The sequence below is a fragment of the Opisthocomus hoazin genome, chromosome 5, assembly GCF_030867145.1.
Source record: "Opisthocomus hoazin isolate bOpiHoa1 chromosome 5, bOpiHoa1.hap1, whole genome shotgun sequence".
NCBI lineage: Eukaryota > Metazoa > Chordata > Aves > Opisthocomiformes > Opisthocomidae > Opisthocomus > Opisthocomus hoazin.
The window spans coordinates 30,627,760-30,688,923 of NC_134418.1; the positions used below are offsets into that span (position 1 = coordinate 30,627,760).

At 47.3% G+C, this 61,164-nt stretch overlaps 4 protein-coding genes across 6 annotated transcripts; 3 read left to right on the top strand and 1 right to left on the bottom strand.

The window, feature by feature from the left end:
- The first annotated feature begins 15,222 nt into the window (after positions 1-15,222).
- On the top strand, positions 15,223-17,633 carry LOC142361543 (C-X-C motif chemokine 2-like). Its single transcript, XM_075422178.1, has 4 exons — positions 15,223-15,363; positions 15,760-15,889; positions 16,598-16,681; positions 17,220-17,633. The coding sequence occupies exons 1-4, from the start codon at positions 15,273-15,275 to the stop codon at positions 17,230-17,232; spliced, it is 318 nt and encodes a 105-aa protein (XP_075278293.1). The 5' UTR covers positions 15,223-15,272; the 3' UTR covers positions 17,233-17,633.
- A 97-nt stretch (positions 17,634-17,730) lies between these two features.
- Positions 17,731-19,646, top strand: LOC142361544 (alveolar macrophage chemotactic factor-like). The gene is made up of 4 exons (XM_075422179.1): positions 17,731-18,709; positions 18,945-19,074; positions 19,245-19,328; positions 19,432-19,646. Exons 1-4 carry the CDS (start codon positions 18,646-18,648, stop codon positions 19,454-19,456), a joined length of 303 nt encoding a protein of 100 aa, XP_075278294.1. The 5' UTR covers positions 17,731-18,645; the 3' UTR covers positions 19,457-19,646.
- Positions 19,647-20,047: 401 nt separating this feature from the next.
- Positions 20,048-21,489, top strand: LOC142361499 (C-X-C motif chemokine 2-like). The gene is made up of 3 exons (XM_075422089.1): positions 20,048-20,111; positions 20,678-20,813; positions 21,171-21,489. The coding sequence occupies exons 1-3, from the start codon at positions 20,048-20,050 to the stop codon at positions 21,487-21,489; spliced, it is 519 nt and encodes a 172-aa protein (XP_075278204.1).
- A 939-nt stretch (positions 21,490-22,428) lies between these two features.
- Positions 22,429-60,467, bottom strand: CNOT6L (CCR4-NOT transcription complex subunit 6 like). Of its 3 annotated transcripts, none has more exons than XM_075420825.1 (12): positions 60,420-60,467; positions 39,777-39,898; positions 39,121-39,307; positions 38,562-38,647; positions 38,020-38,109; positions 37,121-37,189; positions 34,966-35,123; positions 33,790-33,944; positions 32,223-32,374; positions 30,830-31,054; positions 29,916-30,118; positions 22,429-29,544 (listed from the first exon to the last, which is right to left on the bottom strand). In XM_075420825.1, exons 2-12 carry the CDS (start codon positions 39,886-39,888, stop codon positions 29,332-29,334), a joined length of 1,650 nt encoding a protein of 549 aa, XP_075276940.1. In that variant the 5' UTR covers positions 39,889-39,898; positions 60,420-60,467; the 3' UTR covers positions 22,429-29,331. The 3 variants fall into 3 exon arrangements, with proteins under 3 accessions (XP_075276940.1, XP_075276942.1, XP_075276941.1); XM_075420827.1 differs by lacking the exon at positions 60,420-60,467 and adding an exon at positions 57,575-57,648; XM_075420826.1 differs by lacking the exon at positions 60,420-60,467 and adding an exon at positions 47,733-47,840.
- Between the last annotated feature and the right edge of the window lie 697 nt (positions 60,468-61,164).

Genomic DNA, 61,164 nt, shown 5'->3' on the forward strand with positions numbered 1-61,164 from the left:
AGCTGGGCATGTCTTTCTCCCTTGACCATGTCGCTTCAACAGTACCAGCTCTTTAGCGCAGATCTTGGTGTAGGCAGCTATGCATCGGGTGGACTAGTGCTCCGGTGGCTTCTCTGCATCTCTTCAGAGCAGGACTGTGGCTCACCTCATGGTCCATTCAGCAGGTCACCCTGCCTTGCTGGCTTCCCAATCTCTAGGTGGCTCATCCCAGATTGTGAATGCGCCAGTCTGTGGTCTCTGTGTGCAGTTCTCACTCAGAGAAGTTGGTCCTGTGGGCAACGGGGATTTTCAAGCCCTTCAGCTAGCTTCTGTCACCTTCGGGTTACTTAATCAGACTGGACCTCATCAGACGAGACCCTGCTGTGAGGTGGGGAGCTGGACATCCTGTGTGGTTGGTGAACTTTGCAAGTAGGGTGGATAAACTTACAGTTACGCAGTCAGACGGGAAATGTCAAGCTACTGCAAGCACAAGGTCTGTAAATACCACTTTGAACAGGTTGGCAAACAGCAGAGACAAATGTCATATACGCTATTGCAATCAAACCCAGATAGTCTGGACAGAGATGACATTTGTTGGGAAATGAGTCACTAACACACGTGTGAAGCGGAGATGTGCCACTAGACATCAAGGAGGTTGGTGGTTGTGGTTGAGGAAGCTGGTGTCCAGCTAGAAAGCAAGAGGTGCTACTTTTCTAAAGATGAGCTACTGTTTTCTGACTTAACCAGTAGAAAATGGGTCAAGACCATGTTTAGCTCTACCACAAATAATAGTTATAGGTTATTCTGCCAGGCAAATAATGTGAAGACAGTTTAATTACTGACTCAACTAAAACAGAAACCACTAATATTTGGAAAAATAAAAAATAAAAAAATACCACTTTAACCAAGCCTGCCAGCTTCTAGCTGTGTTTATCAAGATGTCAAACTCTGAGAAGAAGGGGAGGAGACCTTACCATAATGTTCCTTGGGAGGTCAGTGGTAGGACTGTTGCTAAATGTTTGCCTAAAGAAGTTACCCAAATAGGATGCAATTCAGCTCAAGTAATTAAAACGTGCTTTCAGGAGGCTGCTCCCTCAAGTATGGAGGGGAAATGTGCTTGCATACTGTCCTGGGTTTGGCCAGAACAGGGTTAATTTTCACTGGAATCCAGGAAGGGGCACAGCCGGGGGGTGGGGGCTGACCCCACCTGGCCAAACAGAGCCGGGTATTCCATACCATGTGACGTCACGCTGGGTTCCGGTGGGGGGGGGGCGGCGCGGCGGGAACGCACTCGCGGCTTGGGCGGGCGCAGCGCCGGTCCGGTTTCGGGAGAGCGGCTGTTGTACGGTTCGTGGTTGTGTTTTCTCCTTATTTGTATCGTTGTTGTTCCTGTTTTCCCTCTGTTTGCTGTTCTGTTAAACTGCCCTTATCCCGACCCACCAGTTTCTGCCTCTTTCTTTCCATTCTCCTCCGCACGCCGGCGGGGGGAGGGGCGGCCGCGTGGCGCTTTTGTTGCCGGCGGCAGCCCAAACCGAAACATTAAATTGGCGCCCAGACGTGGAGCGGGGATAACGGCAGGGCTGAGCAGCTGGTGTTAAAACTGCTTTCATAGATTTTGTTAAAATTTATCATACGCATTTACTGTGTTAGTTAAAGTCGCCGGTAAAAATGTTTCTGTCTGTGATCAGATGGCTGTGGTTTTTGAATCCGTACTTGCACTATGTTTTCCCTGTGGTGCTGTTCATTACCTCGGGGAAAAGGATCAGGGTGATGATTTTGCTATACTGTATGATGTCGACTTATGACATGATAACGTCAATGTGCATGAAATTAGGCTTGTGTTTGCATGCGGCACTGCGGTCATTTCCGTACCTCGGGTCCTATGTCTTAGATTTTGTTAGTAATCAAACCCAATCTGTGGGGAAAACCGAAGGGGATACCTTCCCCCACTCTTTCGCCCCCACTCTCTCCCTCAGGCTGGTCCTAACGGCTTTTGAGAATTTCGAGTACCCGTGGGATGCTCAGGCCAGCACTCTCCTTTTGTTCTGCCTCCTGAATGGGTTTCAGCTTTTGTTTAGGGTTAAGCAAGTCGTTAAGAACATCGTGCAGAGACCTGCCCCGGGGCCGGATAGCTGTGAGTGGCTGGGTGTGTGGGACAGCATGGGCAAGTACCTAGGGCAGTGGGCACCTCCGGTGTTTTTTAAACTCACCCCTGAGGAAGTACAGGATCCGGACAAACTAGTAAAGTATCTGCAAAAAGTGTGCTGCCACCCTGGGAACTCCAGAGAGACACAGATCACCGCAACGTGCTGGGGTCTGGCCCATGCCTACCGAGCCATGTTCAACTCTGTTCAGTGCCTTAAAGGGGAAAGGGGGGGAAGCGAAGCGGCAGGCGCTGCAACTGGCGCTGCCCCCCCAGCCGGCCCTGCAGCCCCTCCAGCCCAGCAGGCAGTTACAGCCCCCCAGACTGGCACCGCCGCTACCACAGCTGCAGGGTCTGCCTCGGTTTCCTCAGCAGACACAGCAGCTGCTCCAGCCCCAGCTCCAGCCACAGGCACAGTGACTGAGCCCAATGACCAACCTGTGCCCGTAGCAGTCGCCCCCGTAAAACTAAAGAAAGACGCAAAGAGAGCAGATCGCTCCGGGAGGGATGATGATGAGCCAGGGTCATCACAGGAGATAGAGACAGAGATCATCACCCGGTCCCTGTCCCTGGGCGAGCTGTGAGACATGCGGAAAGATTTCAGCCGCCACCCAGGCGAGCACATTGCCACCTGGCTGCTGCAGTGCTGGGATAACGGGGCCAGCAGCTTGGAATTAGAGGGCAAGGAAGCCAAGCAGCTGGGATCCCTGGCCAGGGATGGGGGCATTGACAAGGCCATTGGGAAAAAAGAACAAATCCTCAGCCTCTGGAGGAGACTTCTTTCAGGGGTGAGGGAGAGGTACCCCTTCAGTGACGATTTTGTATGCTATCCTGGCAAGTGGACCAATATGGAAAGGGGTATTCAGTACTTGAGGGAATTAGCTGTGCGGGAGCTGGTTTACTGTGACACAGACGATGAGCAGGTACCCACAGACCCAGATGAACTCCAGTGCTCACAATCCATGTGGAGGAAGTTTGTGCGGAGCGCACCCTCCTCACATGCTAACTCACTGGCAGTTGTAAACTGGAAAGGTAAAGAGGCACCAACAGTGGATGAGGTGGCTGTCAGACTCCGCCAATACGAGGAAAGTCTCTCTTCCTCCCTTGTCTCAGCTGTGAATAAACTGTCCCGACAGTTCCAGCAATTCAAAGAGGATATGTCCTACTCCCCACCTGTGCGGGCCCGCATCTCAGCTATTAGGGGCAAGCGTTTCCCTGCTCAGGAGAGGGAATACAGAGGCTACACACCACGGGGCACCCTGTGGTTTTACCTGCGTGACCACGGAGAGGACATGAGGAAGTGGGATGGAAAACCCACCTCAAGTCTAGAGGCACGAGTCCGTGAGTTGCGAGGTAAAACAATCACAAAAGGGGACTCTGTTAGGAAAAGTGCCGCTCCAGTTTCCAAAAGCCAGCTCTCCAGATCAGGTAGACAGTTTGACCTTGATTCCGATCCTCTGGAGGGGACCTCCAAGTCATTTTTACAGCAGGTGAGCAGCAAATTCTCTGACGAGGATTAGAGGGGCCTTGCCTCCAGCCAGGTGGAGGAAAGGGACAACCGTGTCTATTGGATGGTGTGGATTCGGTGGCCTGGCACGTCAGATCCACAAGAGTATAAAGCTCTAGTGGACACTGGTGCACAGTGTACTTTAATGCCATCAGAGTTCAAAGGGTCAGAGTCCATTTGCATTTCAGGAGTGACAGGGGGGTCCCAAGAGCTGAGTGTACTGGAGGCTGAAGTGAGCCTCACTGGGCAGGACTGGCAGAAGCACCCCATTGTAACTGGCCCTGAGGCTCCGTGCATCCTTGGGATAGACTATCTTAGGAGAGGCTATTTCAAGGACCCAAAGGGGTATCGGTGGGCTTTTGGCATAGCTGCTGTGGAGACGGAAGAAATTAAACAGCTGTCCATTTTGCCTGGTCTCTCGGAGGATCCTTCCGTTGTGGGGTTGCTGAGGGTTGAAGAACAACAGGTACCCATCGCAACCACAACGGTGCACCGGTGACAGTATCGTACCAACCGAGACTCCCTTCTCCCCATTCATCAGCTGATCCGCCAGCTGGAGAGTCAAGGAGTGATCACCAAAACTCGCTCACCCTTTAATAGTCCCATATGGCCAGTAAGAAAATCTACTGGAGAGTGGAGACTGACAATAGACTACCGTGGCCTGAATGAAGTCACACCACCGCTGAGTGCTGCCGTGCCAGACATGCTAGAACTTCAATATCAGCTGGAGTCAAAGGCAGCCAAGTGGTACGCTACAATTGACATCGCTAATGCATTCTTCTCCATCCCTTTGGCAGCAGAGTGCAGGCCACAGTTTGCTTTCACCTGGAGGGGCATCCAGTACACCTGGAATCGACTGCCCCAGGGGTGGAAACACAGTCCCACCATTTGCCATGGACTAATCCAGACTGCACTGGAAAAGGGTGAAGCCCCAGAACATCTGCAGTACATCGACGACATCATTATATGGGGCGACACAGCGGAGGAGGTTTTCGAGAAAGGGGAGAAAATAGTTCAGATCCTTCTGAAAGCCGGTTTCGCCATTAAGCGAAGTAAAGTCAAGGGACCTGTGCAAGAGATCCAGTTTTTGGGAATAAAATGGCAGGATGGGCGCCGTCAAATCCCAATGGATGTCATCAACAAAATAGCAGCTATGTCTCCACCAACCAGCAAAAAGGAAGCACAGGCCTTCCTGGGTGTTGTGGGTTTTTGGAGGATGCACATCCCAAATTACAGCCAGATTGTAAGTCCTCTGTACCACGTGACCCGGAAGAAGAATGATTTTGAATGGGGCTCTGAGCAACGAGAGGCATTTGAACAGATTAAATGGGAGATAGTTCATGCCGTAGCCCTTGGTCCAGTCCGGTCAGGGCAAGATGTTAAAAACGTGCTCTACACCGCAGCCGGGGAGAATGGCCCAACCTGGAGTCTCTGGCAGAAAGCACCAGGGGAGACTCGAGGTCGACCCCTGGGGTTCTGGAGCCGGGGATACAAAGGATCTGAGGCCCGCTATACTCCCACTGAAAAAGAGATTCTGGCAGCATATGAAGGCGTTCGAGCTGCTTCAGAAGTGGTCGGCACTGAAGCACAGCTCCTCCTAGCTCCACGATTGCCGGTCCTGGGCTGGATGTTCAAAGAGAGGGTCCCCTCTACGCATCATGCCACCGATGCTACGTGGAGTAAGTGGGTCGCTCTGATCACCCAGCGCGCCCGAATGGGAAACCCCAGTCGCCCAGGAATTCTGGAGGTCATCATGGACTGGCCAGAAGGCAAAGATTTCGGAGCATCACCAGAGGAGGAGGTGACACGTGCTGAAGAGGCCCCACTGTATAACCAGCTGCCAGAAGATAAGAAACAGTATGCCCTGTTCACGGATGGGTCCTGTCGCATTGTGGGGAAGCAGCGGAGGTGGAAGGCTGCTGTATGGAGCCCTACACGACAAGTCGCAGAAACTGCCGAGGGAGAAGGTGAGTCCAGCCAGTTTGCAGAGGTGAAAGCCATCCAGCTGGCTTTAGACATTGCCAGTCGAGAGAAGTGGCCAGTGCTCTATCTTTACACCGACTCTTGGATGGTGGCCAATGCCTTGTGGGGGTGGCTGCAGCAATGGAAGAAGAACAACTGGCAGCGCAGAGGCAAACCTATCTGGGCTGCCCCATTGTGGCAAGATATTGCTGCCCGGCTGGAGCAGTTGGCTGTAAAAGTCCGTCACGTGGACGCCCACGTCCCTAAGAGTCGGGCCACTGAAGAACATCAAAACAACCACCAGGTAGATCAGGCTGCTAAGACTGAAGTGGCTCAGGTGGATCTGGACTGGCAACATAAGGGTGAACTGTTTATAGCTCGGTGGGCCCATGACACCTCGGGCCACCAAGGAAGAGACGCGACACACCGATGGGCTCGTGACCGAGGGGTGGACTTGACCATGGACACTATTGCACAGGTTATCCATGAATGTGAGACATGCGCTGCAATCAAGCAAGCCAAGCGGGTAAAGCCTCAGTGGTATGGAGGACGATGGCTAAAATATAAATATGGGGAGGCTTGGCAGATTGACTACATCACACTGCCACAAACCCGCCAAGGCAAGCGCTATGTGCTCACAATGGTGGAGGCCACCACCGGATGGCTGGAAACCTACCCTGTGCCCCATGCCACCGCCCGGAATACCATCCTGGGCCTGGAAAAACAAGTCCTGTGGCGACATGGCACTCCCGAAAGAATCGAGTCGGACAACGGGACTCACTTTCGCAACAGCCTCATAGACACCTGGGCCAAAGAACACGGTATTGAGTGGGTGTATCACATCCCCTACCATGCACCAGCCTCTGGAAAGATCGAACGTTACAATGGGCTGCTAAAAAACACTTTGAGGGCAATGGGGGGTGGGACTTTCAAAAATTGGGATACCCATTTAGCAAAGGCCACCTGGTTGGTTAACACCAGAGGGTCCACCAACCGGGCTGGTCCTGCCCAGTCAAAACCTCAGCGCCCCGTAGAAGGGGATAAAGTCCCTGTAGTGCACATGCGGAACATGTTAGGGAAGACAGTCTGGGTTAGTCCTGCCTCGGGCAAAGGCAAGCCCGTCCGCGGGATTGCCTTTGCTCAAGGACCTGGGTGTACCTGGTGGGTAATGCGGAAGGATGGGGAAGTCCGATGTGTACCTCATGGGGATTTAATTTTGGGCGAGAATAGTCCATAAATAAATTGTATAAAGTTAGTTGTTAAATAACCCTGTCACTGTCTGTTATCACTGTTATAATTGTTATATTTTGTACCAGTAGTAGCATAGTAAGAATCGTCCAGATTAGAGAAGGATGGACTTTTTCGATGAAAACCTAGCAGAGCACAGCGATGATGGAACTGGACCTGGTTTTCAACAACTGGCATCCAGCAACCTCATCAAGATCAACATCTCCTGCAGACTGTGGGCACAGGCCGCACCAGATACATCAGCCATGAGCTCCGGATGCAGCAAGTGACCGCCCATCACCACACATCACCTCTCCTGCCATGGAAGACCATAACGACAGATGGAGCCTGAAGTCATGGATTAAATGAACTCAATGGACACTTTAGAGTGATGATCCATAGACTAAAGGAATGATATCTGGAGACAGGAGAAGTGGTGGTGATCAACTGGACAATGGGGGACCTGGGCATGACGTAGATGGTATGGAATAAGGGGTGGATAATGTCCTGGGTTTGGCCAGAACAGGGTTAATTTTCACTGGAATCCAGGAAGGGGCACAGCCGGGGGGTGGGGGCTGACCCCACCTGGCCAAACAGAGCCGGGTATTCCATACCATGTGACGTCACGCTGGGTTCCGGTGGGGGGGGGGGGCGGCGCGGCGGGAACGCACTCGCGGCTTGGGCGGGCGCAGCGCCGGTCCGGTTTCGGGAGAGCGGCTGTTGTACGGTTCGTGGTTGTGTTTTCTCCTTATTTGTATCGTTGTTGTTCCTGTTTTCCCTCTGTTTGCTGTTCTGTTAAACTGCCCTTATCCCGACCCACCAGTTTCTGCCTCTTTCTTTCCATTCTCCTCCACACGCTGGCGGGGGGAGGGGCGGCCGCGTGGCGCTTTTGTTGCCGGCAGCAGCCGAAACCGAAACACATACCAGTATCTTTGTTGTATTTCTGCCCCTTGTGGCATTTTTGGCACCTCTTTCCTCCTTGTCATCTGCAGAAAAGTCCAACTGTGAAAGCTCGTGTAAGTCCTTCCAGATCTTGGCAGTCCCCTGGGTCTAAGTCCTTTTTCCAGTCACCCATCTAGCAGTCCAATTGCTGACACAGATGCAGAAGACAGCTAAAACCTTGAGCTGCTGCAATGGCGTTCTCTATGCCCAGCCTTCCACCAGCACCATGGGCTCGGCTGGATGATTGGCACTGTGGGACAAGCAGGCGATGTAATCCTGCCACTCTGAATTACCTTCTTCTTGTTAGCACCCATTGCGTAAACCTCCTAAAGTGCTGAAGCATCCTCACTGGCGTTGCAGCGTCCTCTTTCTACTCCAGGGAAAGGCGCTGGGGGATGAGGGGGCCGCCTTCGAGTTTCGTGGAAACTTCTCATCTTGTGAAGCGCAGGCGAGATCTAGCTGGGGAGGTTTCCAGGAGCATATTTTGGTCCAGCCATTGTAATTAGACCTAGACCACTTCTTTGCTAGCCCAAGAATGAAGTGCCAAAAACAAGAGACCTTCCTCCCAGCCGGTAGAGATGTGGAGGACATGGGGTTGAAGCTGCACCATGTACGTAACTAGAGCACCAAGGCCATGTCAACAGGGACATCTCGCTTTATAATGCACCGGCTTGCAGTTCATTGGCTCCCTCCCTGTCACAGCTTGACTTCACCTCAGCTCGTCATCGACTTGCTCCCATGCTGGGGGTCGAGCCGGCACAATCGCACTAAGCCCTTATGCAAATCAGTAACGGTGCTCGCTTGGAGGCACCTGCAGCGTCTAGACCGGTTCCTGCGCCCGCATGCAAATGTGTGGAGAGGGAGCTTGGGCCTGCGGCCGAGCCACCGGCACTGCTTTCTGGTGACACCCTTGGGTTTCATTCCCACTTCATGTCTCTTGTGCCAGGCGGCATGGCGCGTTCCACTCTTCCAGCGAGCCTTTGAGGAATGGCGCTGCTTCTCTGCTTCACGTTAAGCTCATTTTGGATTAACTTACATTTGAAGCAAACCATGACCTTCAGGCAAAGAAGTGCGGGGGTGCTGGGGTATTTCTCCAGCGTGCTTTTCTAGCAGCAAGTGCAAATTAGCACAGCATTACGGGGATTTTCTCCTGTGCTTGTTTGGTGCCATTTGCATCTCTGGGGTGGACGGGATGTCCCAGAAACTGTCCCTGCTCTGGGGTCGGATGGCGTGCCCTGACATGCTGCTGAATGAATGCTATTGCTTTCCCTTCAGCAGAAAGCATCCGGTCACTGCTCTGCAGCGGTCCCATGGCTTGCAGTTGACCGGGGAGGCAGGAATATCAAGTTCACATTTCTTAAAAGTTTCCCTTAATTTCTCTCACCCTGACTGAGCTTTTGTTCTTGCTCTGAGCCTTGCTCCTTCCTCCTTATCCATTCTCTTTCAAAACTCCCTCTTGCTGTATTCCCTTTCTTTAGCCCTCAAGCAGAGCAGATACTTGAGCCCTGCTTTTAAAGATGCCCATAGCAGGTTTTTCACCTGCTTGCAGATATGCAGAGCAGGGGTGCTATCACATGCTGTGGTGTCACCAAAAATCAGTCAAAAATGAGAACTTGTCCCCATGCCGCATCACCAGCAAGTCTGTGCACCTTTGCTTGAAGAGAATAAGTGACAATGAGCTCAAAATTAGGTTTGAACAACCTAATTTTGGACTGAATTCGTTAGGCTTTGGCTAATTCCGGTGCTCTCATGTTGAAATTTCACTTCTGTACCTGGTCTCTGCCGCAGTAAGCACTGTCTGTTTTGCATCTGAGTACAAATAAAGTTCTGCCGAGCTGCGCCTGAGCTGGTAGCCACCAGCACAGGGTCATGGAGACCCACGCGTCCTGGTCAGTTGTTCCCTTCCCCTGGACTGTACCCTTGCGTCGGTGTTATTCTTGAGATTTCGGCTAGTAATTTTTTGGAAGAAAGGAAGGCCAGTTGTATAAAGGGAACGGTTCTTCTTAAAATGCAACCAGGAGAAGGGACACCAGGGGAAAAAATAGCTAAAGAAGTTCTTTTCATACGTGGATAAATGAACACAAGCTGCTTGGAAACATGTTTTCGAGGTGTAGGAGGCACAAGGAGATGGAGGACATCCCAGCTGGGCTGGACATAGCCCTGGCTGGTAACTGGGCACTGCGTGAAATGGCTGAGACACATTTTTGTACAATAAGAGAGAAACCAATGCTGCGCTGCACTTCAGTCCTGGGTGCTTCTGCCCAGGTTTTCATGCAGTGCTGAACTGGTTGGCTCTGAAACAGAATCATAGAATCATAGGCTGGGAAAGACTGCTAAGATCATCAAGTCCATCCGTCACCCCATCACCACCAGGCCTACTAAACCATATCCCAAAGTGTCACATCCACACCTTTTTTGAACACCTCCAAGGTTGGTGACTTCACCACCTCCCTGGGCAGCCTATTCCAATGTCTGACCACTCTTTCAGTGAAGAAATTTATCCTAATAGCCAATGTAAACCTCCTCTGATGCAACCTGAGGCCATTGCTTCTCGTCCTATCACTAGTTACTTGGGAGAAGAGACACCCACCTCACTACAGCCTCCTTTCAGGGAGTTGTAGAGAGCAATAAGGTCCCTCTTCAGCCTCCTCTTCTCCAGACTAAACAGCCCCAGCTCCCTCAGCCGCTCCTCATAAGACTTGTTCTCTAGACCCCTCACCAGCCTCATTGCCCTTCTCTGGACACGCTCCAGCAACTCACCAGATGTGGGTGCAGATCTCCCTCAGGTTTTGGCAGGAGGTATCTTTATCTTTGAAGTAGATGATGGACCACAGACCACAGTGATGACACTTCACTGCAGCTGAGGTTTTCTGGGAGGGATTTTTTTTTAAAAAAGACAGTTTGATCTCTCCCGCAAGGAGCGCTGGGTGAGTTGTGGAGAAAGAAGGGCTGTGCTGAAAGTTCACTTTCTCTCAGAACAAACCTAGTGGTTTCAGCATGGCTGAGAGGTTTGCTTGCTGCAGACATCTCTGAGGCAGCCTCTTGCGAAACCTTACGTGCTTGCTTGTGGAGCATGCAGGTCCTCACTGAAGGACAGGAGAGTCGGCATCTTCACTGCATTTACATCAGGGTTGGGATTCTGCCCATCCTGGTCAAACATGGAAGAGATTTTAGTTTTTTTTTCCTCCTGCTCCACTTAGCACAGGTCATTTTCTACTCCTTCCTGAAGCTGCCTTGTTGTTACAGATGAAGTTCTTGCTCCATCCCTGGCTCATGTGTTTGGAGATGCTGTGGCAGGTTTTCCATACTCATCTTTCAGAGAGGGCTCAGGTGTGTAAAACCTCCTGTTTCCCTCTGCGAGAAAGCATGAGCTCTCTTCTTCTTTCCACACATGGCTCACTTAGCTCCCCTCTCATTTCCCATCACTCATTTTTCTGTGTCTTCAGGGAAATCTTTGACCTCACTGAACTAGCCTGAAGCCTTCTATGGCTTGGTGCTACTAAATTATGTGTTTGTAAGGCTGCAGAAGCACAGCAAAGCCATGCAGTGGAGCACTTCTTTCCTGCTGTGGTCGTGGCCTTTGGGAGGTATTCGCACCACATTTTTGTAGGCCTTTGATTTAGATACCGTGGGAAGGATGCCTGGAGGATCCAGTGAGTGTAAAAATATTTTTAGAATCTAATTAAAAGAACAGAAATAAAAAATGACACAAATCAAAGTCTTGCCTGCAAAGGTACAGCTGCTGCAGAAAATACAGAAGCCGTCAGGATATTTCTAACATGTTTCAGCTGATGCTGGTCTGGAGAAGCCCACAGATCAATGTGTGATGGCCACTTTTCTCAATTACTGGCACCCAGGAAGCGGTTAGCTTAAATATAGTCACAGCCTAGATCCTCACCCTCCTTCTCCCTTTTCAGAATTGCCACTCAGCATGCACAAATATTAGCCACCCGCAATGACTACAAGCTTTTCCTTCCTGAGAAAACACCACAATGTTTATCAATTTATACATTAGTCATACATCAAAACCACTGTGACTACTATCAAGACGATTCAGAAACCCTGGGATTACAGTATCTCTGTCAAGTTCTCCTTTCTTGCCGCATCCACATTTATTTCACATTTCCTACCCAAAGCAGAAACTTGTACTAGCTTGAGGACCAGCTAGGCAAATGCACGTCTTCTGGGACGACGTGGCGGGGATTCACCAAACTACCCGGGCATTTCTGGGGGAAACCCAAGCACATCACTTCAGAAAGTGATGCCCGGAGCTGGGCTTCACTATGAAAACCTACGTCTAGGCATGAATCAAGAGGGCATGTCTGAAAGGGAACCACTGGTTATGTTCCGTTCATCTTCGTAGCCATGTGGGCAATGACTGCCATGCCACCCCGCCGCCTGAAATTGCAGAGCTGAGCCCGCACTTTGGGCTGTGTTTCCAGAAGCATCCATGGGCCAGGCCAGGAATGCTGTTGGGCAGCACCGCCTGCCCAAAGGATGCCATGATGGCTGTTGCTTCCCCACAGCTCCAGGGTGAGTGTGTTATTTTGTCCTGATAGTACTGACTTCTCCTACTTGGAGAGGAGCTGCTGCCAAGGCCACTTCTGCAGACGGGACAGCTTCCCTGGTGCTCGTGATGAAGAGGACACCCTCCTGTCACCCCCCTGAAGGATGTGTGGGTTTCATCCTGTGTACAAAGTGAGTTAATGAGCACCACAACTGTCATGGAAGAAGTGTTGCAAGGACAGGCATAAGGCAACATGTGAGCATAAAGCAGCACATCCCTAGAGGAGACAACCTCAGTGAAAGCACCTGGGATCTTGCATAGGCCTAGGGGCAAACATCTGCTCCAGGCTAAAACTGAGGTCACTGTGGCCAAACTGATCACCCAGGACACCTGTAAAGCCACCTCTCTAAATCCACTCAGCCAAAACAGGCTTCTGTAGCTCCCACTTCTCTCCAGGGTAGATGGGAGATGGACACACCTTCCCTGTAGCCACAGATCTAGGGTGTGATCTCGCTCATGACTTACCTTGGTCTGTCCATTACGTGCCTGCCTCGGGTAGCTTTTTGCCTTACCAGTTTTCCTAAGCGCTGCCAGCACCAGCGTTGGTTTCCTTTGGTTGTGCAAGAGCCAGGCTTGGGGTGCTGGCCATGTGCCCCGGCTCTCTCCTCTCCATCGTGCTGCTTTGGGGAAAGTTGCTTTCACTTCTTTTGGTTTTCCCCAGCTATAAAAGCAGGATCATTCTGAAGTCATGAACTTCAGAAAGATTTTGAAACTTCTTTGCTGCCTCAATAGTATTTTGAGTAGGTGACTGGTCATCTCTTGCGGTAAATTGCTGCATTCCCCACCATTTTGCAGACTTTTCTTTAGGGAGACCCCTGTCACAACCCAACAAAACCACATAAACCAGCCCTAGGTTGGGCTCCTTCTCATACTCTCTGTGAGGAAATTGAAAACTCTGAAAGTATTGGAAAAAAAACAGTTTTAAGGCCATCTCCTTTTCCACTGCCATAGCAGCAAGGCTCTCATTCCCTTCACAGGATGTTGAGAATAGCTCATGGAAATTGTCCCTGGCCTCTCTGCAACCCTGATGGGCAGGGAGTTAAACTCCTTGCTTGTCAGGTTTGACCTTGACATCTTGAACAAGACCTTTACAAGGCTTTTGGACCTGTGTCACAGGGAAAGTATGATTTTAAGAGAAAGATGAGTAGCTTACAGCTGGAGTGGAAGATTTTTTTTCTTTTTTTTAAAGTTTACCATTTTGTTACTATATAAAATGCCAATGTGATTTAAAAGCTCCAAATTACAACATTATCACACAACCACATCTTTTTTCTTCTGTCCTCTTCCTTCCTCCTTGCCTTGCTATCGTGGCCACGTGTCCCCTTCCCCTTTTGCTTCCCAGCTGGTGACTTTGCCTAATTCAGGGCAGCCCCCATCCCACCAGAACCCGAGAGCGTGGGGAGCTGCTGGGGCCATCGCTTTGCAGTGGTGGCCCTTGAATATCACATGTGAGAGCTGAAGGTGTTGGCATTATAGGACTAATCGCTGGCTTGCCAAAATGAATTCCTTTAGTCCTTCAATGGCTCATTTTGAGACAAATGCAAAAGATGCTGTGAAGGGTGAAGAGAAGCAAGCTCCAGCCAATGGTCCCCAAAAATGGGCAGGCGTATTCCTTCATGTGTAAAGCCTAGAGGGCTCCCTGTTGCCATAATAAAGCCTTAAAGCCATGTGGACACGATGCTTTACAGCATTGTAAGGATGTGCATGGTCTGACCTCCCTTTCTGTATGCTTCTGCAGTTTCTCACTGGCATGTACACATCTACTTTCGTGTCAATAGTTTGCCCACTACCATTTGATTATCCCTGCCGTGAGTGATGGAGAACGGGCTCGCTGGCTGCATAGCACTTTGCGCCTCTGAGCTGGTCATGTAATAAAAGCTGCTTTTCCTGGAATGGTAGGCAGGAAGGACACCTCTAACTAAGCCCAGACTAGTTCAGGTCCTACGTGCTGCAATATTTTACTAAATGGGGCCAAATAGAAGACCCCAGAAGCTATCCCTGATGCTGCCCTGTGGCTCCTTGCGCATCCAAATGGGGATTGGACCCCTATGTTATCGAAGGGTGCTCTGTACGTAGCGTAGAGAGATGTTCACAAGGGAAACAGCAGAGCTGCAGTCCCTCTCCCTACAGTCCCAGCGCCGCAAGGGGAGAGCTCAGCTCTCACCCTTGCAAATCCCTGAGTCTATCCCAGCCCTGCTGCTGTTCCGGCTGCTGTTCTCTGGCATCCCTCTGCGTTTCACTCCCAGGTCGCTGCTACAAAGACAGTCGCTGCTGATAAATCTGCATGTCAGTGCTTAGCCACAAATGTGCAGAGATGTAGGAATAGTTTGGTTTTTGCTGGTGCTACTGTACCAGTCATCTCTTGCATTCCTGGGTGTTTTACTCTTACAGTGAAGTGCTAGATTTGAAGGGTCTGAGTAGAAACGTATAGCAGAGATCTTTATTAGTTTTCCACAGTACAGTGCTATGCATTTTTGCTGATGTAAGAACTAGCAAAAATAGCATGGGGTATTGTAGCCCTAAGAAAGGAATATGTAAATATCTGAGTGCATTAAAAAAACCCCTGTTTACCCGAGATTTGCGCTCCGATTTTATTCTGGGCTCTTTTTGTGGTTGAGGGGTAAATGCTAAAGGAAACGATGGGTGATGTTTGTACAGACTGAGCTAATCAGAAACGGGGCATGGGGAAGATTACGTGGGGAATCCAAACATGCACTTTGTCCCAATGGCTGATTGTAATCAATAATATTGTAAATTTAGCTACTGACCCAGCTGCGGGGAGCATCTGAGAAATTACGTCACCTCTTTTCACGGTCCGCTGGTCAGATGTGACCGCTGAAGTTTGAATCTTGCCGCTTGTGTCAGAGCGTGACCCTCCCGAATAAATAGGGGTGTTTCTTCACCCGGTTCCTCAGAGCATTGCTGGGGCTGAGCCTGCCACGAGGATGCAGACGCTGGCTGGGGTGGGGACAGGGGCCCCCATGCTCCCGTGGCTGCTGCTGCTGCTGCTGGCGACGTCCCACTCGGCCCGCGCAGGTGAGCTTCTGGTGTCTTTGCAGAGACACCCACGGCTGTCAGCTCCCAGCCTGCCGTGGTCCTCACGACGGGTGTGCATCACCTGCACCCTGCGCCGAAAGGAACCAGAGGAGACAGGGACTCCTTCTGGCTACTTAGTCCAGGGTTTTTCTCATAGCCCAGGAAAGAGCGTGACCATCCTCCTTTGCTAGGACCCGATTCAGCTTTCAGGAGCTGTGTGACAGCGGGGTACAGAGGTAGAGGCACAGAAAACAGTTTCTCACTATGGTTCCTAAAGCGTTGCCAGTGAAAGCACGGAAGGGGACAATTTCTTTGGCTCTCTAAGAGATCTGGAGTTGCTGCGTCTGTAAATAACGCTGCCTGTCTCTGTAAGTTGCTGCCTTCTCTCTTTCTCAGCCATCCTGGAAGTGAACGGAAACCTGAACTGTAGGTGCGTAAAGACAGCTTCGGAGTACATCAGTCCAAAGAGATATGAGAGCATTGAGATCAGACCTGTGGGAAGCACCTGCAGACGTACGGAGATCATGTAAGTGCTTCAGGGGGCAGAAAGCTGCTTTCTCCTCCAGCTCCCGCAGAGCAGTGGGGCCAGCGCTGCGCCTTTTTTTTCTGCAACCACCCCGCTTCTCCGCTCCCTTTCTGAAAACTGAAGCTTTTAAAAAATGCCAGCAAGCTCACTCACCCTTGGGGGCTGAGAAAAGTCAAGCCAACCTGCCAGAGCTCCCCAGGACCTAAATGAGCCTTTCCAGCAGAGCAAAGCACGGTTTCCTCATGCTGGTGCTTAGTGGGGAGTGTTTGCAGTTTGGAGGAGGCACATCCTCAGGCACTGAGGCAGGATGAGCCGTAACCAATTTTCCCACTATCGATGTGCAACACTCCTGAGAGCCAACAGAATCTTGGGTCAAGCCCTCATCCCATTGCTCCTGTCCTGAAGTGGTGCGTTAAGCAGAAGTGTCAGATTTCTTCAACTGCTTGGCGTTGACACATCTGTAAATCTACAGAGAAAATCATCTTTGAAGAGTCGCCTCTGGGCTTCAAGCGTGGTCTCCGCTCTGCACGGGAACGTGTTGCATCTCGCTTTTTCCTGACCGCGCGGCGGCTTCCATATGTTGCTAGCAGCTTTCTGCGATCTGCTGGCTCCGTAAATGAAAGCTGACTCCCGCAGATCAGCTCTGGCTGCTTGAATCCCTGCCCTTGGAGGGGAGGGAAATGCTCATAAACTCTCCTTGATTTTCAGAATTAAATTAAAAAGCCCAGGGAAGTTGTGCGTGAATCCTGATGCCCCTTGGGTAAAGAAACTGCTGAAGCGTATTGCTAGCACGTAAGTTGCTTTGATGAAAACCCCTTTGGCTCAGGTGGCCCTGGAGAGCATCCCATCGCATCTGTGCTCCTGGGGAGCACTCGGAGGACCGAGGGCTCTCGGGGAGCTGCTAGGGCCCAAGGGACCCGCTCCCAAGGCGATGAGGGGTGAGACCTCACTGCGCAAAGCAGCTTTTGGTCGTTCAGCATGTCGATGCTGCCATCCGTGGGTCATGGTCTCCCCGGCTTGTGCATGGTGCAGTGCCTCTGAAAACATTTTGGCAACAGAAAAAGATATTTTCTGGGGAGGGGAAAAATGGCAGGAGCAGGGTTTGCTCCTTGCGAGGGCAATAGCGCATTGATGCTTGGTTGGGAAAGCCGCTCTCCTTCGTCGTGCCCAGGTTTGCGGCACAGTGTAAGGGCGGCCGGGAAACACCCCCTGGGGTGATGCCTGTCCTGGGGAAACGGTCGCCACTTCCTTCGGTTGGGGCAGGAGCTTCCTCCCCGAGGACCCGCTTTTCTCTATGTTCACACATTTCTCCTCCTTCTGCTTTTTGCAGGAAGAAAAAGTAAGTTTCCTGCTAAGGAAGTTGACGCTCAGAGCCCTGAGACGGGCCGGCAGATGATGCACAGGCGTGCAAACCTGGCCGCTCCTCACTTGGCCCTCGCTTCCCCCCTTCCCAAAAGCCCCGTGTCCGGCCCCGGCCCCGCGGCAGGTTCGTGGGGGTGTTTCCCCCCTGCACTCGGTCCTCCAATCAGCATGAATGTGAACTCTTCATTTATTTACTGCCCGTAGACTGTGAAGCTTTGTCTGTCAGGGGCTGCTCCCGTCTCCGTAGGAATGACTTTGCGACTCTTTCTGTGCGAAGCACTGATGGACAGAGTGTGTGTCCTGGTTTTTTATTACACAGCGTGGTGTGTCCTGTCCTGAGAACTCAAGTCAAATAAAATGCAGATTTTTTTCTTCTGCTAAATTTTTCCTGGATCTCCTAGCTTTGAAGACACTCGGCAGAGCTTTGACAAAGCCCACTGTCGTAGTCTTCCTGGAGCTGAATTTACTGATGTTTGCATCCAGTGCTCTTGTCGTGATGGTCTTTCACAGATATACCACAGTTATTAAAATGTGCATTTGAATATACATCAGGTGAGGTATCCGGCGAGGGCAGTGCCCAGGCGTGCGTCAGGCATGATGGGAACCGCTTTTACGTGGAGGAATGAGACAAGGATGGGGAAAGGTTTGTCCAAGGCAGCGATGGCAGCTGGGATGGGTGTCCCAGCCCTGAACCACCAGCGAGGGTCTGGCAGCCCCAGCACAGCCACTGGGAAGCAAAGCTCCTTGGTGACATAACCTGTTCTCTCCCTCGGTGCCGATTTGAGGGCACGATGTTGCTGGCCGGGAGCCGGGTGATTCAGCCAACGCGCCCCACGTCCAAGCGCCGGGTTTTGTGATGGGGCTGGGGTTTGCAGGCAGCCGTGTGGCTTCTGAAAGCAGTGAAGGGCAATAGGGAAATACAGGGGATGGCTGCGAGGTCACCTGGCAGAGTTTTGGGATCATCAGCCACGGAGTGGGGGAAAGAGCAAAAGGAACGGACACCAAAGCTCAGGCTGGGATGCACCTTGCAGTGGGGGAAATCTGGTTGCAGGAGAAATGAGTGACTTCTGATCATGCAGAAGAGAAAAGCACCACAAAAAATTCCAGGCTTGTGCGTGGGCTAAGAACAAGCGCTGGGGGAAACGACCCATATCTTCACAAGACCCGGCTTCGTAGGAAGGGGAAAACGGAGCCGGTTTCAGGAAGCCTGGGCCCCCGCCAAGCCCCGAGCCGATTTTTGTCAGCAGGGTTGCAAGTTTAACGAGCGCCGTCAGCAGGGAACGGAGATGGGCGAAAACCACCCCGACCCCGGGGCCTCCCACCCGCGCCGCCCCACTTCTCCTATTTTCCGGCTCAAATAGGGGGATGCTGCCGGGGCCGGGGATGGGGCCGGCATGGCTGCGTGGGTGGCCCTGCTGCTGGGGCTGCTGCTGGCGACCCACAGCCCCGGGGATGCAGGTGAGGCTCCCCGTGCCCCCACGCGTGGGGCTGGAGGATGCTAGGGGGGAGGCGATGTTTGCGGAGGCGGCATCCTGCTGCCGTCTCTGGGAATCAAATTCCTCTGAGGCTCTTCTGCAACCAGGTGCGGTGATTCCGGCGGGATGTGGAGGGAGATGCATGGCCCAGAAAGGGTTTTGGGGGTGGTAGCAGGTATTTCGGGCGATGCGTGAGCCGCGGCTGTGTGCCCCTCCAGCTCTCCTGGAAGCCAACGGCAACCTGAGCTGCCGCTGCGCCAAGACGACCAGGGTCTTCATCTCCCCGCGGAAATACAGCAGCGTCGAGGTGCGGCCGGTGGGGAGCAGCTGCCGGCGCCTTGAGGTGGTGTAAGTGGCTCCTGGAGGGGTACAAGCCCTCTGCTCCTGCCCTGCCCTCCCTGAATTATTTTAGTTTCGCTCTCTTTTTCATTATGTGAAGCACAGGGGGGCTTGGCTGCTTGAGCCCCCCCACTAGAGGAAGGGGAAGCGACGGTGCTGAAACCCTGTTTGTTTTCTAGGATTAAGCTAAGAAGCCTGGAGAGGGTTTGCGTGGATCCTGATGCCCCTTGGGTGAAGAAACTCCTGCAGGACCTCCCTAACCTGTAAGCCCCCCTCCACCCCGAGCGAAAGGGGCTCCCAGTGGGACACGGGGCATCTCGTGGCGATCAGTCTTCACATGTTTCTCCTGCCTTCTGCTTTTGGCAGGAGGAAGAAAGAGGCTCCCCGCTGAGGAAGCTGCCACCAGCGGGACGGCCAGCTGTGCCCGGCCCAAAACTGGATCCCCCTCACCCTGCTGTCGCCTTGCCCTGGCGCGGAGGGGAGCATGCTGCTGCATGATGCCCTGAGCTCCTTTTTCCTTTGTGTTTTATGCATTTAAACCCTTCAAAATGCCAGTCCCCACTTTCCCACCCTCCCACACCATGGCCATGAACTGGCTGTCCCCTTCGGGCACAAGCCAAGTGGTCCAATAAAGGCAGCAGCCCTTGGTCACTGTCCCTTGCATCCCTTCCTGCGGCACGCCAGGGTCTTGGGGGTGCTCCAGGGAGCGAGTCCCCACGGGTGGGGAGCAGAGCGGGGCTCACTGGCATTTCTGCAACAAGAAACATGGGGCAAGCTGGAGGTTTTAGGGGGCGGCCACGGTAGTTTCTGCCTTTTTTGGCGAGGAGGCGGAGTGGGCCATGTGCGGCAGGGGGAAGCGACGGCAGGGAAGTTGAAGCAGGGGGCAGCTCCTTTCCCCCCACGGATGTTTCCCAGCCTGCGAAATCCCCACCAGGGCTGGTTATAAAGCGGCCCCCGCCGCGACCTGGGGCGGGCGGCGAGGATGCGGCTGCTGCCGGCGGTGCTGGCCCTGGCCCTGCTCCTGAGCAGCATGGTGCCGGGGGGCGGTGAGTGACCTTGGGGGGTCTGTCCATCTCCCCCGCCAAATCCCTAGGCAGGGGCACCGGGTGCCCCAGATGGGGCTGGGCATGGGCTCCTCTAAGCTTTCAAGTTTGCTTCTTGCCTGTCTTTGATCTTGAGTTTGTCTTTTAAACACAGTGGCTAAGCTGGAGGGGGATGCCTGGGACCAAGGGATATTTGCCTGATGGGTTTAAGCTGCTTCTTTTCAAGACCTCTGTGGAACTCGAGCGCTTGGTGGGCGGGCAACGGGTTTAATTCATAAAATGTTGGTTAAGTTTTCAAACCCTGAAGCTAAACTCCCTCCGTATGCATGGAAAGAAAGCTTTGAGACTGTGCCGGGAGGGATCAGCCTTGCGTCAGCCTCGCTGCTCTCGCTGCTTGCCGCTGCAGCCCCCATCAACACAAGCCCTGCAAGCGGCCCCATGGGCACTGGGGAGGGGATGGGATGGTGGCACGGGGAGGGTGGCACGGGGACGGCAGTGGGAGGGAGGCGTCCCCGTCTGCTTTCCCCGCGGGGCGTCGACATGTGGGTGTGGGCTGCTCTCGGGCGCAGGTCTGTCGCTGGAGAGCCTCCTGACCAACATGCGGTGCAAGTGCATCAAATCGACTGCCCAGGTCATCAACCTGGGGCTGATCCTTGCCATCGACGTGACGCCGCCGGGTATTCACTGCCGGAGGAAGGAGATCATGTAAGTGCAAAGTCTGCAAACCAAGTCCTGCAAATGGCTTGCTCACATACCAGCGCAAAAGTACGCAGGCGCTGGCACCCTCTCTGAAGTCCCCAAACCTTGTGGTGACTCTGGCAAGGCATAGGCTGTTGCGCAGGATGCTGCTGCCCGTTTTAACAGGGGTTACCCCCGGTGTGGCTCATGGAGCAGAGATCGAGGCCCAAAAAATCCCATCTGTCTCCCAGCAAAACTGGCAGGGGTGTGCTCGTAGCTGTGCTGGGGAGCAAGAAGGGTTTTCTCTAGAGACGGCAACATGGTTAGAAAAACTTTGGGGAAGGGACGTGTGTGGGGGCTGAGGGGGGTCTTGTCGCCTTGCAGCCTTACCCTGAAGAAAAACAAGAAGCTATGTGTGGCCCCCGAGGCTCCCTGGATCCAGCTGCTCATCTACAAGCTGACGCAGAGGTACACGACGCCCAGCGACCATAAAACAGGCAGCGTACCCAATGTGTTGGCAGGGCTGCTCGATTTACATCCCTTTCCCCCACCAAAAACCTGCAGGAACTCCATCAAAAAAGAAGCATCGACGCGGCCGCGGCGGGATGCGGAGCGATGGGCTGGGGGAGCAGAGCGGCGGTGCCGGCCCCCTCGCAGACCCCCTGCTCCATCTCTCCCTCTGTCCGGGTACCATGATAAATAACCGGCCACGGCTATTGTTCCTCTGCGGGGACAGCAGCAACGTAACCCCTCCACGCTGAGATGCGCCGGGTTTCGCAGCACAACGCCGGCGCTTGCTCCGCTCCCGGGTTTTGGCAGGGGACAGGAGCCCTCCCCTGCTCCCCCCAAAAAAGGCTTTCCCCTCGGGCGCCTGGCATCACCCTCAATTTTGGGTGCCTGCGCTGTTCTTGGACGCAACAGCAGCCTGTCCGGGGCGCCATCAATAAAAGGATGAACCTGCTTCTCCCCATCAGCTGCGGCAGCTCTTTCTGCACAGATTTGTATAAAAAATCAGGATTTTGGGGGCAGGGGAGCTAGATGGGACCGTGGCACCACAAAGCCCTCGGCCGCTTTGCCACGGGGCGCTTCCTAACACGCCGCCTTTGCTCTGCCCCATTTTCGTGGCTTTTTCTGACAGCTCCTGGGAGGAGCGGGGTGCGCTGGCAGGAGCTGGATGGGGTCTGACCTCTGCAGCCCCGCAGCGCTGGCTTCCAGTTGTGCAAGCACAGGAGAAATGGGAGATACTGGGAGGTTTCCCAGTGACCAGCTGAGGCTCTCTCCACAGACCCCCATTTTCCTGGGACGGACACACACATCCCGTGAGGACCCCGGCGTGGCACAGGGACATCCCTTGGCCACACGGACTGAGGTGACACAGGTGTGACTTGCAACCCTGAGCAAAATTATCACCATTTCAAAATCTGGTTTGGCCATGCTGGTAGTAGCATCTGAGGTCTGGGGCCTCCCCAAAAGGGCCGGAATCAAATTTGTGTCACCCACCCCTCCACCCTGGATGCCGAAACTGCGTCCCAGGGCAGTGGCAAGCTGTGACACACCGGGCCGGTCCCCATGTCCCCCTCCTTCCCGCCCTGTGCTTCTAAGGAACCACAGCAGGGGACAAAAGTGGTTGCAAAAGGGCTGTTTATTGCCGACAGAAGGAAATAAAAGTACACAGGTGGGTGGGAAGAAACAAGCAGGTATTTAGCCCTATCCATCGTGCCAGCAGTACCCCATCTCCACGGTGCAGGTGTGTGTGGTTAAATTTAAAAAAAAAAAAAAAGAATTTAAAAAGGGAAGAAAAAGTAACAGTTCAGGGTTTTGAGGACCTCCCTTTCCCCAGCTGCCCTGAGGTTAAAGGAAGGCAGGGCTGCTTAGCTCAGTCACCAGTGTCATTCTCTCCAGCTGGGTCTGCGCAGGGGAGCAGCTCTTCCCCCTGCCTGGGTCCCCGCAATCCCCACTCGATGGGAATTTGCTTTCTCGGTGAGTTTTTCATTGCAAAGTATAATTACAGGGGGAATTGCACTGTGGAATGGCACTTTCTCCAAAACACGAGTTCTTTCAGAGGGAGAGAAAAAAAAGGATCTTTTGTAAAAGCAAAGGAAGAGAGCTGGAGAGAAGGTTTCTTACTATTTATTCTCATGGGAAACATGGAATAAGCAAATTACTCAGGCTTTTTGCTCAGGTCTCAGCTGAGGGCTGCACCTCCTGCAAGCACGGTGCCTAGGGCTGGTGTCAAACTTTGCCTGGGAGACCTACCCCATCCCCATGTCCAGGCTGGTGGGGCAGGCAGCCCCCCAGGCCCCCCCCCGGGGTGTCACAGTGCTGCCGAGCAAAACCGGGGCCGGGGGGGCCAGCAGCAGCTCCAGCCAATGCAAGCAGCAATCTCCCTATCCAAGAGCCCAGCGTGCTCTAGATTTAAAGCAAAGCTACTATTTCCATCGAATGAGACGTAAATCCCCCTAAAATTTCAGTGTAAGCATGCCCAGGAGCGACACAGCAGTTTCCTCTGTCTTCATATGCACTTCCATCTTTTGAGGGACAGGACCTTGTGGTTGCAAAGACAACACTCAAGAAAGAAATCCAGCTAAAAAGAAGCCCCGACCTCCCAAATTAACCACCGTGCAATGGGGCAGGAGGGGGAGCCCAGGCTCCCGTCACCACTGCTCCAGTCCAGCCTGTGAGTTTATGAATTAAGGGTATATTTAGCTAACATGGTGCACACAAAGACTTTTAATTGCTCAGAAAGCAAACACACGATGCAATCATTAAAATCAGAAAACAAAGCCAAAGTCATGTAAGATGTCACTTGTAAAGAAAGCCACCATGAGTTTTTTTTTGTTTTGGTTGGGTTTTTTTTGCTTTGGAACAAAGACAAATACAGACAAATGCAAACTCAGTAAATGCCTAAATTGTAGGAACTGTTTAACAAAGAGCACAAGAGCCGGTACCAGGATCACTCTAATCTTCACCACTCAAACAGTGAGAGATTTTGCAAGCTAAACACACCGTATGATTGCAGGAGGGGAGGGGAAAAAAGAGAAAGTTATATCACTTCGCGTGCTTTGCCATCAACATGGTTTAAAACATCCTGAAGTACCGAAGTACCCAAGCATTTCTTTATCTTCACGCTTATTTTCAGACATAGTCCTAGAAACTGCACTCCTAAAGTCCGTCATCCTCGAACATAGCCAAACCAGCAAACTTTATCATCTCTTAATACCTTTTATAGAGTTAAATCATTTTTCTGAGGAGGACGTTCTTTAAAGGTGTTAATTTTGTCCCTTTTCTGACCGTGCAATGCTTATGCCTGCCTCATCCGCTCTGTTTTTTGTCCCTGCTCTTGTTTTCTGGAGGAAAAGCAAACCCGTGGTGGGTGTCAGTGCAAAGAGTGGTCAGAGGAAAAGATACTGCAGCACTTAGAGCTGTGCCTGGATCTAGAGCTTTATAATCTCCTTCTAAAATGGTTTTTAATCTTAAAGTGAGTTCTTGTCTGATGCTTGGCATAGAGACTTTAGACATGAACAGTTTCCACCAGGTTCTCTTGGGGCTTGTGTCGCCTTTGAACACTGAAGGGTGAGAAAGGGAGGGTACGTGACTATACTCCTGTAATCTTATAAAAAAACTGACATGCTGCACATCGCAAGATGCTTTTTCTCACGATGAAATGCTAGTAACAGTATCTGTCAGAAAAACCCAAACCTCTCTGCATCTAGGGCTCATTTCTTTTCTGGTGTCTAACAAATCAGGTCCTCTGCCCCCCTGCGTAAAACCCCTCCAAGACCAAGCACTTCAGCTCCTTTTGGGACATGTGAAATTAGGCAGGTAAGGTTTCTCAGTGTGCGTGCTTGGTGCCGACACCATACCACCTCTGAAGCCAACATGAACTTCAGTTAGTCTTCTACGCTGCTTCGCTTCCTACCAGGCAGTTTTGGTTGTGAAGATTGTCCAGAAGAGCATCACACCTCCATGGTGACCAAGTAGGACAACAACCCGCTGCTCTTTTATGCCGACAGCCTGATTTTAGCTGAACCACCACCCAGTGCTGCCGAGTGTACCAGCGTGCCAGAGAAGGATGCGCTTACATCAATCACCTCCCCATGCAACAGGGAGAGGGTCCTTAGGTTCAAATCGGGCCTTAACTCTTCATGACTATTACAAGAAAAATATTTGTCCAGAAGCCAAGAACAGAGGAATCATAATTACATACAAAGCTGAGGTTGCTGGGGAGAGGACAACTGCTACTTGTGACTAAACTCCCTTTTAAACCAGTACAAGGGTGCGTATCACATTTGTGTGATATTTCTAATGCAGGCTACTGATTCGGTTTGGATGGGACTAAAAGACCTTCCACCCCACCCCGCTATGCCAAGTTTCATGCCAAAGGAAGGTTTTGATGCTAGGAGCTGAAAATGCATCGTGGAAATGAAGTAACTGCTGCTGTGTTGCTGGGTTTAAATCTGGTCTTCACACAGTAAGGACCAGCAGCCATTTCTGGCTCCTGCTCCCTGCCAAGAAGGGGTGAATACTGTGCTCTTGGTGTAGGAATCCTAAAAGTGCTTCCCCAACCTGTCTTCTAAATTAACAGAGAAACTCTGGATTTCAACAAGCCCTTTTGGCTTCCCTCCCGCCACCTCAGCAAAACCAACCCCCAGAGAAACAAGTGATATGAACCTTTGAGGTCTCAAATTCTCACTCACAACTCAGAACTGACGTCTCACAAGCCTGGTGCGGAAAGCCGGTCTCCAAAAGCCCGATATTCGGCACTAAGTGGGAGTTGCGGATGCTCAGCATCATGGTAAAGTGGGCCTCAGGAGTTCAAGAGCGTGAACATGGCTTTTAGGAGTCTCTGCAGCAAAGCCAGCACAGCGTTACCCGAATGCTGAAGATCACGGTATGGTTTTGAAAGCTGCGTTAGGTCAGCGGCAAGTGCTACTGAAAAGTTTAGGAGTCAAAGATTTTGGCTTTCTAGTCTATAAAACACAGAACTGCAAGGATTTAGGACTAATGAGACCTTTGCTGAATGTGTCTGCAGACTAAACAGGAGTGGCTTCCAAGAGACAGAGAAAGCTTACCAATAAAATGAAATATTTTGTCAACGAATGCTAGAAAGAGACGACAAAAGCTTTTAACAAGGCAAATGGGAAGCAAAGCTGGTCTCAGACCCCATTGTGCCATACCTGACTTCAGCATGTGGTACGCAAATGTTCACACTCCTTACATCAAAATAAGGAAACAAAAATATTCAGCTACGTTGTACAAAATTCTCTTTTTTTTTATATATATATACACACACAAAACCCCATATCTAACAGATTTACCATATTAAATTTTAAAAAGTTGCTTGTAGAAGAGTGTTGGATTTTTTTTTCTCTGCTTGCTTTAGGCAGTGCTGTTGCTTAGAAGTTGACACCAGGCACCATATTTTTGAAAGCAAACCAAGACAGTGAGGAGCAGTAAAGGACTCAGAGCTTTTTTCCCAGGCGTCGGCTGCGAGGGCACAGCGATGTGCTGGGAACTGAGGGTCAGCGATGGAGAGAGCTGATGGTTTCTCATCCATCTCTGCTTAGGGTTAGTGATATTTCACTTCATATTGCTCCCTTTCCCCTAGAAAACACCCTACCGTCAGCTTCCATCTGGGTCAAAAGAAAATTAGCGTTGCCATCTGGATGCTGCATATGTTTATGGAGAGGGATCTCGCCCTGCGCACGAGGCTGGTGGCTGCCTGCTCCCCACTCCCTCTCTTCTTAGAGCACAACATCGCTACGGAGAGCGGCGTTTCTGCTCGGCTGGGAAAAAAGCGCAATGCCCTTACCGCTCCTGTTGGGAAGGGAAAGAACCAGCAGGAAAACGGGGAGGCAGCCAGACATGTGAAAGGCGGGTAGACATGTCCCCGGTTATGTGCATCGACTGAAACATAAACAAGACTAAATTTTTTTTAAAATCCAGAGGTTTTGTGCAATGTCTATTAAAATAAGTTTTTTCTTTCTAAAAATCGCACAGCATTATGGACGTTCAGTTCGCAGCAGAGAAAATCCAATTAAACACCTTCCTGCAACAGAACACTTCAGTCAGTTAGAAACCAAAGGAAAGTCAAACTTAAGCAGTTTACAATGTTGCCAGGGTTGTTTTTTTCATCCCCATCCTCTCCCACCCCGGTATTACAAAAGATTGTTGTTGGGTTTTATTTTTATTAATAAACGGGCTCCTCTGCAGTTCATATACAATCATAGGTGAATTTTAAATTCCATTTTATACAAACATCTCAAAAAATATTGGGAGTGAAGTATGGTAGGAAATATTGCTCACGTTGCTAGTTAACATGCGTGTAGGAAAAGGAGGAGAAGGGTTTGTTAGTGCACACCTCCAGAGCAGAGCACCCCCCCCTTCCAAAAAAGATACAGTAGCTGATTACAGAAAGGTAATGTCCACAAAATTAAGTTTTTCATGCTATTCTACTTTCCAGTACTATACTCTCAAATCGCTTTCGCAATTTCTCTGCAATGGCTAGGTGTCGAGCGCTGAGGTATATTAAAAAAGAGATACCTGCACCTAGAGGAAAATCCGGCTTCAGAAAGAGCTTTTTTTTGGTGCTGCACAAAGCAACTGCTGTACAGGAATTTCAGCCAGCTATGACCACTTCCAATTTATAGTAGACAATAGATGACGCCTCCATTTTTTAGGCACTTCTTTTAAAAGGGAGTTGTTGTTTCGTTCAACCGATTTTTGCGTTCTGTCCCACACCACCCCCTCCCCGGCCCCCAACAAGAGTCAGGGAATAGTTTCTACTCTAGGTCCAATTGATTTTTTTTTCTCTATGGATAATTTCCTATGTATAAAACGACAAAGGAAATATTTAATTAAAGAGTAGAGGAACAGCCTGACTCCGCAGTTTTGCAAGACAGAAGATGGCTCCTTAGTATTTAAAACTAATTTCACAATTTAAATTTGACTTTTTAAAGTATACGAATGAGACATAAATATAGGCTATCAATCTGTTTAAAAATTTCATTAACATAATGGAAAATTTTTTCATTTATTAAAAATATCACATTTCGAGACTAGAAACAGTAAAGTGCATGAAAAGTTTAAAATATAAATTCAAGAAAATTTTATAGCAGCAAAAAAGCAGAATAAAGAAAAACTTAAAAACACAGACACAACCTTTTCCTATCACTGTGCCATTTTTTTTTAAACATTAAGCAGCCAACCAATTTTTCAGAAAATTGCTTTATGTTTAATGCCTCTTGAGGCACAAGGTTTTGAACTGGCCACCTAGAGCATAAAAAGAAAAAAAAAAAAAGATTTCCAACACATCCAAAGAGCATTAACAGTTGGGAATGAACCAGCAGCTTTTTAATTCAACCCTGACCGGCAACAGAAAAGAAAGATCATTAAAAAAGTGTGATGGTTATTTGGCAACTAGGGTCAGGGAAAATAATCCAAGGAATGATTACCGCTACCGCGTGCTCCCCCAATGAAAAAAGCATGCTGACAGCTACTCCGCATGCCCTTCGGAGACAGAAGTAAGATCATTTCCAGCGGCTTTTTCCTGTACCCTACGCTTAAGCATTTAATCCCAAGTTTCCCATCTTTGCAACCCAACTTCAGAAAAGGGAGCCTAGGACGGATTTGCAACTTCTTTATTCACCTGGAACACGAATGCCTGCAACAGCTCGCTTCAAGCGCAATTTCTCACCATTTCTGAGTCCCGCTCCCAAGCGTGGTGCCCTGGCTTGCCAAAGCAGAGAGGCAGCTCTGTTTCACAGAGGTCCTTTGGATCCCTGCGCATCTTGCCCGGAAAGGACCAAGTTCTTCAGAGTGCCGAAAAAAAGCCACCACGGCGTCTTGCTAAGCAAGCGATCTATACACAGCATTAAACGCTCACCTGCAAAGCCTTGTGAGATGTAGCTTCACTGGAAATTTCTTTGTAAATTAAATTACATCAGGAGAATTTAGACCTCAAATTTTATCACAAGTATTAAGCCATCTTTGGTTTTCTAACATGAGCTAGACAAGGGGCAGGGCCACACTGCTGATCATTTATAGTCAGGTATTAAGTGCTTTGCTAATGTGCAAAATTTATTTTGGATGCGGAGTTCAGTCTCCATTTTGGGTTCAAGCAAACAGTATTTCTAATATTCTTCCTACAAAACAAGCATTTCTATTTTTGTTTTTCTTTCTCCTAAAAGGTTGGCTCATTTCCCTATGTTCTGGAAAAAAGCATTATCTTGAAATACGTTAATAAGCAAGTTTTTAATTTCATTTGTCCATTTATAAGTGCAGCTTCCTACTGAAAAGAAAAAGCTTGCCAGTTAAAAAAAAAATTAAATTAAAAACCTGGAAAGGGAATAATACTTTGGTTCCAGCCCTAGTGCCAAATGATACCAATATGCACCAAAATGTGCAAAATCTCATATCAAACACATAAGGAAAGGAGCTTGAAGAAGCAGCTTAAGGTTGGCCATACTTCACTCCTATATACTTTGATTTACAACTGTACAGGTCCATAACAACAGGTCCTTGCCCTCAAAGGGGCAGGGCTCCACTACCTCCTGTTAGGCAAGTGCACACCGTTGACAAGAGGCAGGAGCGGAGGATGGAGTTCGAGTTGTGTTAACAGTGAGAAGTGGTCTGAAGGGATGTGAGGGTGTGGACACCCAGTGATGTTGTTGTCAACCAGCCACTGAGGGTCCAAAGGCCCCAGGACACCAAGCACGTTCATGTGAGTGTTGGAATAGAAAATGTAGTCAATCACACCCTAGGGAGAAAGAGAAACATGACAGTGAGAACAGACCTCGCTGCTTGGCAACCTGAACTCGACTGGCTTCTGGCTGCAATTCACGGGAAGAGGCACAGCACTGGAATTAGGGTCAGAAACACGCGCGGCGGTTTACGTTCAAAGCGCTGCATCCGTTCTCACTAAGTCACTGGCCGGAGCCAGGTCGGAAGCTTAAAAATGCCATCAAATCAAGGATTTGTGTGCGGTAGGAAAAGCGTCCAGCGAGTGTAGGAACCAGTGATGAAGCACTTACAGGAACAGAGGGAAAGACAGCCAATGGTCAGAAAATTAAGACAGCATCCTGGGAAGACCAGGTCAATGTCTGCCATTTCAGAAAAATCGCTGCTTACTTTGAAATCAAAAGTGTAATTGGTGTAAGGCATCAAGTTGTTTTCATAGGCGCTCTTGAGTTGGAAGCCATGCGTAATTCTTCCTTCAGAAGCCCCGTTTTTTCCATTGCCACTGAAGTTCATGAGACACTCGTTATAACGCAACTCCTTGAAGTCCTTGTGGTTGTCAGCTACTATGCCATTGCTTAAGTATTCCACTACACCTGTTTGCAAAGGAGAGGATTCAGGGAGTTGCTTTAAAATACAACATTCACGGAATGTTGGCCTCGGAGCTAAAAATCAAAACACCAACAAGACACCCCATGAGATAAGAAAAGAGCTTTCCATCTAAGGGGAAACCTACACAGCAGCTGTCTTGTCCATGTCTGAGCTGTACACACTTTTCTGACACACAGCCAGGGAACTGAGGCTCTCCAGTGGTTTTAACAATATTTTTTGAGGATTACAGTAAACCCATAGTACTTGTACTGCAGTACGCGTGTGGCAGGGTGCTAGAGAGGCAGCTTGCATAGATATACCTGATATTATAGTATCAAACGTCACAATTACTAAAGCAAACCCATCTCCTTAGCAAGTTTTTGAGTCCCACCATGAACTCACGTCTTTCCTGCTTATTAATGCTGCTCAATGCATGGGTATTTCATTAATGATTTACTTAAGATCTATTTGTGCCTTTCTACCTCTTTGTAGGCACAACCAACTTTTCTGGAGTGTACAACTGATCACAAAAAGCAGTCTACTCCACCAGAGGAACTTGCATTCTCTTCATCCAGATTTTGAAAGACAGCTATTACTAAAAAGGTTTCATCCATACCTACCCAGGGAAGTACAAACCGCCCCATTGCCCTCAGAGGAAAAGAGGATTCAAATGTTCTAAAAAGGTAAGTCAAAAATGAAGCCAAAACCAGTCTTACCTGAATCAGGCAATGAGTTGAGATCCGCACACAGCACCAGAGGGATAGAGTTTGGATCTGCTGTTGGGCTACCGGGCCTGCTTGAGGCTTTCTCGAGGATGTTTTTCAGTTCTGAGACAAACATCATAGTCTGAATGAGTTTCACATCTGAGTATTCAGGGTCCCAGTGCATGTGGGCATTGGCCACAATAAGCAGCTGTTTGTCCACATGAAGCGATTTCATACCTAGATAAACAAATACATTTTTATCAGTGAAAGGCTGACTGTGTGAATACAGCAGACTCCCCCCTGTTAACATTCAGGGTCTAGCTACTAAGGACTCCGAGTCAGACACACCAGCAGGTGGATGTACTTTCACTGCTGGAAAAAAAGCATTACCCGAACCACTTCTCCCTCCTAAATTGGCAGCATTTACATAATATTACGTGATAAAATCTCTCCAATATAGGAAAGAAAGAGCCAGCATAACTTGATACTGTTACAATTGCATTCCTTCTCTACCGCTCAAGTGGTGATCACTTGACCGTGCACAACGATTCAATATTTAAGGCCCAAGGGAGTTTCCTGACTCTTAGCTGCCACAGTGTGGCAAATCGTTCCCTTGGGAAAAAACTCAAACCCGCTTAAATGAATGCAGTATGAACCTGGCTGCTGCAAAACGCTATAGGTGGTTTTACTATTTATCAGAGAAACAGTACTCTGAATGATGGGGCATCAAGTCAGAGGCAGCTCTTTCCAGTCCCACAATTTAGAGATTCTGCTCCTTTGAAGGGTACACTGGAAACTAGCAATCAAAAAACCGGACACGCAGACAGAGCAGGGTGACAATTTTAAGTATGTTGAAATCGTCTGCCGCATCTGATCAAACTTAATGAAAATGTGACAGTCAGTCAATCAACTGGCATGAAAGATACCTGATGATCTCATTCTTCCACATCAGTATATAAGCACTGTCATATAATCACTGGGGGAGGATAGAAAGATTTAATCAAGGGGAAAAAAAGGGAGTAGAAGATAGAAGCTGAACATCACTGACAACTGTTGGTAAGACCATATGCATGTAAACACACTGACCTTGGAAAAGCTTAATTCTTCAAGCAGAATTTAACAGAATAAGTAAGCACGGACAAAAGCTCGAAAGGAGAAAGCTAAATGCTGGGCATCCGGCTGCAAGTGCAACCAGACCAGGAAATCGTATCATCTGTGTGCTGTCTTAGCTACCGATGGGCTGTCACTATCCAAATCAGCACAGTGAACAGCATTTCCTCCTTTGTGAGTATTTGGTTACCACCACCAACGGCACCAATATTCTAGACAGCCGTATTACCTAAGGAATAACTCCTGCCTTTACGTGGAAATGAATAATCAATGAGAGAACCATGGTCATACTCACTTGCTCCAAATAATTCTTTGTGCACCTCTAACACCACGGCAACTCCGATGTTGTCCTTCGTCATCACTCTGTTTAACATAGCTTCTGAACCTTCAGAGTTAGCCATTGCCACCTGGTTGAACTCCACTGTATGCTTCTGTACCAGTGTAAATCTGATTAAACAAAGAGACTCGTGTATGAACACATGAGGTACAGCTACGTGAAAAGACATGGTTTCTATCTGCGCTCCAGTCTACCACATCCAAGGAGAGAGTCTGCACGACAGGGTGAGGCACGTTTCTTTTGTCCTCTCGTTTTATAAAAGTAAAAACAGTTCTAAGAAATATTCCCCTAGTCAGGATAGAGCTTTTGGGCTGGCAAGTGAGATACGCGCAGGGGAGACAAGATACCAGGGGTTCAGGGTTTCAGCGCAGCACTCTGAGACGACTATTCAGAGCAACACTCAGAGGTTATTGTACCTCCTCAGGACTGTTCTAGGCAAAAAAATTAAGATGAGACGGTAATTAAAGGCTTGCCTTTCACTTTGGGCAAATGCATTATTAAAGAACAGCTTCTTTCAAACCACTAGCTACCACCACTAGTTTTGTGAAATTAGTTTTTCATTCCTTTCCAGCCTTAGGATGCCCGAAAATGCCTTGCTTCAGGACAAAGTGAAGGCTACCTATTGAAAGGGGCTTGTTTTTGTTTTGTGCTCTAAGAAAATTAAAAAAGAGTATTATTAGTCTTCTGTTTTCACCTGTGAGAACCACAGCGTACTAACCAGTTCTCTATATACCCTTGTTAGTTTCAAGGTTTGAAAAACATCAGTTGTTTGTTTTCACAGACCTCCTCTATTCAAAATGAGTTGAGTTATTTTTATACATGACCTGAAAGGCATATTTTTGTTTCTGGAAGCAGTGAAAACTCTGCAACCAAGCTAAGGCTTTGTGAAACTTCCATTCTAATTACTGAATACTGTTCAAAGGGAATATTCAGAGGGACACTTGATGTGGTACAACCCATGTGCAGTTTACACAGATGAGAAGTGTGCATGACAGCACCTCTCCTCCCTTCCCAATAGTTTGACGCTTTTAGTGTAGCAGAACTTTTTGGATCAGGTATTTAATAATGTAATGTTTTGATTCATAAAAGCAGAGAATATTCTATGATCCTTTGGCACCAATACATCTTTTAATACCTAAGGATTAAGCCAGCACAGTTTACAGATTTTTAATTTTAAAGTGGTGAATCTTCTGTCAAGCAAGGCAAAAGTCTGTAGAGAAGGTGAGGTATTTATTAGATCTGCCAAGGATGTGCACACAAAGCATGTAAGTTTTCGTTCATACTAGCTCTTCCGCTACTTCCATGTTTCTGAAGAGGTATCTTTGTTCACAGGCTGAAAAGAATGGAAGGGCTCTGTTGCAAACAGAGCAGCAAAAGGGAAGGCAGGATCATCCTTTGTAGTGAACTTTACCTTTTGTTTCACAGCACAGTACGTTGGTTACCACGCACCCTGAGAGAGGAAAGCTTTCAGACCTAAATCAAGTGGGTTTTAATGCATTTTTAAAAAGTTGCTTCTGCCCCTTACTTTTCAGTTTTGAAGAATATTGCACAGCCATCCACATGCTTTTTCTCCTGCTCAGACATGATTTTGGCACGTGACTTTGGAGAAAAGAATCCATCGTATCCTCGATCTTTCAAGGCTGGCAGAAAAAGGGTGAAGTATTGCTCTGTTTCCACTTCCTGGAATTGAACACAAATACCTTAGGCTAGCAAAGTCAAGTAAACCCTTCCTATCACTGTATGGCAACTTGGGCCTGCCTTGGCTTGCAGTCGGCAGCTCTCACCAAGGCAAAAAGCTTCTGTTTGCACAAATCATGTCACTTCCTAAATTAATGGCCTGCTAGAAACAGATCTGCATTCCTGGATATCCTGGAATCCTCCCAAAAGGGAAAGTGACAGGTGTATTTTGAATAGCAATAGATTACACCTGATATGTTTGACATCGGAATGCGGATACTGTCCTGAGAGGTCGATAGATATCCAGCAGCAATTAATATTTAATTTGGAGAGCTCTTTCACACAAGGGTCTTTTGCTGTTCTGTAACAATACATTTTCTTTGTAGTAACATTGATCTTCAAGAGGATTTCAGAGGTTGATCTCTTGAGGTTTTCAGACCAAGGTAACTACTCTCTTCTTGTGCAAGATTTTTGCCTACTAGAACTTTCTTAAAAAAAATAAATATCAGTTTAAAGGCAGAAGCGTTCAACTGTTCTAAACATCAGCAATAAATTTCTAATAACATAGCAGGATACCTATGTACCATATGTACCAATGACAATCGACACTCAGCTTTGACCATGAGAGTCCCCTTGTTTGCCAATGACAGTACTTTTGAGACCTTCACTTCTGTACCAAGCAGGAATGGACTAGAAACAGGGGCGTTTGGGGTTATAGCAGTCTACATTCTCCCCTTCTGTAGTAAACCCTGTACAGACTCAGAAGAAGACTCAGGGAAAAGACTCAGATCTTCCAGTGCAAATTTTCTAGTAATTTAGCTGATTTTATCTCACTTACTTTGTCTCTTTTCGTAAAACACAAGCCAATGTGTAAACAAGGAGCTGTGCACACAGCTTGTATTAGTAAGCCCCAGAATTTGTTAGCAAGCAGGCGAATGTGGTGCTTTCAAGGGAGCATTTCATTCTGAAGGTGGAATTTAATGTTTTCCATTTCTGATGAAAAGTACAGTTATTTTCCAGTTACCTGAAGACTAATGATATCTGCATCACAGTTGACGATTTCTTCCATGATTCCCTTTTTCCTATACTCCCAATTGAGTGCCCAAGATGGGCAGTAGCCATAGAGCTGCCGGGTAGCATATTTATCACACAACACATTGTAACACATAACTGTGAATGAAGCTGGAAGGAAAGAAAGAAAAGGAAAGGTTATCAACCTCTGAAGATTACAAATACTGAACTTATTCAAGCCAAAATACTGAATCTTACATGGTCTATTCTGGTGGGCCTACTGAACACAAGTCAGTGGGCTCATTCCACTGAGCGTTTCATGAACGGGAGTAAAAAAGGCCCTGCTGAGCCAGCAGTTACCACGTAAGGCTAAGCTCTCCCTGAAAAAAAATCAGCATTACTACCAAAACAAGAGGGTGTCATGTGTGTAACAAAGCAATGCAATCCCATTTTGCAATCAATTCTTTATTACCTTTCGGGATGGGGGAGATCTAGGGGTCGGCAACAATTAGGAACAGTGTCTCTCTGGACTGGGGGGTAAGGAGAGGGAGAGGAGAAGCCATTTCAGTGTTGGAGTCAAAACCTAGTATTTATTGCATGAGGTGCCTTTATACAGCAACTTCAGGCTTAAGTGACCTGTACAGTTCTAAAGCAAAAGCAAAACCAAGCTGCTAAAGAAGCTGTTACTACATCATAATATCACAGCCTGATACAGAAATGCTGCTTTAGAACGCTTCATTTTTAGGCAGTCTGATTCCAAAACATTTGTACAATTTTCCTAGCACCTGTACAACATTTCGAAGTTGTATCAAGTTGTATCCGTGTCTGTCAAGTCTAAGGGGTAGAGAGGAGTCTGGGTGAGGGCGGGGAAGAGAAGGAGAAATGAACTCATAAATTAGTAAGCACCTAATACATTGTTTGGTCGCATTTTTAAGAAAAAGAGAGAAGTCAGCATGCAACTCATCAGATCATTCGATTTGAAACACACTCCCTTCACACACAAGCTTCTCAACTCCCTTAGATTTTACACCAAGAAAAAAAGACAGGTAAACGCCACATCCTAGCACCATGCCACTGGGAAAAGACTGCTCATATTTGCAGGAAAAGAAGCGAGGTTTCAGTGTGAGGCTACCCCACAGCTGTGTTTTTTTATACTCATAGTCAAAGAAGATTTCCACTGTTTGGTTGTTTCAATTTTTTACAAAAACAACCAATTGGCTTGTTACAGTTTCTACCATGAAATATTCCACAGGTCACTCACCTAACGCTATGCTTTCTAATGATTTCTGAGTTCTGTTTCTGCTCAGGAAGTTTGATTCAAAAAATAAAACCAAAGTCCATAAAACTCCACTGAGATACTGATTTGTAAGGGAATTTGAAACAGAAATGCAGAACTTAGTATTGTGGTGGCTTACAGAGTTTTTGGCATTTCTTGTTTCTTCCTTTTTTTTTTTCTGTTTTGTAGTTCTTTAATATAAAAAAAAGTGACAGATGATCTTAACTGCAACCTTAAGTTATGAATACCTGCCATCTTCACGTTTCTAAAAAGAAAAAGGGTAGAGGACTGCCACATTAACCTTGCTGGTTATTAATCTGATCTTCTGCAACAGCAATATTAGCGTTTCTCTTCTTTATACAAGCTCACGGATGCTTTTAGAGGGCTCTGTTCAGGATGTGCAGGGGAAGAAGAGCCACTGGATTTGGACAGCCTGCAGAAATGCTGCCTCTTGCACTTTACCAAAAGCAACAATAGAGGGCACTAAATTAACTTCAGTACCAGGCGCTCCACGGGTTCACCTGCAGATAGGGACTTCTCAAAGTCTCACTTTAGTCAGCCTGTGCATGGACAAGGCATTTGTATACAGTTATTTTACAGTTCTTATTATTTCTGATAAATTATTTGTTTGAAAAAAAGCTCTTTTTCTTCAGCACCAGTGGTTGGAACAATTATGAAAATGCCCAACATGGAAAACAAATGACCAGCATCCCATTCAAATTACAATAATGGTATTTACAGCACAGCCATATGTTAATTGTTTTAGTACAAATGAACAGAAATTGCTATTTTCAATCTGATACGTGTAAGGCAGAAGACCTCTGAAAATAAAGCCAAAGAAAAGTTTTTCAGCACATCACTGTGAACATAGGGAAAAGAACCACAAGTTTACCTGAGGGCAGAATTTGGTCTCGTTCTTTTAATGTAATCCATGGCCTTGGAGGCAGCTGCTCTGGATGAACTAAAAAAAATTTAAAGCAGTGATTAATTCAGGCTTTACATTTGTAAGTTACAATTTTTAAGTCAAAATGATGACTGAACAATAATGTTCCATACTGTGCTTTTCAACCTCAACTTCCCAAGTCCTTTTACGCTCCAGGGGAGGCGAAAATCATTTAAACAGCTAGCTGTAGTAAGAGCAAATTTGTTAGTTGTAAGATTCTCACAACTATTTTTGTGTCCTGCTTTCAAATGCAAGAGCACCACCAAAATACTCCTGCACCTTGAATATACTGCAGAAGAAGGAGGGGTAAATTCTGTAGTGGTTCAGACATGCTATACTCCACTTCTCCAAGAACCTCACCCTATATCCATCACTCCTGCAATGTTTTAACTTAGTAGACATCAAGTGGCAAAACAGAAAGCCCAGTTACAGAACCATGAAGCAGGATTTAAGTCAGGTACTGTATATTCTTAATCACTGTGGTATTTCTAGACCTAAATTTGACATTCCACTTGGATTCGGATTATAACTTCTAGTGGCAAGTATCAAAATGGCTTCAGCAAGGAAGACTTTGCACTTTGTTGGTAAATGAAGGGTTTGAAACAGAACAGTGGGAGCAAGTGGCTATAACAGGGTAACACGGGAAAAGCTTAGACAATGTATGTCAACCTCTTCCACTGTGTGCAAGTGTGTGTTTGTGTGTACGCCTGGAACCACTTGACAAAAACGCAAAAGCAGTTGGAAAATGCTCTCCCTTTAGTGGGTCAGATTCTTGTTTTAGCTGCAAATACTGTCAGAAACGCATACTTTTAAACCACTTCTGTCAATCAGATTTGTAGGGCTGTCACCTGCTAGATTGTCAAGCATGTAGTTCAGTAGCTTTCGAGTTCCATCTGGATCCTGGTAGAGGCTGAGAATATCTTGTGATAAAGGATTGCCTGCCAACAGCACAAAACAACAACCGGGTGATTAGCTGCCTGACTTTCTTGAGGCTTTCCAACCAAAGAACACCTCCCATAATGAGAACAGACAAATTGACCCAGAAGATATTTAGGTTGCTTAACTTGGAACTGTAGAACACCACAGTAACAGATGCTATAGAAATAGATAGCACACATAGACTTCCTTTGAGTCACCTCCATCAATAATACAGTAGGTTAAAGGGTTTATTTACCTATCTACAGATTTGAAACAGACTCATACGGAAGTTTAATAGCATTTAAACAGAAAAGCATTGTTTTCCAAACTGGCTGGTCATTTTTGCTACAAGCTTAATATCTCAAATAAACTGTAAGAAAATGTTGAGGTAGCACACAAAGCTTTTGAGCCCAGTGCCCTCAGTAATTCAAGAGTACTCCTAGGAATATTTAACTGTAAAGAACTAACTCACCTTTCAAACCTAGGGTTTGTAGCTGGAAGAGCCGTCCAAGTTCATAAGGCAAAACCCGTAACAGATTGTTATTTAAAAGCAATTCCCTGCAGCAAATGCAAAAACACTTTTGATGAGTATCACTTCAGAAGAAAAATCTTAAAGTGCTATACGCCACTCGTCTTCAAAGATGACACTTTTCACCCTGAATTTTTTTGAATTATGGAAAGATATGCCAATCTTCCCATTTCAAAGGACAACCAAAATACTTTCATTATGAAAAAAAAGCCACAAAAACCCCAAAACACAAAATTAAATCAGGGAGAGTTTAAATAGCGGGCAATCACCAAGTCTCAAACAATGTTTCAAAGCAGAAGACTACATAGCTTACAGACATATATCTGCAGAGACCAGAAAAGATGGGTAATGAACCCAAAAGTAATTATTGGAACTGAAGCTTTGCACCAATCTTGAATTTTTCAGAATTGTTTCAGATACAAAATGGAAAGCAAAATAAAACTGCCGGTCCCAATCCCAGAATACAGATTTTTGAAAAATTAACCAGAATAATTTCTCTCACCTGAGAGATACCATGTTTCCTAGTTCTGCTGGTAAACTTCTGAGTTTGTTGGATGACAGATCCAGGTAAACCAGATTATGAAGCTTGGCAATATCAGGTGGAATGCGAGTAAGATTGTTGTCATTGAGGTGCAGAGCAGTCAAGTGCGTCAGTGACCAAAGTGACGTACTTAAGCTCCGCACTCTACCTAAAAAAGAAAAGCAAAGAACCACCTCTTCAGTCAGGTTTGTACCCTAAAACCATCAGGCACAGACTGTGGGGGATGTCAGAATATGGGATTTCCAGTAAGGAAACCCTACCACTTCACTGGAACACTCAGTGGCACTTGCAGAAGATACCTTCATGTATCTTTTCTAGGAGCAGACTTTAAATAATTATCTAACCTTCCCAGTTAAAAGGATAGAGACAGAGGTATAGTTCTAGGGAAGCAGAAATGCTACCCAAAACCCCGTGTCCAGTCTGTGCTGGTGTTTTAAACCAACTGGGCTGAATGTGATCCAGCCAAGTTCGAAGACAATCTGGTCAATCAGTTAATCCTCCTCCCCCAACTCAGAAAAACTGTATTGAACACAGGATCCTCTATCTGAAAGCATATGGTGCGATTCTGGGGCACCAACAACTCCACCAAACCAAAACTCAAAACAAAACCAACTCACCCGAGATCTCTAATTCAGCCCAGTGCGACTTCTTCCCGTTGGCTACCTCTTCTGCTGACATGATGGTGTAAATTCTGCGAGGATCTGGAGGATCATATTTTTCCTTTGGCATCCCTGTTAGTCTGAAAGACCATCACAACCATTAACGTCTGCGACTCAACAACATTTCCTCATTGCTAGCCCGCCAGGAGATTACCTTCCCCAGTGACACACTGCAAAAACACACGCCCTGGAGTTTATGTAGAGTAAATGTTATGCTGACTTCAGCACAACTCCTTCCAGTGCATGGAGTTAAGAAGGTGCTCAGACTTTTGCAGAATATGGCCCTTTCTTCCTACAAAGTTTGGTTTTCTGCAGTTGTCTGCAGTGTTACCTTGCACTGTCCCGATGTGGACTTTCTGGATTTCCCAGTTTACCCCCCAGATTGAGGTGTAACCTATGTCATCGCTGAGTTATTTGCTGTGTGCAGAACCTGCAGACAAGACAACAGCGTTTCGCTCATTCATGGCAAAAGCGCAAGGATTGCTCCCTCCTGTAGTTTTCACAGGGAACCAATGATTGAAGGGAAGGCTCTTCTCTGCTTTTACAGCAAGTATTTTCAACATACAAAGTCCCACTTTTGCACTCCACTTATACAAGACTTGAATTTGCAGTCTGAAGGGGAATTAGCTCAATTTTTCCACTAACTATCTAGCTTTTCTGTTCTGTGCCTTTTCATGCTCAGAATCAGTCAAGATCTTTTTACTCCTAATGGCCTAGAAGACATAAAACGAGCTCAGGTAAAATTCTCATTGGCTGTTCTTACGCATACAGGGCTTCAGCCCAGTCCAAAACTTTAATATCAGATGCATTCATGTCTTAAGGGTGAGCTTGCGCACACACAAATTCAACTGATCTCATTTTCCAGATTCTTGTCAGAAAAGGGCTCTGACATCCTGTTCAAAAAACACACACTTTCCAGACAACATGGGGAGAAGTTTCCCTCCATAGCTCCCCAGACCCTCATGCTGAGAAAGACTGGTGGGGGGAGGAGAGGTGGTTTGGTTTAAAAATGTAAAGTTAGCCGAGTTTGCTGTTCACTGGTCTTTTCCTCCCCAGACACACAAAATACACAAGCCTTGATTTTATAGAAGTCCAAAGCAGCTGGTCTACAGGATGCATTTTTTTCCCTCATACATACGTCTCTACTACAACTGGCTGCAATAGCTGTGAAGCTCTTAAGACAACTGTAAATGATTTGGTTTGCTGAACTAACAAGACAGAAAACTATGAAGAATTTGAAGAAACTAGTTGCTTTTTTTTTGTTTTTTCCAGCTAGTCCAACTAAACAAAGATCACACATGCCCTTTATGAGCTTGAAGTAATGCAGTTTTTTTCCAGCTGATGCAGATAGCCAAAACAGTGTTCTGGCATTGCACAGGGGTAAGATTTGTCAGGGCTGTTCCCTGTGAAGGGTCTGTTACAGGTCTGGTGCTTGCTTCCCCAATGAACACTCCAGGAAATTCCATTCGTGCTGAATTAAGGCTCCCTGGTGCAAGTGCAGGGCAGATGTGAGCCCCACATCTAATTATAGCTGACTTCTATTTACAGGTGAAGTCACACGGCGAGGAAAGCTACAGGGTAAGAGGATTCTGTGCTCACACTGCTCAGCTGCAGCAATTCAGTTCGGGGCCATGAATGAAACAGATTTAAGGACATGGGATTAGACCTGAAATCCTTCGATCCTTGTTTCAGAACTCTAAAATCGGCAGTGGTACTTCCCAACACAATCAGAATTACAAACTACACTTTGGGAGTGCTAAATCTCTGGTGCTTGGGTTTTTCCGCATTTAATCTTCACTGTTAAATACATACATGTGCAGAAGCAGGGAGCAGCCCCGGGCCCATGATCAGATTCCTCACAGCCCCTGCCAAAGCCACAAGAGCCCTATTTCACCTTTTCTCCTGGGCATCCTTGCCTTTAGACGTGTATGAAACTAATCCACATTCCAGCGAGTCTCGACACAGCTCTTCCTGGATTTTGCTAGACCCCTGGAACCGACCAGAGACATCCAGCAGAGCTGTGAATCGCTGCCGAGATGGGCGGGCCAGGACCTGAGCATGGGGAGAGCTTGAAATCCCTGGCAGCTGCAGAGTGCGCAGTCCCAGTCCCCACGCCTGCGGGGAAGCACATCACAAGGCTACTGTACTTTGTATTAAAGTCTAATTGCCTCGAGTAGCATCAAGTGTATCATCTAGCATGCTACTCAATACAAATTTTACATGATATAGACTCGAATCAAGACCATGGTCCTAACGTTTCAGATAGATACGGCATAAACGGAGCCAGTCTGTCTGTACCAAAAAGCAGCACGCTAGTTTTGCAGCAAGTAAAGCTGTCACATCACTGTCAAAGGATTACCTCTGATGATCCTTTAACAGAAAACGAGATTTCATTACCTGGCAATGTTTATTCCATCCGCAGGGCATACTGCAGATTAGAAGGGGGAAACCTAAAAGCTGGGTGGTGAAAATCAAGCAGAATACCAACAAAGGATTAAGGGTTTATGGCAGAAGGGAGTTTTTCGGATCTTTGAGCCTTAATCATCAAACATTTGAACTGACCCAGGATGGGTCTTCATTTTGCTTTTTAATCTGTCATATCTTAAAACAATCTGTACTTCTATGACATCTGGACCTAGGACATCGCAAAGTTTGCTGTCCAATACCCAGCATGAGCATTTGGGTGAGTGCTCGGTGCAACACACTGTGCTTACCGGGTCTTCACATTCTTGTTTTCCACAGCATAATATAATAGCAATATCAGACCCAGGCAGATTTAAATTTCAGTTTCTGCATACTGAAACTCCTCCCTGCCCTGCCTAGTGCTGGCAAAAGCTTTGGCCATGGTTGCTTCCTATGGGCTTCTTAAGGTTTATTTCCAGCTAAAAAAAAAAAAGCGGGAAATGATTTGTATTTCTGCTCGCCGTTTCATCACAAGCCAGACACAGATGGCCAACAGCTCAGGCAGGCTCAGTCCAGCCAGGGGTCCTTGCTGGCACACGTGTGATGATTCAAAGTCTTGAAGCGGCAGCGGTCTGCTCCAGCTGCTGAGCAGCCTCGCTGGAAACCAGAGCGGGGCTTGCCGTTCCCACTGCCAGACCCCAGCAGCTTCGCTCCTCGCAGCGGGGCAGAAGTTGGACAAATATCCCAGGGCCTGCTGATGAGGTCTTTAAAACTGCGGTGGTTAGACCATCTGAGTCACCCCATACTCATCCATACCTGCCCACAGGCTGAGAGATGACCACTGACCGGGTGACACGACCAAAAAGCTTCAGGATTACAGTTTCCTCCTTGGCAGGGAACCCAATTAAATTATGTTGAAATATCGCTCATTATGAGAAATGTTCTGCCAATTTAAAGCAGTTTGCAGCAGTCAGAGGCCCTCCAACGAAATGAGCCCTGAACTGCGAGTCAAACGACACACACATTTTTCAGCTGTTAGTCACTTCAATATTATTTTGAAATAGTAGTGAGTCAAATGAGCATCAGTGTAATTTCCACAGTTACAGAAAAGGGAAAACAAACCTAAATCAAATATACTTTTTTTTTCTTCTGCGTAACAGCAACATTGAGCAAGACTTGAAAGCCACCCAATGTATTTTTTTGAAGGAAAAATGAATTCTGCCTGGGTTCCCAACTCCTGCTGTTCCCACCTCCCACTCTGCTTGTCCCGGAACTAAACCAGTATTCAAAAATCCCAAGCTATTTTTGCTCGGTCTTCAAGGAGCGACACCAAGTTCCCCGAACCAGTTAACCCCCAAATCCTTGCTGTCTCAAGGAACAAAGCAGGACAACCCAGACAGGGATGTGGGAACTGAAGTAGCACTGATTTTGGTCAGCTTGAGCTGTTGCAGAGTTGCACCCTGTGAGTTCAAGCAAGGCCTCTGCTAAAATTCAGCTAACACAGGTGTGACATGAGCAGAATATGTGCACTCAGTTTCTTTGCTTTTCAAGTGGGACCAAAAAAAATTATTGCTGTCTCTTCTTCTAAAGAGTTCCCTTGGAAAACTTTCGAAGCTACTAAAACTTGCTCTCCACTACAAATCTAACCATGTAAACTTAGATAGTATGACCCTGATATCGTGTAAATGAAAGAAAACCTGACCATGAGAACATCAGCACATTAGTAAGAACAATATTTAAGCTCTGAATGAACTCCGAATTCTGGGGGTTGCTAACAATGTCATGCTTATGCGCTAACTCTTTGGCTACAAGTCCATCCTCGAAAGCCTAGAGATGACTGGCATAGCAGGGTTACTCAGCTGAAACCCTAAGCACGGTCCCAGGTGAACTTAAGCAGCTCTAGCTCAGCTGCATATAAAAAGGGCTAGGGGGAGGTTACTTGGTTTGGAAGTGTTGTGAGTGGTAGGCTTGTGGCTGCCTTTTTGTACTCTTGTTTTTAGATGCTTTTGTGTACAGGGTGCACTGACTGTCAATTAAAGCCAAGAAAAAAAAAAAGGAATAATGTAACAGTACTGAAGGTGTGAAGAGTGCCAAAGAAGAAAGTTTTGAGCTATCAGGCTGTGCCACAGGCTTTTACTCTGAAGATGTGTTTTTTGGGCAACAAACAACAGGAGCTTCTGCACACTTGGAGTTTCAGGCAACTAGCTAATAACAGAAAGGAGCACTGCTCTTCTGTACTTAACTATCTAAGATGTTTTCAAGTTATAGAGGTGTGGAGAATATGAGATAGGGAGGATATAGTTAGCAGTATGAAATATAAACTGTGATTTTTCTTAGTGAGAAGCTGAAGGCAGCCCTACAATTTGCATCAATACAATAGGAGAAAAAATGACACTATGCTATGGATTAAGAAATTTCTTAACTCTGTATTTTTTTTTGTATGGGTGGGGGAAATCAACAGCAGCTGTGAACACAGAAAATCTCTTCCATTACATAGCACACCCAAACACACCGAAGTAACTATCTGAGAGTTGCTATGAGAGATGAACTGCATCACTATCATTTTTAATAAAGTCAGATCTCTTCTTCCGAAGGCAAATATCCCCCATCAAGCAGAAGGATTAACGTATGTTCAGCAGAAAGAGAAAGCCTGCTCAAAGCTGTCCAAATTATTTGGCATCTATGTTGCAGGAGGACCTTGAAGCCAGATAGGTCAAAGTCCCTTAGAGCTACGTGCTGCTGCAAAATAATGACCAGTCCCTTCCCCAGAGAGGTTAGAAGACGCATTTCTTAAATTACAGTGACTATAAGGTGTTGTTCCATTTAAGTTCCTTCATACTTCAATGCATAAATGGTCTGTTTCTAACGAGGAAGCAAATTGAAAAGAGCTGCAACTTCATCTTGCTTCAGCCCTGTGTTCATGGATGTGTTGGCACAACTCAAAATCCTCGCCTCCAGCAGAGTGACGTTCTTTGTGATTTTTTTTTTTCAGTCTCCGTATATAGATGAGTCAAACTGCCAAAGCATTTTGAAAACTATCCAGCAGACAGCCCTGAATCATTCCTGCTTCCTCTGCGCAGTAACAGCTTACTGTCCATCCACTTCCATATGGTGATCCCTCCCAGGAATTAAAAATCCTGCTGGCTGATGAGGCCAGAGCATGTGCGTACACATGTATACACACAGGCGCACGTTACTTAACGTTGGAAAGCTGGACCACAGGCTGGAAAACAGAGCCATTTTTATCTACGTATTTTGTAAACAGGACTAAATGGTGGCAAAGAGGAGAGGAAGGCTACTCATCTCTAATAACTGTGCTCCATTTTCAGATGAGTGTATGACGAAAGTCTCCCCATCTCAGCCTCCTGAAGGAGAAGGGGAAGTACAGCCAATACCCACAAATCCAAAAACTGACTTAGAGTACTCGGGGGGGGGGGGGTATGAAGATCGAGAAAGTAAGATGCTTGTTTAAGGGTATGCTAAGGAGATTTAAAACAAAACTGCTAGTACTAGGATATGTCCATATGTATTGGCTTCAGGTAAACTACTTAGTACATCATTGTGTGTAGTACCTAGCGTATATATACTAGCAAGAAAATATGCATGGGGCATTTTGATAGTCTTTTGCTTGGATCTGAATTTTCTTCATTGTGCTTTCCTGCAGGAACATATTCAACCACCTCTGCATATGCTGTCTCCACCAAGAGTTCAACAAGCACCGTGAGTCTGCCAACAAAGGTACTGTCTCTTTTCAGTTTCTTATTCCAAGTAACCTGATCGGCAATACAGATTATCAGTGAAACATAAAAATGCCTCATCACGGGTTTTTTATTAAAAAGAGAAAAATAAGCATTTTTTTACTGAGATTTCAAACAATCTTTGAGGAAAGTATAATCAAAGTGCATAAATAGAGACTATTTGGACACAAGTAAGTATCCTACCATCAGGAGAATAGTTAAACATTAAGTGGAAATAAATGGCAAGGCACAAGATGAAATTTGAAGTGAATATTAAATCTAAGGAATAACAACTAAAATTTCAAGCTTAGCACCATGGAACTAGCAACAAACGATGAAGTCCACAAGTACAACTGAAAAAAACCTTTTGTTTTATAAATATGTAAAAAGATGTATTTACTTTCATATCATCCATTCAAGAAAACTGTTTCTCACGAGATTGCACACTGACTCTGCTATGCAGAGGGCTCCTCTACATGAACTCATTTGGACTATTGATCTGTACTCACTAGTAATCTCTTCTTCTGCAGAAACAGTCCAAAACTGCATAGTTAGAACTGTGGAAACAGAGCATTAAAAGTCATTCGCTTCTACCTCCTTTCAAGTCTGTAGCAACAGTAACTCTGCCTCTATAGTAACCTGTCGACAAGGCCCCAGCCCAGTTTGCTTTTTTAAAATAATCTGGGTTCCAAGTAGGAAAGAGACGGGACCTTACTTCTGTAATGCTGTTAGAAAATTACATCAGCTTGCACTCTTCTCATCTGCTAATGCATTTAAAAATACAGCAAGGTAATATGAGAATTTTCTTGAACCACATCAGTCACGCATCTAAAACCAAACTTGCTTTACTATGACATCTTTGTTACTCTTAGGTTCAGTACTTAAATCCCTCAACTTGAAACTTTAGAGAGTCTTCACATATATTGCAAGCTGACCATTTTAATAAAACTGCCACCACTTTTACATGATCAAGATAAATATTAGACGTAGAAAATATTTCAACAGAACAAGTTTCAGAAGTAATGGTCATAGTCCTCCTTTGAACCTATCGCAAGGCAGATCTCCTTCAAGGACTATAGCTTTATATTGCAGCTGATGTAAGTAAAATAAGTAGAAGTGGAAAGACCTAAGTAGTGGGATCTCTGTACCAATGCTGAGAGGATGAAAAGCTGTTCCTCTAAGCTATAATGGTCAGGAGGCATTTTTGTGCTGAGAAGCAGAAGGGAAAAGACTCTTACTATGGTGCTGCCCCTGACTGGCAATTTTATCTTTGCCGTAGTCAAGGGAAATTCACAGCCATCCACCAGGTTTGGAACAAGGTTGCACAGGCAGGAGGCATCTTCACGGGGTACAGGGTCGGGAAGAGTGCACTACTGCTTCATAAACTTGGTGGACAATTTGGAAAGTGGTGCTGTCGCAACCGGAGTGGTGGCAACCCTGTGAGAACCTGCAAGCAGGGTTTTGGACTTGCACTTGCCCACTCCAGCTAGTGAACCCAGAAGCGTGGTGAAAAGGACATGTCAACAAGCAGCACAGCAACAAACCGATGCAATTTGTCCAAACCTTGCTCCAGTTTTCATTCCAGGTGGTATGTAGATTAGGCTCAGCAATAGGAGGCTATTTAAGTTGCACATGTTCAGTTTCACAGAAAATCTTCTCTTTGCTCACTAGCAAGTTCTTCACAGTGTGAGAGGTGCAGCAGTTCACAGGGATCTGCTAGAGGCTGTCATGTAAAGGGACTGTTCGCAGGGATTGGAAACACGGTCACTGTTACCTTAACTACACAAGTTTCTTCCTTTCCAGTACAGAATTGCTTATACCCAGCACATTGGTTAGGGTACTGTCTCTGCTTACGCAGAACTGCTCATGTGCTGTCGCGTCCCTGTAAGGCAAGCAAAACAAGATGCATGACTGGCTGCAGCGACGTTCAGCAACCACATCCTGTGAGGCTTCTTGCCTCCTCTGCCTGTCTTGACGTACGGCACAAGCCCGAGTGCAGGGAAATTCAAGTTGGGGGTGGGAGTACTGAAACACAAGAGATAACCAAGAACCTGTGAGCTGATAGTAACTGCAGTGGCAGTGGGATCCCAGGGCGCTTCACGTTATTGCTTCAACAAAGACCATAAAAGCCCAGAGAAGCACACAAAAGTCACAGAAGCAAATCCTGGAGGAAAAAAAAAAAAGTAGCAAAAGCCAAGAGGAGGAGTGGGAAGGGAGGGAACGAGCTGTATTTGATTAATCCTAGAGCCAACTGGCACTCACTTGATGGAAATGGTAATTGTCCTATTGATACACGCCCACTACTTATTTCCCCCTGTTCCCTCATCTCCTCTAAATGAAGTGTAGTCTTTTCTTAAATCACAGGTAATGTAAGAATATCCAGGTTTCCACCCTTCCTTTTCCTCTGTCACATCCCCACTTAAAAGAACAGCTGAAATATTTACTACATGGAAACACTATGTAACATTACGTAGTTATTTTTAATTTCTGTACTTAGTTAACTTTTCAGTCCTTATTCCAAAAGAACAATTTCTGCTCTATTTGAAATAGTCTGTTACCTCTCATTGCGTACATGACAACTCCTGAATATCTCCATGAAGTCATAGAACAATACCTGCCTTTGTCTGCAGATGCCTTTTGTACTTATTACTTTCAAAGGAGCTCTTACGGCTAGTTTACATGCAAACACTGGGTACATAGCTCCTCAAAAGCAAAGCTCTGCTTAACAGAAATGCATACAAGGGGTCTATTATAGGGCAAGAAGAGTTTCAACAGACAGCCTGTAAATAAATCTAATCAAAAGCCCCCAGAGGGACAGTTTAAATAGTACATTTATTTACACAAGTATCCCACACTAGTTCAAAGAAATTACCCATTTGCAATGCCGCCCCATCCCCTGGAGAGCACTGGTCTTTTAATGAGATACAGAACAGAGTGGCTTAAAGGATTAAGAACTGAAGTCACCAGGAGTCTAGGGAAGGCACCAGCCAGCACCGGCTCAGTAGCAAGCATCAAGACAAAACGCTGTCCTGGGCTGTGGGCACAGAAGAAAAGCAGCCGTGCATGGCTGCAACTTAAAGCAGGAGGTTTTCCTAGTACCAGGTTGACAGCAAGAGGACCAGGGAGACAGAAAACTCTCAACACCAAGAAATGAGTAAGCTTAAAGCATCATGGTGTGTGAGCATCCCTCTGAGCCTCCAGGGAAAGAGCTGTTTTATTGACAAACCTAATCCGATGCCTCAGCTCATTCAGTCACTCACTTAGAAATGATAAAGATCCCTGTCCAAGTTGCCCCGAGCCAACACCCTGTCTCATTCAACTCCTCAGGACCAATAATTGGAAAGCAGTCAGCTATCGACCTGTTTTTTGAGCAAAACTACACCAGAATTATTAATTCATGCACACCACTGCAGCAACTTGGAAGCGGTCTTTTCAATGAACTTTTCTTCCTTTCTTTAAAATACAGTTTGAATCATCAATAACCTTTCATCCTTCAAAGAAAAGTCTGTGCTAGGATAAAAGCATAAATGAGATTATTTCCACAGCTATGACATTATCTTACCCTCTAAGTGGTAGGCTGCCAACGCTTCAACAAAATAAGCAAAGCCCAGCAGCACTTCAGCTGCTCTCCCTATATGATAGAAAGATAACGGCCACCTTATCGCTCACAATCTGTTCTTTGCAGCAATAATTAACAACAGGGAAACCTGCAACATAAAACTTCCTTCAGATAGCTTTAAAGTTACAAGGCCTGTCCTGTTCAACTACAGGTAGATTTGGATGATTCAAAGCTCAAGATTTCAAAAGAAAGGAGGGAAAAAAAAAAAAAAGCCAGAGGAAAAAGTACATACCAATAGTGGAAACTTTTGCAATCATTGGCACAATAAATTAGCCTTTTCATATCAGAGCCCAGTTTCAACAGGCCACAGGATGCTGCCCTAGACAGGTTTGTATGCTCAGAGGAAGAGGAGAAAGAAAAGGGATTCCTTTAAAATAAAGCAGTTTACAGGCATAAACCCCTTTCTCAGTAGGGTGTATTTAAATGTACTTTACTTCTTTAATCAAAGAAGTAAGAAAGCTTGCCTGATTGCCTGAGAAAAGCATATTATTTGGATATAGAAAGATAGTTAGTTCAGCTGCTTCTGTATCTGATTACCAAATGTTTCCCACATGATTTTACACAATACTTAAACTTCCAAATACTAGATTTAGTTTTAAAAATCAATGTTGATGAGTAACATATACTCTTCTAGCTACATTCCAGCAAGGTGGAAAATGAGAAACTACAGCAACGATAGTCCAAGACCATCTCTGTGGGGACCAGGAAATTCACCTCTAACAGAAAAGTGAGATGCGGATATCTGGTGGTTAATTCCCTATAAGCATCTATGAAATCTCACCGCACCAAGACACCCACGAGCTGTGATCTCCAGTGGGTCGAGACGCTACCTGGTGCAGGAGGTATCCTGCTGTCTAGACCAAAACTAGCAGAAGGCTAATTCTGTTGCCCAGAACAACCATTGTAATATTTTGTTTATTAGAGGGAAGTAGGCCACATGGAAACAAACCCTGAAGTATATGTTAGCTGCAGGGGATACAGCTGAGAGCTGACATGAATTGCACTCATTCCTCTGCCAGAAGACAGGCTGAACTTGGGTGTATTCCTCTGCTCAGCACCTTGAAGGGATTTCATCTAAAGTGCATGCATTACCTAACCAGGGAATACTTTTGGCAATTTTTGCTGAAGTTTTTCAGACAGGTTCATTTTCTGTTATTTCTTAATATGCTAGCACTTGAGAAGCTAATTCAAGTGTTCCCTAATGTCTGCGTTTGCAAGGCTTCCTCGTGGTGTTCCCTGCCTCCCCATCACACTGAGTTTTGGTCACAGTCCTTCACTGCAGATTCGGAGTTACGCAAGCCATCGGGCACCGTCGGAAGAGCTGTGGCACTACGCTCGCTTTCCAGGCACTGAGGTGCTAGGAGGCCCAAGTACTTACGACGCGAAGTGCTGTATAAACCTGCAAAGATGATAATGATCTCTGAAAGGAAGCTAAAGAGGAGAAATACAGTCCGAGGCCCAGGTCCTACCAAACATCACTCACTGCTGGGTTGCACGCACACTGCTGCTATACAGAAATGGAGCCTAAAGCAAGAGCAGAGACACAGCGGGTATGCGGAAGAGGCAGGGACGGATTCAGGAATGCTGTAGCACTGTTGACAGCTTGAGGTTTTAAAACACGTAATTTTCCAAGTAGAAAATACTTCTGAGTTATACTCATCTCCCCACATACATGTGGAGGGTTGTTTTGTCCATACCTGCAGCTGCCATGGAATAAGTGTCCATCAATTTAAAATTGAACGGTTCCACCTTTACATGCACGGGAGCTTTGTTTGGCAGCACCTCGGGGTTACTACAGCAGGCAGAAAAACATCTTGCAGTTCATCATAGGACTAGTCACTGTGCAGTCTTGAAGTCAAACCATACACCAAAAAATACATCAAAGAATGAAACGGATATCCTAAGGTCATAGCCTCGCTCAGACTTTGCTACGTAAATCTGCAAAAAGGCTACATAATCTTGTAATCCAAGACATTTCAAAGAGAATTTGAACTTAGTACTGTAAAAAACCCCAAACTTCCTATTCTGTCCACAGGTCTCAAACACTTAATATATGTACTTCTCTCATCCACTCAAAATATTCCTAATCTACCTGACGAACTCCACTCCTGCACAATCTCTTCCTCCCGACTAAGGAAGAGAAGGATCATTGCACAGGTACAAAACTGTGCCTAGAGATTGAACTACTCCCAACGGTAAGACGCAATTTGGCTGGAGGAAAAAATGCAAGCTAAGGGCCATCTGACAATCTGAACCCAACTCTTCCTGGCACTTGTGACTATATTCTGGTATGTGAGAAGTTGTCTCGCCCTGTTTTCCTTTTGCTTTCTTAACTTTCCAAAACAAAAAGGGATTAGAGGAAAGGCGTTCACAAGTGGAAATTTCTGCTGGGTGGATAATTCATCCTGTGCTAGCTCTCTCCCACTTCCAGGGCCAGTAGTAAATTCATGTAACAGAATAAATATAAATTTAATTTTACAGTATAAAGGAAGCAGTAACCAGTTTTCTGGAACTACATTCACCACCACCCCAATTGGCCTTTTCCTGCCAGGAGCTGCAAGTTCCATGAGTCTAATTAAATGCAAAAAAAGAGTGTTTTCTTTCACCTGGAGAGCAGAGTTTCTCACAACTGTTCTGCTTTCATGTCCCTTGCAAACCAGTTCTTGGTTTCCTATCTGTATCGGCAGGAAGCTGTACCTTGCAGCAGCCTGTGTCATGTGTGCAAGGGCTGCACAGCGCATACCGATACGTGCTCCGACAAGAAGTGAGAGAACCAACCCTTTCCAAAAGGCCAGGAAACACTGGTAGTTTCACAGTGCTGGTAGCGGTTCCTGTCTGCGTTTCTCCCCACGGACGACGGGGTGACAGCTCTCTGCTTTCTCTGAGTATTTTAATTCCACTCCAGCTCTCAGCCTGAAGCAACAAGAGCAGCAAAGGATATTCTCCATGTGTCAAGGCTGACTCAAGATAAAAGACATCAATTTGAGGGAGATTAACATCCCTTGTGCCATTGGGAAGCTTACTGACCTCACACAAGTCTCGGGTATACATTCACCTGTACCCCCCTCAAGAGCAAACTCCTTAGCCTATCTCATGGAAGAGACAAATGTATCCAGAGTGCTTGAATGGGACCTTCCCATCAGAAGCTCTCAAATATCTTTTTAGGCCATGAAATCTTAGTGTTAAGCACCAGGAGCAAAACAGCCGCAGGCCACAGAGACGAAAACTCAAAAACCTGCAGGACCTTTCCTCTCTGCTGTTTACGAAACACAGAATGGTCATATCCACCACAGCATACAAAGTATGTTTTCTGCTTTCCCCCTTTCCCAATTTTCCTGCAAGTATCGCGTGGAAAAAATCAGGTAAAAATCTGCAGAAGGAAGTCTTCCTCAACATGCTTCTCTCTACATACTTAAAGCCAAGCCAGAACCTTTTGCGAGCGCCTTTAGACTGATTTCTTAGGAAGAAAAAAAAGCAAAACTAATTTGTGATTAGAAGGCACAAAGATGTTCACTCAGATGGAAATATGCCTGAAAAGCAAGGGGAAAACTACCCAATCAATTCATTCAGCTGCCCTAAAGGGTAAACAGCAAACTTCAGCACAGTCTACAAATCCTGATTATTACTCACAGCTTGACCAAAAGCAGATGTTTTTTGTAGCTATCTTCTTCTGTGAAATCTGATGAAATAAAAAAATATGTTGGACAGACCTTGACACCAAAGCAAAGAGAAAAAAATAAGAGGGGGGTCACTTCACACTATTGCTCCCAATGTGAGGTTCATGCCCCTCACTCAAAGAAGAAACTCGCTAAAAAAGGTTGTTTCAGATGGTAGTGGACACTCAAAGAAATGCACACAAAAGAGGCTTTCTGGGTTTCAAATTTACCCAAAAGGCATACATCTTAGCATTCACAAAACTTTGCTTAGCAGCCCATAAAAACCTACTTTTCAAAATGACCTGTCAGTAAAGCAGGTTTCTGGAGCTGTCAAAAGGTCTTAAGAAGAAAACCAAAGCGATCTTTTACATGGGGAAAGCTCCCTTTTCAATACTGGGACCCCATAAGGTGAAGGCTACTTATCCCTTCTGTCTGTAACTGTGAGCCATGGCATGTGCGTTACTAAGCAGAAGACAATTCCCTTTCCCCCTCGTTTTTCCTGAGGAGACCACCTTTTCCTCCCTGCCTGCCCCAAAAATGGACAACAAAACCTCCCTCCGCAGCAACACAAGGCTAAACACTCCTCTCTCTCCTGCAAATTGCAGAGCTGCCTCAGCCCACAAATATTTTTTGCCTTTAAAAAGGATTTAAGATAGTTTAATTGGGCTTTTAATTTCAGGTGGTTGCAAGTAGGAGACCAGAGAGCTTTTGAGTTGCAGTAGCAGTTGTGTAAAGACTGGTGGCTAGGACAAAGGACCCTTAGTCAGGAGCTTTGGTTTGCGTTCTCCTTTCCAACACAGGCCTCCAGAGACCACAGGTGGGTGCGTAACTCGGGAACGGCAAAGGCCCACGGGCTCTTCAGAGGAGTGCTGCCTCCAGTAGTTTCCCAGCCATAAAAATTCCTGCTGCTCCTAGCCGAGGGCACAATAGGTTTGCCTTTACGCTTGGTTTAGGGTAACGAGTAAGCCCGATTCACATCAGCAGGGATGATGGCAGGGTGCTCTGCAGGATTAGTCAGTTCGTGTCTGTACCAGTCCTCAAGCTGCAAACTGTGCAGGAGGGAACTCCAAAAGCTAAAAACCCTTTTGAAGATCCATCACCCCATGGACTCGGAAATTATATGCCTCCTCCTGAGGGTTGTCGTCTTTATCCCTAGACTCTTCCCTCAACAACATGTACTGATCACTGTTGTCAGCGAGACGGACGCTTTGGTAGTACAAAGGTTCCCGTGGACCTACTTGAACTGGAGTCAGGCAGCAGTGCTGCGGTTTTGATCCTGGGATCACTATTTTTGACACTGCCGCTTTTAACCACCAGTGTCACAAGCAAGCCTCAACTAGCTTTCTGCAGTGAGGCAAGCAGCAAAAACCCCTCCTCTTCCCCTCTCCTCTGGCCCTACTCTCACTGCTGTGCTCAAAGTAGAAGTTTCACTTTCCCCAAGCTGTTTAGTTTTGACAAAAAAGGGAAAAGTATTTAATTTCTGTGCTGCTAGTGTGTAGACAGTCCGAGCACCTTTGTTAACAGGACTGTGCTGTAAATCTGTGAAACCTGCTTTCAGACAACGTATGCACAGCATTAACTTCATTCAAAATATGCACCTATACCACAGACTTCATATCCTAGGAAATCTGCAGATAAGAGTCCTACAGCCCTTTTAATCTCATTTTATATGCCTTTCTCAGAGAAAACATAAAGCTCCTTTACAGGCAAGCAGACTGTGAAAGACAATAAACCATTTAGCTAAATGCTAAGCATAAACAGCTGCAACGCTGTGCAATCATAAAACGCCATTAATCATTTACATCAGGAAATGCCAAAGTAAGGGTGAACACACACAGCCTTATCTGATCCTTGCGTACACATGTGGGCTACAAGCTTTAGTGAAATTACTTGAGTGCATGACACGCAACGGCTAAATGCAGTTCTGTTCCTTGGCCCTAGGTGCTGACTTCACACGACTTCAAAAATCTGTGTGCACTGACCGCACATGAGTTGTAGCTAGAACTGTTTATAGCTGCTTTTTCTTCATCTTGGAGCATTTTTACCGGTGCTGGACTGACATCTTCTTGAAAGGGATAAAATTTATTTCTTGTAGAACATCACATAAGACATTTCTGCCCACTTTTAATGATATTTTCAGTTACCATCTCTGAAACCCTGGAGGGACGGCCTTCTGGTAGCATCTGAACACTGTTAAGTCATTTCTTGATGCTCTGTAGGGAGATGCACAAGTGGCTGCAAGAGTTGTTCTTCCAGGATTCCAGAGCAACTTTTCTGGAGAGATTTTCTTTCAGTGCTGCTCTTTTTTATTCAGAGTAATTTCAGTTTGGGGTTTTGGTTTTTTGGTGGATTTTTTTTTTTCTTGTTTAGAACTCTGAGAGGAGTTTTCTCCTAAATAACAGAAAACAAGTCATGTCCAGTACCTTGCCATTACAGGTAGCCATCACGTAGCTCTTCTGTGACTTTAAAAAGCTTCAAACAAAGCTAGTCAGCGTGTTCAGCTGAAGGCCTTGCACCGCACTCTTTGAGATCTACTCCAAAACACTCCTGAAAGAGGCACAAATGGATCCATTAAGTCCTGTGCACATACAGTCTTCTTGCCGTCTCCTGTGGGATGCTTCAGAGTTTGCTTTGTCCCCTCTGAGGTGTTTGATCTTTTTCAGGGGGGTCTTGCGGCAGGAGGTACACATGTGAAGTTTGCTGACACAGACCTGAGATGCACAAGCCTTTTAAGATGGGCAAGGAGAGCAAGAGAATTCCAGAAACACTGCCACCAGCTAAAGATACTGATAAAGAAACGTTCTAAGACAATCTCTTTTTTATCGTTACAGATGAGATGGAGCTGTACAGACAAATCACTGAAACCCAAAGAATTAATCAGAAGGCGGAGTTACACGGGACTGTCACCGCCGATCTAAGAATCAAAACTTTTAAAAAACGTGAAGGCTTTGCAGCCTCTGCCTGCTGTCCTGTTTGTTTATTTACTGTCAGGTTAGTGAGCACAACTGGCTCAGCACAGGGTCCAAGGAGTGGCAGGGCTGGAAGCAAAGCAGCGCTTCCCCTTCCGGCACCAGCAACGTTCAGTCAGGTCAGGCGGGAACCGTTGCACCATCAAAGTAGCCTGCTGCGTGTTTTGACACATGCATTAACTGATAACCTGATAAATGGAGGAGCATGCAAGGTTCTTGGATTGAGTCACAACTCTCACACAGCTTTCCAGAGTGATGGAAGACCAGACAGGTGGGTGTCCTGACCAAGGTAAGTGGAGCATCAAAGGCAGCTTGCTCCCCTAGCCTGAGCCACCAGCAGCACACAGGAGACATAGACAAACGCAGAGGAGAGCTATCTATGTCTTTATGATGCTAGCAAATCTGCTCAAGACAGGAGAAACCCTCTGTTAAACTGAAGAAAGCAAGTAACAAGCACCCAAGCCTTGATTACAAGCTATCATCAAGAGAACCACAGAATTTGGGGGAAAAAAAAAATCACAAGAGGCTTAGCATTTAATGCTCTAAAGTAGTAAATCCACAGCAAATCCTCCTGAATCTAAATATGCCTAAGACACATTTTAACTTACTTTGTAAAGTTTTCTCCAATGCCATCTTATGCTCCCAAACAACTAAGCTCCACTGTTACATTTGCTTTCTCTATATTCTGCAAATCAGGTTACATCCAGTGCCTCGAGTGCCCTTTTGGCATCCCAAAAGCTCCTTCTAATAAATAGTAAGCAAGCCATTTATTCGTATTTACCTCTCCCTTTAAACCCAAGTAACCCAAAAGCGTCCAACCGATTAAAGATGATCTAAGCAGTATTAATTTTTTTGTAGTTAAAGAAAGTTTGCTCTAAAATTATGCACACTACTGAGGCATAATTTTATCACTTAAAAACAGAATGGCCTCAGAAAGGTTTTAGTAAGAAAAAAGAAATACACCTCCCTGTTTGTGCACACTGACACTTAACAAAAATAACAATGGCTGCTGCAATCCAACTAAATGTAAGTTTTTCTTCTCAGTGTTTTAAATTAAGTAAAGACTTACCCTAGTGTGGAAATTAATTAATTTTTCTCCAATGGTACCTTTTCATTTTGCCACCAGAGTCCACACACAGCTTGGGATCACTTTCTGGCTTATTACTTGTAAGACTGGTATGAAAGCTAAATATTACTGTGTTTGGCAAACTTGGTCGAAAGACTGCCTGCTCTTTGCAATAACAAGATTGTTAATAAAAAACAATCACAGTCCATATGAAAAAAAAAAAATCCCAGCTTATCACATGAAATGGAAGTTTTATAAACACCTTTAGAAGGAAAGAAAACAAGTGGCAGCCATAATATCACTTACTTCCACCAGAGAATTCCCACTGCAAATGCGTCTGAGGTCCTACAGACTGTGGATGGGAAGAGCAGAGCAACGCACAGAAAATACACCCTGACCAGTCGTCCCTTCCAAGCCAGGCAAATAAATGTCTGATTACACTACATCCCTGGGAGCACGGTGCTTTACTGGCAGCAGCACTGCTACCAGGATAGGGAAAAACACCCTTCAAAAACGAAAACAAGCTATATCAGTAAAAGTGCACTTTTGCAGATAACTGCTTCTACAGCTGGGACTTCTGCTGGCACAGCTATGTCAGTCACGGGTCACACTTCGTCACAGCGCTCGCAGACAGAGCTGTGCCAGCAGAAGTTTGCCATATAGACCTGGTGGGAAACTCAACAGTGACTAAACTGAACCTGAAAATTTTTGTGGTTTTCATGCTGCTGCCAAACTAAGTTTTTCTAACAGTCTAATGATGGGTAGTTTTAATCCTGTGCTGCTGACACGTTAGGATCTCGGCTTGCAAGGACAGAAGAAATCTAAACCCAGCTCAGGAACATGGCAATACCTGTCAGCCATTTACACTGTACTTTATTCTTTAATTAAATACATAAACTAAATTAGAAAGAATCCCTGCAGGAAGAAAAGATAAAACTGAATAAATCAAATTCTGCTGTACTTCAGCACTCACAGTAGACTGCCTTCGCTTTTAATAGCAAGAAAAGAACAAAACTGAAAGTGTTTAACAGGATTTGTTTAGCAGACAGCAAGACACTGCAAAATTCCCACCAGTCACACTGTAACAAGGCTTTCGTCATCTTCAGTCATCTTCAAAGACAGTGGGCAAAGAGATTTAACGCCCGAGCTGACACTCAAACGTAAGTTCTATTTGGACAAATCGACACGATACTGCGGGTCATGTGTACGGTGATGCGTATCGTTATTCCGGAGCATGGAGCAGCGAGATGTTAGAAGCGTGGGCTGCCGATCTGCCCTGGGGCATAACTACAAAATCAAGCTGTAAATAAACTCCCACCACCCTCCGTGTGGGGGAAAAGAAAGCTACAGGCAAGCGCCTCAGTGCCTCCGAACCTGCCTGCGTTCAATAATGAATGAAGCCATTCGAAGCACAGGGCTGTGGAAAGGAGAAGGGCTACCTACAGGAAGCCAGGGCAGGCTGCGGCGCTTGCATAGAGTGCAAAGCAAACCTCAAATGTAAAGCCTGCCTTTGCCTTTCGTGTGGTATCACCAGCACGTGGCCGTACCTAAAGCAAGCTGCGTTTCGGAAGTGTGACATTTGGCTGTACAAGCACTTCACCATCACTTCTTGTTTTGATAGGGAGAATGCAGAAATAAAATCACTGGCAGTGCTGTGTTTGTAAAGGCCATGCTCCACCTTCGTCAGAGTTTTTCTGGCCCTTCAAATTGGGATACAGCTTCTAGGAATTCCTTGAGTTGTGTCACAGGGAAGACTTTGTTGCTAGAAATAATGTACTTTTCTTTTTAGGGGGGCGGGGGGGAAGCAGCGGGGCAAAACCATCTCAAAGGAACTGCAGAGGCTAAAAATAGACACATTACCATCACTTTCATTATCAGCCATGTCTACACACACAAGAAGTGTAACTGTGAGCAACTTCAGGATGAGGTGTTTTCCCACCCGGGTTAGTTTCAGCTCACGGAGGAGCATGTTTGTGCTCGGCTGAGCAGCCAAGTGTCACAGAGAGGGGATGGCACATGTATGAACTTAACTGTAGCAAATCTCCCCCCCCCCCCCCCCCCCCCCCCCCCCCCCCCCCGGTTAAATAAGGCCATCTAAAATTCTTATCAGCAGGCTGGCTCGTGAGAAGTTGTAACTCCCCACAGCAAATACTTCACCTATTCAAAGTTTCAAAAATGGCCTGATAAAGCCTATTCATTTAATGATTTCAGAAGGTCAGATAAAACTTGGTGTGGCTGTGAAAAGGCAGAAAGCAACCGAGTCCTCTGCCATATTTCCCAAGAGTACTTAAGTTTAAAAAGCAAGCCCCAAACTGTTGCAAAAACTCAAGAGTTTAGGTGCATTATTTTATTTGCAAGCATCACCGCCGGAGCTGCAAGCCCAGCTCTAACTGCAGGTGACGTTCCCGCCACCTTTCCCCATACAGGACTGCTGTGGATGCGGTGAGGCCCGCGTCTCCCCAAAAACCCCCTCACCAACCCCGCTGCCGGGTCACCCACGGCCCCAGGCGAAGGTCCCATTGGTGACACCATCGCGGGATGATGGCTGGCCCGGAGGGCACTCGGGCCAAGGGCTTGCATTCGCCCCACGGCCGGGGTTTGCCCCCATGCCCGTGGTTCCTCATGCCCCGGATTCACCCCACATTGCCCGGGGTTCGCCTCACGCACGGGGTTCGCCCCCATGCCCGGGGTTCACTTCATGCCCGGGGTTCGCCCCACGCCCGGGGTTCGCCCCGCCGCTGCCGCCTCAGGCGGGGCTACGGGATGAGCCCGGCATCCCCGCCAGCAGCCCTGGGGGCGACTGCCGACACCGCCGCGGCCCAGCCCCCGGGGATCGCCCACCGCCGGGCCCGGGGCCGGGACCCCCGCTCCCTCCTCACCCCCCACCCCCCTCAGCCCCTGGGGGAGGGGGGCCCCGTGCCCCTCCGGCCGCCCCCCGCGGGAGGACATGCCCGCAGCCCCCGCCCCGCGTACAGGGCGCCGTGAGGGCGCGGAGCGGCGGCTGCGAGGCGGCCCAGGCCGCGGCGGCCGCCCCGGGTGCTGGCCCCGGTGCTGGCGGGGCGGCGACGGGGCCCGACATGGCGGCGCGGGCCCGCTCCGGCCCCCCCCCACGCCCTGGCCCCGTCAGGCCCCGTCGGGCCGCGGCGCTCACCTGCATCCGGCGCGGCGGGGCGGCGGGGCCGGCGGCGGCAGGGCGGCGGGGCGGCGGCGGCGGGCAGCAACGACATGCAGGCGGCGGCCCGCCGGGGAGCGGGGCCGGGCCGGGGGACGGAGCCGCGGGGCCGGGGCGGCGGCGGCGGGGAGGAGCGGGCCGGGGCCCGGGCGGCGCGGGGGGCGGAGGAGACGGAGGCGGGGGCAGGCGCGGGGAGGCGGTGGCGGCGGGAGGCGGGCGGGGCCGGGGCCGGCGCGGGGCGGGGGGCGACCTGGGGCCGTGTCACCGCTCACGCCCGGTGTCCGGGGCGGGAAGCGACGCACCGCCGGCCCGGGGGGCACCAGGAGGCCCCGGAACGCCCGAGGGCGGGAAGACGCCCCGGTTTTACCTGATTCTGTTGGCGGCGCCCGGGAGCCCTCTCCGGAGAGAAGGGGGGGGGAGGCGTCTGTCATCGGGAGGGCCCCGGGGGGGACGTGGCTTGGGTTTGGGGGAGACTTCGGGGGGGGGGAAGAAGCCCCAACTTACGGAGGCGAGGCGGTGAGTAGGGGGCTGCTGGGCCCCGGGGTGGGAGAGCGGGAGGGGGAGATGGCCACCGGCGAAGCTGGGGGTCCAGGGGGGTGCCAGACCTCCTCTGCGAGGGGACAGGCGCCTCCGCCCCGGCCGCGTTGGTTTCTCCGCAGGCAGCAGCTCTTTGTCTGGGAAATGTTTCTCAGCCGCCCCGGTTTCGGTCGTGCAGACCCGTGCG

What these genes read in the sequence shown, in the direction of transcription:
- LOC142361543 (XM_075422178.1), top strand. Translation starts at nt 15,273, where the DNA reads ATGCAGACGCTGGCTGGGGTGGGGACAGGGGCCCCCATGCTCCCGTGG. An exon ending in GTCCCACTCGGCCCGCGCAG is followed by an intron (nt 15,364 to 15,759) that starts GTGAGCTTCTGG and finishes TCTCTTTCTCAG; the next exon opens with CCATCCTGGAAGTGAACGGA. An exon ending in TGCAGACGTACGGAGATCAT is followed by an intron (nt 15,890 to 16,597) that starts GTAAGTGCTTCA and finishes CTTGATTTTCAG; the next exon opens with AATTAAATTAAAAAGCCCAG.
- LOC142361544 (XM_075422179.1), top strand. Translation starts at nt 18,646, where the DNA reads ATGGCTGCGTGGGTGGCCCTGCTGCTGGGGCTGCTGCTGGCGACCCAC. An exon ending in TGCCGGCGCCTTGAGGTGGT is followed by an intron (nt 19,075 to 19,244) that starts GTAAGTGGCTCC and finishes TTTGTTTTCTAG; the next exon opens with GATTAAGCTAAGAAGCCTGG. An exon ending in CTGCAGGACCTCCCTAACCT is followed by an intron (nt 19,329 to 19,431) that starts GTAAGCCCCCCT and finishes TGCTTTTGGCAG; the next exon opens with GAGGAAGAAAGAGGCTCCCC.
- LOC142361499 (XM_075422089.1), top strand. Translation starts at nt 20,048, where the DNA reads ATGCGGCTGCTGCCGGCGGTGCTGGCCCTGGCCCTGCTCCTGAGCAGC. An exon ending in CAGCATGGTGCCGGGGGGCG is followed by an intron (nt 20,112 to 20,677) that starts GTGAGTGACCTT and finishes TCTCGGGCGCAG; the next exon opens with GTCTGTCGCTGGAGAGCCTC. An exon ending in TGCCGGAGGAAGGAGATCAT is followed by an intron (nt 20,814 to 21,170) that starts GTAAGTGCAAAG and finishes GTCGCCTTGCAG; the next exon opens with CCTTACCCTGAAGAAAAACA.
- CNOT6L (XM_075420825.1), bottom strand. Translation starts at nt 39,888, where the DNA reads ATGCCAAAGGAAAAATATGATCCTCCAGATCCTCGCAGAATTTACACC. An exon ending in GGCTGAATTAGAGATCTCGG is followed by an intron (nt 39,308 to 39,776) that starts GTGAGTTGGTTT and finishes TTTCTTTTTTAG; the next exon opens with GTAGAGTGCGGAGCTTAAGT. An exon ending in ATTACACTTTTGATTTCAAA is followed by an intron (nt 29,545 to 29,915) that starts GTAAGCAGCGAT and finishes CTTTCTCCCTAG; the next exon opens with GGTGTGATTGACTACATTTT.